General features: G+C 37.5%; 3 protein-coding genes across 4 annotated transcripts; 1 reads left to right on the top strand and 2 right to left on the bottom strand.

Moving 5' to 3' along the window:
• Positions 1-4273: 4273 nt before the first annotated feature.
• LOC117344753 (cGMP-gated cation channel alpha-1-like) lies at positions 4274-5886 on the bottom strand (the record flags this gene model as incomplete). Its single annotated transcript, XM_033907581.1, has 2 exons — positions 4274-4357; positions 5839-5886. Coding segments are annotated over 2 exons (132 nt in total), but the record flags the coding sequence as incomplete, so codon positions are not given.
• Positions 5887-13667: 7781 nt separating this feature from the next.
• LOC117345064 lies at positions 13668-20115 on the top strand. Of its 2 annotated transcripts, none has more exons than XM_033908006.1 (6): positions 13668-13821; positions 14389-15235; positions 15695-15749; positions 16243-16575; positions 17725-18009; positions 18707-20115. In XM_033908006.1, exons 2-6 carry the CDS (start codon positions 14882-14884, stop codon positions 18730-18732), a joined length of 1053 nt encoding a protein of 350 aa, XP_033763897.1. In that variant the 5' UTR covers positions 13668-13821; positions 14389-14881; the 3' UTR covers positions 18733-20115. The 2 variants fall into 2 exon arrangements, with proteins under 2 accessions (XP_033763897.1, XP_033763898.1); XM_033908007.1 differs by having other exon boundaries at positions 16246-16575.
• Positions 20116-52970: 32855 nt separating this feature from the next.
• Positions 52971-55124, bottom strand: LOC117344754 (uncharacterized PE-PGRS family protein PE_PGRS54-like). The gene has a single exon (XM_033907582.1). It carries the CDS (start codon positions 55122-55124, stop codon positions 52971-52973), a length of 2154 nt encoding a protein of 717 aa, XP_033763473.1.
• Positions 55125-72089: the final 16965 nt, after the last annotated feature.

The raw sequence follows: 72089 nt of genomic DNA on the forward strand, positions 1-72089 counted from the left end.
CTGTCTTTAAATTTTCTGTTACTTCCTTACTGCCTTCATGTTGTTACCCTCCGTTTGTCCTTTTCCACTTTTGTTTAAACCGTCTATTTTACTAATTTACTTCTGTCGTCTTTTTTAAAGTCTATTTTACTGTCTGGAAATGTCGGTTTTCCCGTCTACTTACTGTTTTGTCTACTGTTGTTTACTTTTGTTTTCTGTTTTGTTTTTCTTTTCGTCTGTCACTGTTTTGGTTAAATAACTTCTTTTTTACTGGGGTTTACCCCTTTTTCTTCCCTTTTGTTACCCGCTGTATACTTTGGGTTAAGGCCCTTTTTACGGTCTGTTTTTTTGTCTGTCTACGTCTGTTTAAGGTCTTGGGTTTTACTTCTTTAAATGGGCTTTTTTTAACCCCTTCTTTTCCCCGGTTTCGTCGTTTTTTCACTCTGTTTTACTGGTTTTGGGCGAAATGTTGTTTCTGTCTGTTTACGTCTGTCGGCTGTCGTTGAAATTTTTGTTCGGCTGTTTTTTCCCACATTTTCTGATTTTAAAGGTTCTAAAAGGGTTAAATGGGCTACTGCTGTTTACTGTTTTCTATTTTTCTATCTACGTTTGGCGTTTCAATGGTTTTTTGGGCTTCATTTGGGATGTTGTTTACGGGCGTCACTGTCGTTAAGTTTTGTCAAGTCTGTCACGTCGCTAATGTTTGTTCCCACTTTTAGTGTCAAATTAAAACTGTCCCGGTTTTACCGTCTTACGTCATCTACTTTTTGTATTCTTTTTAAACTTTACTGTTTCTATGGGCGTTTTAAATTTTTGTTTACCCTTTTACGTTTTTACTGGTTTTTTACTGTTTTGTTTTTGTCTTGCTGTTTAAGTTTTCACTGTCTTTTCTCCCGTTTTCGGTTTTCTACGTTTTTTTTTACCCCGTTTACTGTCTTTTTCTACTGTCTGTTTAAGGGCTTAACTTGTTTTTTGTTTCCCCGGTTTTTTAGGTTCTGTACTGTCGGTTTTTGGTTGTCACTGTCTGTTAAATTTGTTTTTGTCTGTCAATGTCTGGTACGTCTGTTTTCTGTCTTCACTGTTGTCACTTGTCTTTGTCTAAATGTGTTTCGTTTTGGGCCCAAAAAGGGGCTGTTTTCGTTTTCCGGGGTTTTCTTTTTTACTGGGCTAATGTCTGTTAAATGTTCTCCACCCGTTTTTTGTCCCGTTTTGGGGTTTTCCCGTTGTTCGACCCGTTTTTTGTCACTTCTTGTTTTACTGTCTGGGTTCGGGAAAGTCTGTCTAGTCGTTTTGGGCTATTGTCTTATTTTTTGTCTATCTTTTTCTGTTACTGTCTGTTTTTGTCTTTTACGTCTGTTATGTCTGTCTTTAAAAACTGTTTCTGTCTTTTTACGCTGTTATTTCTTTGTTTTCTTTCTTTTACCCGCCCAGGTAATGTGTTTACCTATTTTAAATTTTTCTGTGGGTAACTGGTTTTTGTCGACTGGTTTTCATGTTGTCTTTCTGTCGGTTAAACTATTTAAATGTCTTTTACGTCTGTGGACTGTTTGTCTAACTGTCTTTTGTCTGTCAATGTTTTTACTGTCTGTGATCTTTTCCCCTGTCTAATGGTTTAATGTCTGTTTTTTGGCCGTTAAGGGAAGGTTTGTTACGTCTGTCGGGTGGGTTTCTGTCGTTTGGACGTCCGTCGAGTCTGTTACTGTCGTTTTCTGTCTGTTCGGGCGGTCTGTCGACCGTTGGCTATGTCGGGATAAAGTCTAGTGTAAAATGATAATGGCTAATTTTTGTTTACGTCTGTTAAAGTCTATCCCATGTCTGGGACCCGTTGTTATATCTGTCTACGGTTTTTGGGCTATGTCTGTCTAAAGTCGGGTTTTTGTTGTTTTACTGTTGGGTTTTTGGGCATCTACTGTTGCTAAGGGATAGGTTTTAAACTGTAAGTCGTTTTAATGGCGTTACGTCATCTACCTTTTGTCTAATTCTCTTAAATGGGGTTTTTAAATGCTGTTAGGTCGTTTACGTTCTTTTTTAAAGGCTGTTACTGTCGTCTACCGTAGTTATGATCTACTGTTGTCACTTTTCCCCACGTTATTACTGGGTTTTTCCCCCCGTTTTTCGGTTCGGGTTACGTTTTTTTGTCTACTTCTTCTGTTCCGTTATTATTCTGTTCTATTTGTTTTGTTACTGTTTGTTTTTGCTATTACTGTTACTGTTTTAGGGGCAAAGGTTTTCTGTTTTTATGTCTGTCGAGGGGGGTTACTGTCTGTTAAAGTTTTTTGTTCTGGTTTGGCTTCTTTCTGTCTGTTACGTCAAGGGCAAATATCTTTTTGGATGGTTTTTACCGTTATTTTTGGGGCGTTTAATGTCTTTACTGTCTGTTATGTTTGTTTTGCTCCTGTCGACTGTGTTTACCGTTTTTGCGACGGGTTTTTACTGTTTTGTTTTACTTTGTCGGGGGGTCTGTTTTGGTTTTTCCCGTCCCGTTTACCCGTCTTTTTAAGAAATGTTGTCGACTGTTTTTTTCACTGTCTGTCACTGGTTTTGTTGGAAAAAAAAGATTTTGTCTGTTAGGGCTGTTTTCTGGGCTGGGCACGTTTATTTTATGTCTGGGTACTTCTGTCTTCTTACTGTACTGTCTTGTTTTTTTCTACTGTCGTTTACTGTCGGGTTACGGTTTTTGTTTTCTTATATTAAAGTCTGTCTACTGGTTTGGGTCTAACTGATACTTTTCTGTCTACCTTTTCTGTTTAAAGTCTATTACCCCCTTTTACTTTCCCACTCTACTACTGTCTGGTTTTTAAACGGTTTATGTTTTTCTGGCGTTATTCTGTTCTACTTGGGGTTTTCTGCTTTTACTGTTTTTTCTTCTCTCTAAGTCATCTACTGTTTTGTTTTTCCTCCGTTTACGGGTTTTCTATGTTTTTACCGTTATAAATTTTCCGTCTACGTCGTTTAATGTTACTCTGTTGTCTAACGGTTTTGTTACTGTTGTTTTTGGTTTTCTTGTCTGGTTCTGTCTAGTGGGCTAACTGATACTTTTTTAAAGGGGTTTTCTGTTTTCTACCCCTTTTGTCATTCCCCCTTTTTGTTTTCTGTCGGGTTTCTACTGTTGTTTTCTGTTTTTTGGTTACGTCTTTATTCCTTTCTGTATCACCCCGTCTAATTTTTCCCTTTTTAAAAATTTTTTTTTTTCTGGTTTTTTTTTGTTTGTCTGGGTTTTTTTCTGTCGTATGTCTGTTCGCTGTTTACTTTTTTTTTAAGTCTTTTTGTCTTTGTCTTTCGTTTTTCTGTTTACTGTCTGTTATGGTTTTTTTTTTGTCGGACGTTGTTACGTTGTCACTGTCTTACTGTCGGGTTTTTTTTATTTTTAGTCTGTTTTTGGCACTGGTTTTTTTTACTGTTTTTTATGTCGTTTATGTTTTCCTTTTTATTCTGTTTTTGCTGTTTTACTGCTTTTCCCTCTTTTTACTTGGGGCCTTTTCACGGACTCTTTTTGTCTGTTTCTGTTGTTACTGTTGTTCTTTCTTTGTCTTTTCCCTTCTTTTTCTTTCTGTTTTCCCCTTTCTGTCTGTTTTTTTACTTCTTTTATTTTTACTTTTTTTTTCTACTGTCTTTCGTGTTACTTTTTTCCCTTCTGTCTACTGTTTCTCTTTTTTTTTCTTTTTCTTCCTTTTTCTGTTTACTGTCTGTTTTGTTACTGTTTTTTATTTGTTATTTCCCGTCTTCTACTGTCTTTTTTTTCCTTTTTTTTTTTCTTTTTTTCTTTTCCTGTCTTACTGTTTGTTTTTTTTCTTTTTTTTTGTTTACTGTTTTACTGTCTTTTACTTTTGTTTCTTTTTTTTGGTTTTTTTGTCTGTCACTGCTGGGTCTTTCCCGGGGGCCCGTTTTTTGTTTCTGTCTGTTACTTTGACTGTCTGTTACTTTTTCTACTGTCTGTTACTGTCTGGGCTTTTGTTCTTCGTCCGTCTCCCCTGCTGTTTTTTTTTGTTTTTTTTTTTTCTGTCTCTTTTTTTCTTTTTACTGTTGTTTTTTTTAGGGAAATTCTTCTACTCTTTATGTTAACCCCGTTACTGTCTGTTACTGTTTTTGGTCTTACTTCTGTTTCCCTTTTTTTCTCTTCCCGTCTTTCTTTTTTTCTTGTTGTCCCTTTTTTTTACTGTTTCTTTCTTTTTGTCCTTCTTTACTTTTCTCTTTTTTTCTTTCTTTTTTGTCTTTACCGGGTTTTTCTTTCTATCTTGCTCTTCCTTCTGTTTTGTCTGTTATGTTGTTTTTTCTTTGTCTACTTTGTTATTTTTTTTGTCTGTCTACTTTTTTTTTTTTCTCCGGTTTTTTGTTTTTTTACTGTTTTCTTTTGGGCTACTGGTTTTCCCGCTTTCGTCTTTTTTTATGTTTTATTCTCTCTGTCTTTCTGTTTTAATTCTTCCTGTTTCTTTTTCTTGTTTGTCTTTTTTTTCTCTGGTTTTTTGTCTTTCTGTTTTTCTTTCCGGGTTTTGTTTGTCTTTACTGTCTGTTTATGTTTACTGGTTTCCCTTTTTGTCTTTCTTTTTTACTGTCTTTTTTCTGTCTTGGCTGTTTTCTTTTCTTGTTGTTTTGGGTCACTGTCTTTTTTTTGTTTTTTTTTCCCCCTTTTTTTTGTTTTTTTCCTTTCTGTCTGTTACCTTTTATTTGTTATGTTGTTATGTCTTTATGTTGTTATGTCTTCTATTTTTTTTTTTTTACTTTTTTCCCTCTGTCTAATGTTTTGTGTCTATTTTTTGTTCTGTTTTCTTTCGCTGTTTTGTTTTATGCGTTACTTTTTAGTCTGTTTACTTTTTACCTGTTTTTCCCTTTTAATGCCCTAACCTTTTTTTCTTTCCGTCCCTTTTTTTTCGTGTGTTAATTTTTTTTTTTTTTTTTTGTCCTTCTTTTTCTGGTTTGTTTTTCGTCTGTTCTGTTTTTTGTCGTTTCTGTCTTACTTGTTTTTCTGTCCTTTTTTTTTTTAGTTTTTTACTGTCTGTTTACTGTTTCTTTTTTTTTTCTGCCGGTTCTTTAATGTCTAAATGTCTAGGTCTTTACTGTCTGGCCTTTCTTTTCTGTCTCTTTTTTTTTTACTGTGTTATGTCTGTCCTTCTGGTTTGTTTGTTAATGCGTCACTTTTTTTACTGTCTTTTGTTTTTTTCGTCTTTACTGTCTGTTTCCCTTTTTCCCCTTTTTCTAAAAAACCCTTTTTTTTTTTTACTTCTGTCTTTCTTCTACGTCTTTTTTTTCTTTCGTTACTGTTTTTATTTTACTGTTTTACTGTCTTTACTGTTTTACTGTCTTTACTTCTTCATTTTTCTACTTTTTCTTTTTCTGTTTTTTGTCTTCTACTTCTTTTTTTACCTTTTTTTGTCCCCGTTTACGTTTCTTCCCTTTTTTTTTTTACGTCTGTCTCGTCTTTCTTTTTTTTTTGTTTGTTTTTCGTCCGTCTTTACTGTTTTTACGTTTTTTCTTTTTCCCGTTTCGTTTCTTTTTTCTTCTGTCACTGTTGTCATGTTTCTGTCTTTCCCTTTTTTCTGTTTTGTTTCGTCTGTATTTTATGTCTGTTTTGTCTGTCACTGCTTTTTGTCTTTTTTTTTTTTTTTTTCGCTTCGGGGATTCCCTTTTTTTGTCTGTTTTTTTTTTTTTTTTTTTTTTTTTTTTTTTTTTTTTTTTTTTTTTTTTTTTTTTTTTTTTTTTTTTTCTTTTTTTTTTTTTTTTTTTTTTTTTTTTTTTTTTTTTTTTTTTTTTTTTTTTTTTTTTTTTTTTTTTTTTTTTTTTTTTTTTTTTTTTTTTTTTTTTTTTTTTTTTTTTTTTTTTTTTTTTTTTTTTTTTTTTTTTTTTTTTTTTTTTTTTTTTTTTTTTTTTTTTTTTTTTTTTTTTTTTTTTTTTTTTTTTTTTTTTTTTTTTTTTTTTTTTTTTTTTTTTTTTTTTTTTTTTTTTTTTTTTTTTTTTTTTTTTTTTTTTTTTTTTTTTTTTTTTTTTTTTTTTTTTTTTTTTTTTTTTTTTTTTTTTTTTTTTTTTTTTTTTTTTTTTTTTTTTTTTTTTTTTTTTTTTTTTTTTTTTTTTTTTTTTTTTTTTTTTTTTTTTTTTTTTTTTTTTTTTTTTTTTTTTTTTTTTTTTTTTTTTTTTTTTTTTTTTTTTTTTTTTTTTTTTTTTTTTTTTTTTTTTTTTTTTTTTTTTTTTTTTTTTTTTTTTTTTTTTTTTTTTTTTTTTTTTTTTTTTTTTTTTTTTTTTTTTTTTTTTTTTTTTTTTTTTTTTTTTTTTTTTTTTTTTTTTTTTTTTTTTTTTTTTTTTTTTTTTTTTTTTTTTTTTTTTTTTTTTTTTTTTTTTTTTTTTTTTTTTTTTTTTTTTTTTTTTTTTTTTTTTTTTTTTTTTTTTTTTTTTTTTTTTTTTTTTTTTTTTTTTTTTTTTTTTTTTTTTTTTTTTTTTTTTTTTTTTTTTTTTTTTTTTTTTTTTTTTTTTTTTTTTTTTTTTTTTTTTTTTTTTTTTTTTTTTTTTTTTTTTTTTTTTTTTTTTTTTTTTTTTTTTTTTTTTTTTTTTTTTTTTTTTTTTTTTTTTTTTTTTTTTTTTTTTTTTTTTTTTTTTTTTTTTTTTTTTTTTTTTTTTTTTTTTTTTTTTTTTTTTTTTTTTTTTTTTTTTTTTTTTTTTTTTTTTTTTTTTTTTTTTTTTTTTTTTTTTTTTTTTTTTTTTTTTTTTTTTTTTTTTTTTTTTTTTTTTTTTTCCCCCCCCCCCCCCCCCCCCCCCCCCCCCCCCCCCCCCCCCCCCCCCCCCCCCCCCCCCCCCCCCCCCCCCCCCCCCCCCCCCCCCCCCCCCCCCCCCCCCCCCCCCCCCCCCCCCCCCCCCCCCCCCCCCCCCCCCCCCCCCCCCCCCCCCCCCCCCCCCCCCCCCCCCCCCCCCCCCCCCCCCCCCCCCCCCCCCCCCCCCCCCCCCCCCCCCCCCCCCCCCCCCCCCCCCCCCCCCCCCCCCCCCCCCCCCCCCCCCCCCCCCCCCCCCCCCCCCCCCCCCCCCCCCCCCCCCCCCCCCCCCCCCCCCCCCCCCCCCCCCCCCCCCCCCCCCCCCCCCCCCCCCCCCCCCCCCCCCCCCCCCCCCCCCCCCCCCCCCCCCCCCCCCCCCCCCCCCCCCCCCCCCCCCCCCCCCCCCCCCCCCCCCCCCCCCCCCCCCCCCCCCCCCCCCCCCCCCCCCCCCCCCCCCCCCCCCCCCCCCCCCCCCCCCCCCCCCCCCCCCCCCCCCCCCCCCCCCCCCCCCCCCCCCCCCCCCCCCCTACTGTCTGTCTACTGTCTGTTTACTGTCTGTCTACTGTCTATCTACTGTCTGTGTACTGTCTGTCTACTATCTGTCTACTGTCTGTCTACTGTCTGTCTACTGTCTGTTTACTGTCTGTCTACTGTCTGTTTACTGTCTATCTACTGTCTGTCTACTGTCTAGTGTCTAACTGATACTGTCTGTCTACTGTCTGTTTACTGTCTATCTACTCTCTGTCTACTTCTCTCTACTGTCTATCTACTGTCTGTCTACTGTCTGTTTACTGTCTTTCTACTGTCTGTCTACTGTCTGTCTACTCTCTGTTTACTGTCTATCTACTGTCTGTCTACTTCTCTCTACTGTCTATCTACTGTCTGTTTACCCTCCGTTTACTGTCTGTCTACTGTCTGTTTACTGTCTATCTACTATCTGTCTACTGTCTGTCTACTGTCTATCTACTGTCTGTCTACTGTCTGTCTACTGTCTGTCTACTGTCTGTTTACTGTCTATCTACTGTCTGTCTACTGTCTAGTGTCTAACTGATACTGTCTGTCTACTGTCTGTCTACTGTCTGTCGACTGTCTGTTTACTGTCTGTCTACTGTCTGTTTACTGTCTGTTTACTGTCTATCTACTGTCTGTCTACTGTCTAATGTCTAACTGATACTGTCTGTCTACTGTCTGTTTACTGTCTATCTACTGTGTGTCTACTTCTCTCTACTGTCTATATACTGTATGTTTACTGTCTGTCTACTGTCTGCTTACTGTCTGTCGACTGTCTGTCAACTGTCTGTCTACTGTCTGTTTACTGTCTGTCTACTGTCTGTCTACTCTCTGTCTACTGTCTGTTTACTGTCTGTCTACTGTCTGTCTACTGTCTGTCTAGTGTCTATCTACTGTCTGTCTACTGTCTGTCTACTGTCTGTTTACTGTCTGTGTACTGTCTGTCTACTGTCTGTCTACTGTCTGTTTACTGTCTGTCTACTGTCTATTTCTGTCTGTTTACTGTTTGTCTACTGTCTGTCTACTGTCTGTTTCTGTCTGTCTACTGTCTGTCTACTGTCTGTTTACTGTCTGTCTACTGTCTGTTTACTGTCTGTTTACTGTCTGTCTACTGTCTGTCTATTGTCTGTCTACTGTCTGTTTACTGTCTGTTTACTGTCTGTCTACTGTCTATCTACTGTCTGTCTACTGTCTGTCTACTGTCTGTCTACTGTCTGTCTAATGTCTGTCGACTGTCTGTCTATCTACTGTCTGTTTACTGTCTGTCTACTGTCTATTTCTGTCTGTTTACTGTTTGTCTACTGTCTGTTTACTGTCTGTTTACTGTCTGTCTACTGTCTGTTTACTGTCTGTCTACTGTCTGTCTACTGTCTGTCTACTGTCTGTCTACTGTCTGTTTACTGTCTGTCTACTGTCTGTTACTGTCTGTCTACTGTCTATCTACTGTCTGTCTACTGTCTGTCTAACTGTTACTGTCTGTCTACTGTCTGTCTACTGTCTGTCTACTGTCTGTTTACTGTCTGTTTACTGTCTGTTTACTGTCTGTGTACTGTCTGTCTACTGTCTGTCTACTGTCTGTCTACTGTCTGTCTAATGTCTGTCTACTGTCTGTTTACTGTCTGTCTACTGTCTGTTTACTGTCTGTCTACTGTCTGTCTACTGTCTGTTCTACTGTCTGTCTACTGTCTGTCTACTGTCTGTCTACTGTCTGTTTACTGTCTGTCTACTGTCTGTCTACTGTCTGTCTACTGTCTGTCTACTGTCTGTGTACTGTCTGTCTACTGTCTGTCTACTGTCTCTCTACTCTCTAATTGTCTAATGTCTGTCTATTGTCTGTCTACTGTCTGTTTACTGTCTGTCTACTGTCTATCTACTGTCTGTCTACTGTCTGTCTACTGTCTGTCTACTGTCTGTCTACTGTCTAATTGTCTACTGTCTGTCTACTGTCTGTTTACTGTCTTTCTACTGTCTCTCTACCCTCTCTCTACTGTCTGTCTACTGTCTGTTTACTGTCTGTCTATTGTCTGTCTACTGTCTGTCTACTGTCTATCTACTGTCTGTCTACTGTCTGTCTATTTACTGTCCGTTAACTATCTGTCTATTGTCTGTCTACTGTCTGGTTACTGACTGTCTACTGTCTGTTTACTGTCTGTCTACTGTCTGTTTACTGTCTGTCTACTGTCTGTCTACTGTCGGTCTACTGTTTAACTGATTACTGTCTGTCTACTGTCTACTGGTTATTTTAACTGTCTACTGTTCATTTCTGTTATGCAATCTTCTTCTTACTCGAATGATGCCCCGCAGTAGGCAATAGATCTATATATAACATGCAAAATAAACTAATGGTATATGGCAGGTAATACAGGCCATAATATATAATTGGATACCGTACACAATATCCAGAGTATAGCTCTGTGTATAAATTCGCTATATATAACTGACAGTACACACTAGGTAGTGACTATATAGCTGGAAGTAGATTGTAGATATATCTTTGGGTCGTTCTAAAGAGAATGCAGAAAGCAGGACCCCGTCACTACCTTTGCTACTCATGTGTTCTGGACACTCTTACTCCATCTCCAATAGCTTGTGTTTTTGTTCTATTAAAAGTATTTTTTCACAATATCCTGTGGATAACATACTTTTGAATATTATTTACCCAGGTCTACCGGACACCGTGCTGGAAAAGCAGAAAACATCTGACAACGATGTCATCATGAAGTATCTGCGCACTTTTGCGTACATGGACGACGGCTTTGCGAGACGCTATGAAGAGGCTTTGAAAGGAAGAGCAGAAGAGTCCGCAAATATCCGTGTCATATTTCTTGGCCCGCAAGGTGTTGGGAAAACCACAATGACCTATCACCTCCTTGAATTACCGATATCAAAAGAAGGAGTGAGTCCCACTAATACAATGGACGTCAATTTGAATCGTCTTATGATAAACAAAAGGACAGGCAAACGGATTATCGTTCATGGAGATGATATTGAGAAATCTGCTAGTCTCCAACGTCTCCGTGATATGCTTGGGACGATGTCATTGTCAGATAAGAACTCCAAAGCAGGTACGAAAAATAAGAAGACAAACAAGATTTACTACTTTTCAATACAAATTCAGATTAAGATACAGTACAGCTATAATGAATTCTACTCTATCATAAACTGTTTCGTCCTTCAAGGACTCGTCAGTAATGTTAGGGACACACCATACAGCTGGTTCGTCCTTCTAGGACTCGTCAGTGATACTAGGAACATCACACAGCTGTTGCGTCCTTCTAGGACTCGTCCGTCATTCTAGGAACATCATACAGCTGTTTTGTCCCTCTAGGACTCGTCAGTTATGTTAGGAACATCATACACCCGTTTCGTCCTTCAAGGACTCCTTAGGCACGTTAGGAAAATCACAGATGTTTCGTCCTTCAAGGACTCCTTGGGCAAGCTAGGGACATAAACAGCTGTTTCGTCCTTCAAGGACTCATCAGTGATGTTTGGGACACCATACGGCTGTTTCGTCCTTCTAGGACTCGTTAATGATGATGCTGATACCAGCAAAAAAAAAGATGAAAGAATATCAAAATTTAGATAGGGAAGTGCAATGTCCGCACCAATAAATCCGATATTTTCCAGCATTAACCGAAACAAATATCAACTACTTTTCAGTCCCATATCATTTAATTTGTCTCAAATGTGTTCTTCAAACGGTCATCAAAATTATTGCAGTGATAGTTCACACCAAACCGGGTATTCTTTTTATGTATATCCACATTTTATTTATTTACTAGCAACATCCGAGAGTGGAAAGCGCAGCTACAGTGGCGACATGGCCTACGTGAACATCTTTGACTTCGGAGGTGAAATCATGTTTAGTAACTTTCAGCATATCTTCCTAAATGCCGACGCTGTAATTATGCTGACATTTCGTTTGGACGACTGTCTCAGGCAAGACTCAGAATGCCTCGGTAATATACTTTTATTAAAGTTTCTCGTTCGATTGCATGGATTTAAATAATTTACATTCGGTATATCTTAAAGCAATTTTGATCATTTGTGACCTCTTTACTTGTATGTGGATTTTAAATAAGAAAGATGTATTTGACAGCTTCCTTAGTCTCCTGCATAATTAATTATTAATTAATGTGGACGATTCCTTAGCAGATGTGATCGAAGTGGTTTCATTCATAATATATAAATCACCGAATAGGTAATACACTTTTGTATATATACACGTATATGTAACATTCGATGCAATATTTTGATATTGATAAATTGTTTTTGATTTTCAAAGTCAACAGTTGTTATGGAAGCACTATTTATAGTGTTTGGACAGCAAACTTGGGTTTGAGCGGCAAACCCGATATACCGCCAAACTCGTTATATCGCCAAAATCGCGGAGAACAGAAGGTGGCGATATAACGAGGTTTTATTGATATAGAGGATATTGAATGGTTTCCCGTTTAATAAAACATATATTTCACGAGTATGACAGAATAACGATATTCGCACGAGTGAAAAATATCGAAATATTCTGTCGTACGATTGAAATATGTTATATTTAACAGGGAAACCATTCAATTTTCTTTTTATTGCATTACATCATCTTAAAAACAAAATTGAAAATATCGAATAATTAATAGTGTCAAAAAGTGCGGGAATGATTTATAACATTATAACATATGTAACTTTATAACATCTGAGGGTTGGTTGGTATGTTGTGAGCCTCGTATTGAAGTAGGTATTCAAGGATGTTCTTTTTCAGTCCTACTTTTCTCTGACTATATAGGGCCGTGTACCCAAGGACTGGTCTCATTTGGTTTGTTTATATCGACGAGATAGCACGCTAAAGTAAACAAGACACGCGGCTTTTGCAAAATGGACAAAATCGGTTAGGGTTAGGATGAAAGAGTATGTCACTGCCATGGCTTCCATTACCGATTGTGGCTCTAAATTGATTGAGCATCCGCCTTATTCACCTGATCGCGCTCCATCGGACGTTCATCTATTTTCAAAACTGAAAACAGCTATTCCATGCACCTTAACCTTAACCCGAACATGCAGTGGATGACTTTCTGAAAATCCAAGAAAAGGACTTCTATGAAAGTGACATTGAGGCCCTTAAACACTGCTGGCAAAAGTGTATAGATACTGAAGGGGATTATGTTGAAAATAATACAATGGGTCCGGCAAAATTCAAATCCTTCAAAATGAGGCTGACAATTTATCAATTATCCATCGTATAAGAAGCAAGAGCAACTTATACACATAATTTACATAACAGCTTTTATTATTAATTCATATGAAACAGATATATAGAGAATATGTATTTCAGGGAAGTCTTTTTCTTAAAGACACGAAAAACATGCGTCATGCCATATATGTTTTACAAATATTCTGTAAGTGTACGTTTTTGGCGCGCTCAAAATTTAGCGTATTATCGATTTTAAACATATTGACATACAAATAAAGCATTTTCTTATAATACACGTTATCGACAAATTTAGGAAACTTTAATCAGACTATTTAGATATTGCACAAAGTGTTAAAATGTGATGCTGCTTAAATGTACTTTCCGTTTTATCTGATTGACAGAGACCGTGTACTTTTGGTTGAAGTTTATTTCGACTTACTCTATCGGGAAGTACAGACCACCTATCGTCCTTGTTGGGACTCACCTCGATAAAATACCTGCGGTAAGCGATATATACCAGAATGCTCCGTACTCTTTACCACATGTTGACACCAGCGGAACTCCTCCTCCTCCTCCTCATCCTCCTCCTCCTTCTCCTTCTCCTCCTCCTCCTCCTCTACCTGGTGGGTTAATGGTCGTAGTCTTTCTTCATTAAACAAAAAAATATCTTTTGGTTCTATGAAAATGCCAATGTTTGTCATGTAACTGAGCCCTCAAGACGACCTAACATGTCATATAGACTTGTTCTTAATGACTTAAGCAGTACTTTCATACACACCCGTGCCCCTGTAGCTATGGGGGAAAACTCTTTTAAAAAATGTTTGAAATGCAAGAAAAAGGTTTTTTATTTAAATATTTAAATATTACTTTCTCAATAGATTTAAACACTACTGGTCATAGCGTCATTGATGTAAAATAATATTTTGCTGAAAAAATGTCAGCTTCATTTATTATCTAATTACTAACGATATCGATACCATTTTTGGCTTCATATGCAATTATAATGCATATCATTTTAATATATGACTATGGAAGATTATGGATTCATGTGTTATTGCTGTTTCTACTTATTCCTTCTTACTTAGAACACAAGAGAAAAAACTCTTGAGACTATTAAGGCCACTATTAAATCAAGGGATTCCAATATTGCACGGATCTTTGAAGAACACGTGGTAGATGTGATCTACATTAGCAACCAAGATTTTGTGATCCAGTGTACGAGAGGCTATGGGAAACCATCCTAAAGTGTGCTCCTTATCAGGCACAATGGGGACAGCTTTTACCAGGAGATTGGATTGCATTGGAGCATGATTTAATGACCATGAAAAGTAGAGGCGTAAAGGTCATGACCATAGAGGATATCAAGAAACGCGCTGAGGCCATGGCCGTGACTGAAGTGGAAGCGTTTCTACGGTTCGTATGCGTTTGTATGGTATTGCGTTTGGATGAGCGTGTACATTTTTCGGCATAGCCGTATGATTTTCTTTTGGTCCCGGATATGACGCGATAGGTGGCGTTACTGGTCAAGATGAAGTATGTGATTGGTCAATGTAGTGGTAAATGCAAAATGCAGATATACAGTTAAAAATGAAACAAAATTAAGATTGAATGCAAGCTAAATAAGTGGATGTATCTATTCAATTGACATATTTATAAAATTATATTCCTGATTCAAATGCACTCTTGTTATCACCAAAAATGATTCAAACCGATATAATGTTGTTATCCGTGCTGAAACGCATTTATTGATTAGTTCGTTAATTTATTTCACCAGCAGTTTTATACTATAACCACCAGCATTAAAACTATGCCGTTTATCTTTTTTAAAGATATTTCTTGTTTCTTTTATTTCGGAAAATCGCGATATACTGCTGTCTGACTTCGACAATTTGGTTCCTGAAAATATCTTTTATAATCCGAGTGTTTGGGAAAAGAACAAATATAGTTGCTTAAAACATATTTTTTTTTTCTATCCAATAGTTATCTTCATTCTGCGAGAAATATCCTGACATTCCCAACAGATTCTCACCAGGATATGCCTGCCGACTTGAAGGTGATCTTGGATCCAGAATGGATGATAAAGGCATTCCGACTCATCGTCACCGAAATCAAATACCATATAAAACATTTGGGAGAAGCAGACCCGTTTTTGAAGGAGTACCAACGAACTCGTCGATTAAAGAGGGCCTTCATCGACCATGTTTGGAAAAAAGAAGAAGCAGACAAATTTTCGGAAAACAGTAGTACACTTCTCTACTACATTGAGAGATCAGAATTGATCGTAAAGCCGCTCCCAAGAGACGATGAGACAAACGATAATGTCGATACCTACATCGTACCATCATTGCTTCAAGACAAAGGCGATACTAGTTTCGTGAGATCGTACCTGCAAAAAAGAAGAAATCAGATGACATCAACACTCTGCATCTAGTTTGAGAGCCAATTCATACCAGACGCAGTCTTTGACAAGTTTATGGCTTCTCTACTTTACCGGTTTGAAGTGGTTTCCCACAGCAATGACGACCTTCTTCTACAGCGTGGGCTGGTTTGTCTTGTTTTGACAGCTGATATAAACATGGTGGTCCATTGCAAAGATAACATGATCAAAGCGACATTGTTCTCGGAGAAGCAGCTAAAGTCAGCACAAAGACAAGCAATCCAGATAAGGACTGTTTTTAAACATTTGCTGGAGTCGACTCTTCAACGAAATGACCAAGGCCATCTGAAATACAGCGAACACCTAGAAAGGGATTTCGAAATTTCAACAGAAGAAGCCGCATCTATTACAACAAGAGCGGAAAAGGAGTTCTGGTTTGGCGATCTCAAGGTATGAAATACTTACGTTTCTTCTTCATAATTTTTTCCCTGGAAACATTAAATAATGATAATATCTTGGTTCGTGTATCTGAAAAGTTAAATTATAAAATTCCTATAAGGAAGAAACAGCTGTTTCGTTCAGTTTTATATTCGTTTGTTCGTTATATGCTGTCTGAGATTTAGATTCAATGGTGCTATTGATTTTACAGCCCGACTGTACAATTATATTGATTACCAATAGGTTCCCACGTAAATGAAAACTTTTTTTATTATTCAGCATTTCCAAAGTACAAAAATCAGGTTATCAGTATTTTTTAGATGTTAACAAACATCTTCTTTCAAGAGTAGTGAAGTTACTTATTTGCTTCTAAATTTCCATCATACCTTTAACCTCTGGATGAATAATTTATTGTGAAGAATCTATGTCGTAATGTGAATGACACATTTTTTATTTTATTGTTTAACTTAGGTATCACGGAGAAAACGAGACGATTCACATGAGGTGACACGGAGAAAGCAAGCTGGTACGTATGTCAATGGATTATTATAATGAAAAATAAGCAGAAGATATCTTCATTACCCTCTGTACACTGAATTATTATTAAATACCCGACTGAAATATATATTCAAAAATGATGAATACTGTTAGATAGTTTGTTTATTACTTGCTAATAATGGGCAATTTTTATTTTGAGATGGTATTGGTGTTTATGTACTGTGTAAATCACCTTTTTTCTGACTTGCTATTTCTCTTGATTTCGACTAAGGTGTTTGTACCACGTATTTATTTGTATTTCATTTCTTAATTGACTAAAGACGAAAACTAATTTAACAAAGTCTTACCACCGCCTTATCCACTTTTCCAGAACGTGTATAGTTAGTATATTTCAAAATTTAAATTAATAGGAGTTTTTCACTTAAGTGTATGTTTTGCTAGCTTTGTCTATGTGAAAGTAAAAGAGGTGTTATTGCGGATAATAGTACTGACGAAATGAGACCATAAACTATCTTTTTTAGAAGAAGTGTCTAGCTCTCACGCTCAGGAGGGACTAACATTGAAGCAGTTCAGTCGAATTGCAAGACATATCAGTGCCAGTTCGTACCAAATATTCTTCATTGAGCTTGGCATGGAGGCAAAGACTATCGACCAAGTTCGTCACGAGAACCGTGGATTGGATGTTCGTTCATGGATGACACGGATGCTGATACGATGGCGCAACGATCCCGACACCGCTGAAGAAGCTACATTGGGATGCATTGTTGACGCCATGAACGCCATTTCACTAGAGACAGCTGATATGATTTCTGATCTTGCTCCAAAACCAATTTATGAAGAAGAAACGAAAGTTGGTGAGTGTAGCTTATTTTGTCTGCTGGCTGTCAAATATAACGCATGAAATACAAGCAGTGATAATATCAATGAAGTCACCTTACCGAAGATTTTCACGGATGAAAATGACATTATTCGTTTAATATATCAAATTTTCTGATAACTTTTCCTAGATACCTTTGTTGAAAAAACATGAAACAACCTTTCAGTTACACCTATTCTCCTTGGGTCTGTAAAGGTTTGAATATACATCGCTAATTGTATGAGAGTCAAGTGTACTACCGATCAACAAAAATTAGCCGTACTTTATATATAGTGTAAGGACAACAATGGATCAATTGAATCCATCTAAAAATGTAGGTTGTGTTTCTGGTCCTTCCGGATCCAAACGGCACTTGAGAAACGTAGTTAACTGGAAGAGCGGACGGAACCAGGAGAAAGCCACTTACGCACGGGATGTGATGAACATTTGAAACAGCTGAAAGATTGGAAAGTGAATAGTGTAACAAGTGTCGCCTGTGTCGGGAAGGATCGGAAACACAATCTCAGTTCATTAATTTTACTTGTTGCAAGCTATACAAAACTATTGTCACCCCCCCCCCCCCCCCCCCCCCCCCCCCTCTCTCTCTCTCTCTCTCCTCCTGCCTGTCTCTCATTCTCTCTCTCTTTTTCCATCCCTAATAAAATATAACCTTTTTTTTTTTTATAAGAAAGACAATTCATAAATCATCTTTTGTTTATCATATTGTTGAATATTTGTACATATCATCATGTGACCACTGTATATTATCATATGTCATTTATGCGGGAAAGGTCATCAATAAGTTGGCAAAACTTACCGACCAATCCCTTTGTCATTTTATGTCAATAAAATATGTTTAAACTAAAAATTAGCTGTAAACTCTCGCAATGTTTGAAATTTATGCGATTTTCACGGAAGAAGGAAGTAATCAGTAAATATCTCTTCAATAAAGGATGTTTGAATTTCCGTTTTTGTCAGAAACTGCTTCACTCCAACCCATCATATTCCGGAAGTCTGACACTCAGACATGGTGTGATGGAAACAGATATCTCGGTTTTTTTGTTTTTTTTTTTTTGGTTTTTTTTTTTTTTTCTTCAAAATTTCAAAAATGATCCATAAATAATACATTATTGTTGTTGATTTACAGCTGAATTGGTGCAGCGTTCAAAAGTGCCACTTCGTTGTCTAGTGGAGGCAGAGATCCCGGAAGTAGCACGACTTATTGGGAAGATGTATGTGGTTTTCTTCATAGAACTAGATCTGTCCAACGAGTCTATCGAGGAGGCGGAAGTGAATTACACCGGAAATGTGTTAAAAATGAAGGAACAGCTTCTGTCGGAATGGTTAAGTCAAGAAACTGATGGTGCATATGTGGTTCGACTAGTCATGGCATTTAAGGAATTACGCCAACTCGACTCCAGAGCCTTAATTGGTAAAGTTTGTTAAATCAGTGCCCTATCACCTGTAGATCTCTGAATTCATCATCCATTATTCAAATGAGACAAAATTCTACCCATGCATGTTTCAAGCACCAGTTATGCATCCAAAGACACCACTGTCCTTTATTTTATTAATAGCTTTCATGGTTGATTGCACATTCTCAGCAGGTATTGAAACTGTCCAATATTAACCCAAAGAGTGGAGTGTTTGAAGTACGATATAAGCATCAAACTACTAATTATGTAAAATATTGAAATTTCCAGCTTGTATACACCGATTTTGTAATATTCACCGAAAGATAGTATTTTTGAAATTAGGTTTAAGGGGCATTGCCATGTGCAATAGCCGATACCATCACGTGAAGGTAAGGAAACAATTTATCTTTCATGAAATGAGAATACTGCAGCCCCGTGAACACCGACAAATTATGTAGTAACTTATAATGAAAACGACAAATTTCACTTTTGCCATATTTCCCCATTATTTTATCCGCTATTAACGTCGGCGAATGACCAGTTTTATGTGAAAACGTTTCTATGCACGTTTGTTTTCGGAATAACATATTTTCACCTAATGGTGTCGGTCTTTGCATTCGGCAATACCCCTTAAATCAATAAAATTAGAATTATTGAAGGTTGCTTTTGTAAATATATGGGCCCTGACATTCCGTTATGTTTTTTTATTTTCAGATGTGCTGAAGAAAACACCCGCCTAGGTAATGTCTGCACCCCGATCTGATTAAAATACAGATCATCTGTATTCTAATCAGATTGATCTTCATTCGTGTAAGATGTGGTGTTGTAACTGTAAAATGAATGGGAACGGTTCGTCATCCATGGATTTCTGTCATTCATGTTAATATCTTAAGCAGTACTCGGAGAGTTACAGCACTTGTTTCCCGGGTTTGTAGCCTGGTGAACAGATAATGTCATTTTGAGGCGGCCTCTTCTTGGAATAACGACATGGTTACCTCATCGAACAACACAGATGTGACCATTTGAATAATATCCCAACCATTTTGGTTAAAACACTTTGACCACGGACACATCCTCATAGAGTTTTCTGGTGTCTTAGCGAACTTGTTTGATGAAAAAGTGAACTTAAATAAGTTCAAAGCGATTTTAGACTTCAAACCATTATATTATAACCAACTTTTTTTTGTTGAAATATTTTATTTTCTAAAGTTAATTGCATATGAACAGCTATATGAATATACATTAAGTGTTGCTTATGAAAGCTAAAGGGTAAAATTCCATGATGTACGCGATACATGAAATGGAATGATATTGTACACTTGCGTGTATCTAAGTGAATGATGTAATGTACAAGTGTGTGTAAAAGGAAATGATATTGTGCACTTGCGTTGATTTAAGTGAATTATGTAATCAGGGTAACATGTACATGTGTGTAAGAGAATTATTTTATGCACACGCATATGTTGATCTATCTAAAAATGACCGATGAAATATACATTTGACATTTGCATAGCTGTTATTATGATTACGCGTGTATTTAGTGATTGATAGTCTCTGCAAGGATGAGCGAACGTCAATGATATGGGTGGGTGCGCGAAGGTGGAAGTGATATCAATGTATATTATCATGCTATAGTTACAGGATAGCAATATCTCCAAATCATGTATTTTGTTTGTATGTTTTGTATCCATGTTCACCTGTGGGCCGTAAGACCCTTGGAATAAAACTGAATTGAATTGAATTGAATGAACGCGATACCGGGACGCGAACACAAGCTCTAGAGCGGTAGAACTTGATATCAGAACGCGAACACAAGCTCGAGAGCGGTAGAACTTGATATCAGGACGCGAACACAAGCTCGAGAGCGGTAGAACTTGATATCAGGACGCGAACACAAGCTCTAGAGCGGTAGAACTTGATATCAGGACGCGAACACAAGCTCTAGAGCGGTAGAACTTGATATCAGGACGCGAACACAAGCTCGAGAGCGGTAGAACTTGATATCTTGACTATTGGCGTCCGGATTATCAACGGCTCGGTTGTTCTGTGAAATGTAATCAATAAGTGTACCATATGTTTTTTGAGTCTATGTTGATATATATTAAAAAAACAATATAACTTTACTTGTATTTGTCTCTATAAATATATTTTTTTGGTAACAAGATATTCCAGCAGACACAATAGGTCACCAATGGAGACAAATTGAAGTCCATTCTTAGTCGGGATATTTGAATGCGAGGATGAATCAAAGACATTCCGGGTTTTTTGTTTTTGTTTGTTTGTTTGTTTGTTTGTTTTTGTTGTTTGTGTAGTGAACTAGGAAATAGACAAGTTTTATATGTTACAACTTATGTGTCAAAGTTACCTAGAGTAGTTAAAGCTATAGTCAGCCAAATCTATTCGAGTTGCTTCCCTTAGATCAGTAGTTAATTAACCCGTTTTAGGTTTACACCCTTCATTCTATATCAAGGTAAAATATAACCAAACGGTAGCACCTGAAAGTCAGTCGTTATTAGGTATCACACGGTCCGTGGGACTAGTGGTCAGTGCCTAGGGCTGTAATTAGAAATGACGTTATGGGGTGTAGATACGCCCATATTTCGGGGTAAAGGTCAATTGACCACATCGTCAATTTATACATATTAATTAACTCTCAGGGGATATAAAAAGACTTGCGCGTTTTGCATAAGGAGTTCTCGGGTAGTTTTTAGTCTAAACGGACTTAGTGCCGTTTGGATGTACATAATTAGGGTATAAATATGTAGACTTAGATTTGTTTAAATTTGTGTGATCTGTTAAGTGTGAATGCGCCGGCGATAGTGTGGAAGATGGATGAAACTTCATTGGATTGTATTGTACCTTCGGGATTTTCCTGTGGATTAATAAATATAAGTAAACTTTATATTCTGTGTTGAATTATGTTTATCGCACCACAGCCATCCCAAAAAGAACTTTCACGTCCCGTGTTTATGGAGAGCGGACGTTACATTTGTTTGTTTGTTTGTTTGCTTTTTTGACAAACCTATTATTTCATTGCTATGTTGCATATTTGAAAAATCAACATAACCTGACATGCTTACTAAATGTTTTTGTTATCAATCACAGTTACTTCCCTTTGCACGTAAAACCACTGAAGACTTGGGCCGTTTGGTCCAAACGGTTAGACCACTTGGACTGGCGTTGTTCGTTTATGAAATAAAAACGGACCTGGTGATTTTATATTGTTTTCAGACGAGTCTTGACAAAGGCTCCCAAGGCCTGTGTTAACATTTGCACGTCCGTCAAGGTATATGTTTGAAATATTACATTTAAAAACTGACGAACCGGTTTGTCCGCATAAACGAAAAGGCCCCTGGTAAAATAATGCTGGGAAAAACAAAAAACAAACAAAAGACAAATATATCAAATGTATAGATTTACGCTTGTTTGTTTGGCTGTTTGTTTTTATCGTCTCGTGAACAACCAGGGTCATTTTAAAGTTGGGTCTCCTTGTAGTAGTTGGTGACTACCTCACTGAACAACACATGGTAGGCCCGTTGTATGTCATCAAGTGCAAATAAGGGAAAATATCCAGCCCAAGGACACAACCACGACAGTACAAACCGGTTTTTTCTCAGACTTCCGAGTAACGCCAACCGGCACGGGTTGGGAGCGTCAAAGTGTGCGATTGTGTTTATTAGACGTGAATTATTGTTATTCTTTGTACATGTATTATTGATGCGCCTATGAGACGTAAGGCTCTCGGCAAAATAAAGAATCTGATAAAGAATCTGAGCGTCAGAGCTGTCGCGCCAACATACATTTATGAAGAGACACTTGAAAATATAACAGGGGAATATGGAGACACCACTTCGTCTCACACTGGAAAATATAACAGGGGAAATGGAGACACCACTTCGTCTCACACTGGAAAATATAACAGGGGAATGTGGAGACACCACTTCGTCTCACACTGGAAAATATAACAGGGGAAATGGAGACACCACTTCGTCTCACACTGGAAAATATAACAGGGGAAATGGAGACACCACTTCGTCTCACACTGGAAAATATAACAGGGGAATGTGGAGACACCACTTCGTCTCACACTGGAAAATATAACAGGGGAAATGGAGACACCACTTCGTCTCACACTGGAAAATATAACAGGGGAAATGGAGACACCACTTCGTCTCACACTGGAAAATATAACAGGGGAATGTGGAGACACCACTTCGTCTCACACTGGAAAATATAACAGGGGAAATGGAGACACCACTTCGTCTCACACTGGAAAATATAACAGGGGAATATGGAGACACCACTTCGTCTCACACTGGAAAATATAACAGGGGAATATGGAGACACCGCTTCGTCTCACACTGGAAAATATAACAGGGGAATATGGAGACACGACTTCGTCTCACACTGGAAAATATAACAGGGGGATGTGGAGACACCACTTCGTCTCACACTGGAAAATTTAATATATTTTCAGTAAGATCGACTTGTGGGCCACATACCTTTCCCCATTATATTTCGCCTGATAACGACAGGGACATTTCTGTGAAGGCTTGTCGCCTTTATCAACACTATGTTTTCATGATTAGAATGTATTATATTGTTAAAATTATATTTGTTGTTGCAGTAAATGACACTTTAATAATACAGTATTAATTGTTCGATTTTTTGTTCTTTATGGTTTTTTTTTTATGTATTCACGTTGACATTTCTGTCAATTCTTTAGAGAGAGAAGATATAATTAGGATGTAGAATTATTTAGAATAATTATAGCCTTGAAGAGTCAGTAAAACTAAGAAACAAACAGCTGAGAAATGTCGGGGCGAAAAGACGAGAATTAAAGTTTGTTAATTCTCGTCTTTTCGGGGCGAAAAGACGAAACAACGAAATGGCACAAATCAGCCACCGTAGAATATAAAGACCAACCAACCTTCCGGGAAATATAGACATTTCTTCAGTGCAGCCCACGTGATCGCGTATGTACGTGCATAACGTTATCCATACGTCAACGACGCGACGACCTTTAATGCCAGGATATTAAATTCAAATAACATTGGGATCCAGAAGATAATTAGGGCAACACTTGTTTGATGGATGGGGTTAACTGCCATCGTGTAGATTTAACGATGATTAAATAAAATCTCTGTCGGCACAGATCTGGAAATCCTACGCAGGAGTATTTGTTTTTAGAATGAGGGCACACGCATCACCTTCGATTTAACGTAGGACATTTCAACGCTCGAATATTGTTATTTGATAAATATATATATATATGTAACAGTTTTCGTTTAGTAGATGTTTCTCAGGTCCTACGACTGGGTTCCGTGTGTGCTATACAACTATATACACCCCGGTATGTATCTCCAGCGTGACATTGCAAAAGACAATCAACGAGCAGATATATTCACTTATATATTTATTTACACGAAAGGAATACAACAATACAAAATAACAAAAACCCACACAACGGATTACCAGAAGAAGGTTCACGGCACCAGTGGAAAAGTTCAAGGAGTAGTAGTGTGCAGCCAGCCGGGATCGAACCTGCGACCCTCGGCTTACTGGTCCGCCGCTCTACCGACTGAGCTAAAGGAAAATTCCTCCTAGCCGGAAGCTAGAAGGCGACCATACAACTATATACAGTATTTACAATTAAAACCCGGCCTGCTACACTACTCCCTCCTTCAAACGTGTTCGCCCCCGAACACACCAACCCAGGTTCTCTCTCCAAGGAAGCCTCTTGCTTTCACTTGGAGTGGTCTGCGCCACCGATGTTCAAGTTCAAGGAGTAGTAGTGTGCAGCCAGCCGGGATCGAACCCGCGACCCTCGGCTTACTGGTCCGCCGCTCTACCGACTGAGCTAAAGGAAAATTCCCCTAGCCGGAAGCTAGAAGGCGACCAAACAACTATGTACAGTATTTACAATTACCCAACACAATCCCTCCTTCGGTATCTCATGGTAACAGGGTTGCCACTTCAGGTACGTCAGGACCGCGGGGTAGCCACTTCCGGTACTTCTGGGCCACAGGATGGCTACTTTCGGTACCTCATGACTGGAGATTTATCCTCCTTTGTTACCTCAGGACCGCAGGGTTATCCCCCTTGGTATATCTCCGGACCGTGGGATTTCCCCATTCAAGTACTTCGAGACCGTGGGCTTACCCCCTTCTGTGCCCCGCCGCGGGGTTACCCCATCGGTACCTCAGGACCGTGGGGTCGCGTGTTCTGAATCAAGACAGAAATCTACATAAAGCTCGGGAAATCGACAACTGTAATCACGTTCGGAAACGTGAGGTGACAGGCACCGTTTGTTTATACGATCTCTGACGAGATAATTTGAAATGGACCTCGGTATTCAGATGGGAGCAAGCGCTGTCTGATGTGACAATATGCCTTGCCTCCATACGGAATTGAACCGGCAGTCACAATTTGCTTACTGAATGAATTCCATTCGGAACGAAATAACTGATAAATATACATGTACGTCTACGTAATTCCAGAAAACAATAGCATCAGAAAACATTTGCAATTCCTTGAAAATGAATATTGAAATTGGCGATTCTTAAAAATCGTGTCATACATTTCCAACACAAAAATGCTGATAAAGCTTTGATACATTCAGAGCGGTTCCGGGAGAGTGTTTCTTGGCTTTCATGGCTTCTTTACAATAGGATCCCTATGGAACTACATTTCATTGAAGGAAACGATTCTTGACAACGAAAAATACGAATAGGGATGCTACATGATTATTTCCTTGACCTTGTCAAAGGAAACGAAGCGCGGCAATTAACGGTACGGTTAAAGGGAAGCTACATCGTTATTACCTTGATCTTGCCAAATTAAACGAACATGACAACTAATGGTATGGTTATAAGGAAAATACATCAATTTAACCTTGACCTTGTCAAAAGCATCGGGATGTGTATGTCGTATCAAAGGAGCTAAAATGGTTTCTGAAAATCTGCACAAGTTTGACTTGAGAATGTTTGAAAAATGGTTTTCTGCTACCCGAACAAAAACTTTGCTGTTTGCCTTTCAACAATTAAACAACTACAGTTTAATTACCTATATACCAATTATATAACTATTCCTCACAGTCCCAAGCCGAAAAATAGTTTTAACTAGAAGGAATGATACCAAAGTGTTCAAGTGTCCAGTCAGTAACTGTTTTGATCAGAGAGCTAGGTAAATAGGCATGTTCTGTTGTGATGGCGCCAGGAAATAGTTCTGAAAACTATAGCCCGGTGTTATTATTTTCTTCTGTTTTTTCGGGAACATCGGGTTTTATTCTCCTTCGTTCTCCATACAAATAATTTTCATATATGTTCATAATTAGTTGTCGTTTTTCTCAGTTTTAAGTTAGAATTATGATTAGTTTTTACATCATATTATCTCCCTTTGCGGCAAAAATATATCTCCCTCGGTCTAGGACAAAAATATCTACTGTCTTAAAACCGGGGGAAAATATAAATGTGTCAATGCATAACATTATAGATCGGAAATTTATGCCCCAGAGTTCCTCACGGAAAAAGGCACGCGCAGCAATGCACGAGACTGCTGGGATTGTGGTAAAATAGGAAGACATTCACACATATTTATTACACTCTCAATCTGTAAACAAGAGCTTTGACACCTACTCATTACAAAAATGATCATTAACACTTAGATATAGAATGACTTTATATAATTAGAAATAATTAATCGTTTGTGTAATCCGCGTGACAATGAGTAGGATGGCACCATTGTCTCGAGAGAGTCATACAATACTTTTTGAAGCAAAATTCACACAAACTGCCTTTGAAATCGTGAATATGCTCATGTTTAGGCAGCTAACTTTAACATGTGATCGAGTTCGCCTCCTCCGTGGCAGTTTTATGTTGTCAAAAATCTCTTAAGAATTTCAGACAATTCATTGACGTGTGCAAATGTAGAAATGGATTTATTTTGTAATCTTAAAAAGTAAATCGAGGAGAAAAATATCTGATGCATAATTATTATATCGTAAGCTATAGAATTAAACAAAAGGAAGAACTGCGATCGCAAAAATTAACAAGCATAATTTATTAGCTACGCTCTATCAACATTTTGATGAAAAAGATCGAAGCGACAATTTTGGGGATTAGTACCAATCATTTAGATCACAATGCCGTGAATAGAATCAGTTTACCGTTTGTAGAATCGTATATAGTCTATTAATTGCCTTAATTAATTTGAATATTTAATTGATATCTGATTCTGAATTTAAAAAAAAAAAAAAAAAAAAAATGATATTTGTCTTCACTTCTCACTTTCGTATTCATGAGTCATATGTGTGACATCGGCGAGAACATTCAATTTTCAATTTCTTTATTGACCTCGAGCTTTACAGCTCATCAGTACAAACATGTATAGCAATTCATACACTGTTCAGTTGGCGGGCACTGAATGATAGCAGTGTAGTACAAACAAAATAAATTGGGTAGAGAATGGACAATTCAAAATTAGGCAATATACATTAAATCATACTTTTTCGTATTTGTTTAGCATAATATATATGTTTACGCAGCATTGATAAATCTTTGAAATTAGTTGTACATATTAATTGGTTGAACTTGAATACAAATGGGTTTTTTTCCAGTATTACTTTTTAATACATCTTGATCTTAGGGTTTGAAAGACAATTTAAAATTAACAGAAAGTGATACTCGTCTTCTAAGTCGCCAGAGCTACAAACTCTACACTGACGTTCATTTCTTGCAATATTTCGATAACGTCCTGTTTCACTATGGAGGGTATGTGCCGATAGACGAATTCTAGTCAAAGCAGTTTATTACGTTTTGGGATGTTTTTACATAAATAATATTGTAGTGAGATATCACCTACTAAATGTCTATACAAATTACTTTTTGAGGAACTATCTAATATTTTATACTTGCCTTGTCTTGCAATAACAAAAAGACTTTGTTTGATACATGACAAATCGATAGAAGCATTAATATTGTTTTGAATTATATTAACCACATTTCACCTAAGCCAAGTGAAAAAGTTTATCTTTGACAAAAGTCCCCCGGTTAAAAACATTATTCCTTTTTGGCATATACATTAGTTCCATCTACGCAGCTTTGAGAATACAGTTATTAGTGTTTAATAGCTTAAACCAATACTTAATCAAATTGTAATGCTGGGTATATACAATTGGAAATATACCACAGTTCGAAAAAAACATAACAGTGCATGTTGATTTTTTAACATGTAATATCCTTTTACAAAATTCAAGTTGTATCTTTTCAATGTCAATAGCCTTGCAGGCACCTCATACTTCAGATGCATAGCATAGTATACATTTCACATATGTATCAAACAGGTTTACAAGTGTAACACAGTTCAATTGCATAGAATTCCATTTGAAAACAGTGCACATACAGCTTTTCGCCCTTGATCAGATAGCTGTTTTTGTAGTTGGTTAAACTTATTGTTGAATCTAAAAACAACCCCCAAATATGTGAACTGGTTAACGACTTGGAGCTGCTCACCATTATAAAACCACTTATCATCTTTTCGTAAATTGCGACTTTTTCTAAAAATAACTATTTTCGTTTTTTCCACATTTACAGTTAGACTCCAAGTTTGAGAATACATGTAGTTTCGAAGTTTATCCAACATATTTTGTAAGTCACTCACAGTTTCAGCTAGCAAGACCAAATCATCAGCATACATCATTAGAAAAAGGCTTAACTCTCCAAACTGGTAATCTTGGCTTCAGATTCGATAAAATAATTTTCAAAATAATTTATGTATAGGGAAAACATAATTGGCGACATAATTTTGCCTTGGGCTCGGCCCATATTATTAACAAAAAAAATCTGAACATCTCCAATTAAGGGTAACACATGATTTCACCTGACTATACATTGATTTAATTGTTTTAAGTAATGTTGTGTGGTAGACCACGACTGGAGTCACGTGTTCGTTTGTGTGGTTGAATACGAACGGGAGTCACGTGTGCATGTGTGTGGTAGACCACGACTGGAGTCACGTGTTCGTTTGTGTGGTTGAATACGAACAGGAGTCACGTATGCATGTGTGTGGTAGACCAGGAACTGGAGTCACGTGTTCGTTTGTGTGGTAGACTACAGAACATGTGACAATATAGATTTATGCTTTATACTTTGTGAAGAGGAACTGACTTTATACGAATTTCTGCTTATTACGAAGTAAGATAAAGTCCCCAAATTAAGCTCAACCTTATTTGCTTTTAAATAAAAAAAACCCCACAGTTTTCGGCAATAAAATAAAAACTATTTCCTCTATTTCCCAGGTTTCGTTATAAACAAATTTCTTTAATGAATCATTACATTACATTGTAAGAGATCTCAGCGCATGTGGAGACGAAACTTCCGGACGTTTCGTTTCAATTGATCGATTATAATGTCTAAATAGTGTAAACGGAACAGTAAAGTACGCATGTTTTTTTCTCCACCGGAAATGACCACTAGCGTGCGAGACACTTCAATCAAGGATTCAGACAGCTCATTAGCTGGAGTGTGCGTGGAGCATGGAAAGGTCACAAGTTGACGACCTTGGAATAAAAGTGTCGTGGAGGAAAGAGATATTGATCAAACAGTTTTATGTACAGCCAAGCTGCGTCACCATGGTTACCAGACGCCGAGAACGTGGGTCGCGGACTGTAAAGATGTAGACGAAAGTATCGATCTAATGTCCAGGACTGTATTACATATTGCTTACTCAGCTTCATAAGTCTGACACCTCAAATCATTTAAAAGCAATATCTACTCTACATATCTTAAAATTACAACAAATAACTGTTAATATCTTAGAGTTGTTTGTTTGAATTTAGGTAACTGAAAAGTGCCACTTTTTCATTTCGTTTCTTTCTCTATGCATTTTCCTTGAATGAAAAAATAAAATAAATGCCATTCTCGACAAAGACTAATGATAAATATTTAGGGTTAAAGATTAGTCATCATCTTTAGATAAAGTTTTCTGCAGAATACATTAGTCTTTTCCTTATGACGATAATATATCTGAAATCTTTTCAAGTTCACCATGCTTCAAGCACCGTGTTGAACCCGAATGTGTAGACAGATACATCTATATTTGGTTGAATTTGGTCTGGCCCTGGCGAAACATCGGTAACATGGGGAATATGAATCGTAATCTAAATTCCTAGACAAATGACAGCAAAATCGAGGTGGAACATTGGACCGAAACCCACACATGGGCCAACCCAACATGTTCCACACATTTTGTTCTTCAGAAATTATGTGGCGTGGGTTTCGGATGGATGCAACCATCTCAGCAAGATAACTTTATCTCATTGATTATATTGCAAACCCCCAATTTACTGTCTGATACGACAAAATATTTTTGACAAATAATTAATGGTTTATATATTTTGCCAAAATTGTCCTTCCTTCACTTATTTGGATGTTCAAAGTGTATATATTTCGCTCAGAATTAGTAGGCTTGATGATCAAATAGCATCGTTCATGAATTCGTCAACTACTGAAATAGGTTACAAAATTTAAACACATTTTTTCTGTACTTTCGTCCGCTTAAAAGATATCTAGCATATTTTGAGTACTTTTATTTTCATAAACGTTTTGACCTAAAATGTAGAATACGTGTATTTGCATTTATATTGCAGATTGAATTGATCAAATTGTCCGATTGTCTTTTTGCAGCTGCGGCTGACGTCACAAAGCTGTGACATGTGTCCGGGTTTATGATGAAAGCTTAGACGTGACATTTTTGCCTGTTCTTATGCTTATCAAAAGGACAGACTACTCACTACATTTCAACCCGTAATTCAGAAAAACTTTTTAGCAATGAACAAAATTAACTGAAAACAAAAGTGCTAGATTTATCATTGATATTAATACCAGCACTTTGAATTTACTTTGATTTTCTAGAATGTATTTGTTTGTTTGTTGGCGTAATCGCTTTGTGAACAGCCAAATTCGTCTGTCATTTTGAGAACAAAAATATTTCTATAGTAGCTTGTGGCTACCTCAATGGATATCATACGGTATGCGTGTCGTAGCATGTCATGAAGAGCAATTTGAATAATCAAAGACACAACCACGACAGTACAGGAATAGTCCATGATCTCACCTGACTGTGAAACGCAAATATCCTCCAGTACGGTCGAATCACGCGCAAGGGATTTCCTCACAAGGTTGCTTACTCTGGTGTTTCACCGACGAAGTCTCCGTGTTTTTTTTGTTGTTTTTTTTTAACATGATATGACTATACCTTTGAATGGGAAGATAGATTGATTGCATTTTTAATTCGAATCCTGTCTTTATTAAAAAATTGTTATTGAAGCAGGTAATCACTTCATAAACAAAGTATTGAAAATTAGATAAACACAGAGATGATGAAGAAGCATAGCACAATATCTGACATCATTTATAACCGGAAGTTGATTAAAAACTATAATTGAAGCCCAACGATTAATCAAAACATGCCCTCGGGTCGAAAGTAACGCTCTTTTAACCTTTTGTTTTAGAAAGTGTGCCATATTTTATATCCCCCTTGTTTCTGCGATAAAAAAATCTATCATCGAGTCTTGTTCAACGGGACGCTCTGAAGGGTCGTATGAAAACCCGTTATCAAACACATTTGATGTTTATGCGCTGATACAGTTTAACTTCCCCCAGTTCTGCCATAAAACGTCATAAAAACTTGTGTGTTTCAATCAATATTTTTCTTTGAATGCCCTCTATTTAAAATATTCTCTTTTTTTGTGGTTGTCATGGATACCGATATTGGAGCGATCATGATTCTAACTTCCGGTACATAAGCACGAGCACACGGTTGGTTTAGAATAAGAGGAGGTTGCAGAAATGTCAGAGACTAGTACCTTAAGTTACCAAATAGAATAGAAAATAACTCGACATATTTTATTAGTGTTCGATTATAAGATATTAGATATGAATAATGAACTAAAATCTCAAATATACTGCAGAGATGTTTGATTATGCGGGGCTGATCATTTGTGTCTATCCAGCTAAGATCTTACTAGGTCGTTGATATTTAATTTCGCGAATCAGCAGGTTAAGGAATATAGACATATATACTAAATTGAACTCAACCCCACCCCACTCCACCTCAACCCTAACATACTGCCACTAAAACCCACCGCACCTAACCCACCTCCATCACCACATCCACTCCACTCCAACCCACCCAATTCCACCCACTCCACCTCACTCCACCCAACTCCACCCCACACCATTCCATCCCCACCCCACTCCACCCCACACCATTCCACCCCCACTCCACTCCACTCCATTCCACCCTCACTCCACCCCACCCCATTCCACCTCCACTCCACCCCACCCCATTCCACCCCAACTCCACTCCACCAAAATCCCACTCCACTCCACTCCACTCCACCCACTCCACCCACTCCACTCCACCCCACTCCACCCCACTCCACCACCACTCCACTCCACCCCACTCCACCCACCCACTCACCCACCACCTCCACTCCACCCACTCCACCCCCCCCCCACTCCACCTCCACTCCACTCCACCCCACTCCACCCACCCACCCCCACCCACCCACCCCACCCCAGCCCCCACCCATCCCACCCACCCCACCCACTCCACCCCACCCCCCCATCCCACCCCACCCATCCACCCACCCCACTCCACACCCCCCACCACCATCACACCTCCACCCCCCCAGCCCGCACCCCCCACCCCTCCACCCCCATTCCACCCCACCCCCACCCACTCCACCACCCACTCCACCCCACCACGCCACCCCACAGCCACCCCACGCCACCCCATCCCCCCACCCCCACCCACCCCACAACCCACCACCCCACCCACTCCACCCCCCCCACCCATTCCCCCCATTCCACCCCACCCTACCCTTCCACCCACCCCCCCCACCACCCACCCGCCACCCCACCCACTCCACCCCACTCCACCCCACCCACCATCCCAACCCACCCCCACGCCCCACCCACGCCACCACCCACCCACTCCACCCCACCTGCCACCCCCACCCACCCACTCCACTCCACCCCACTCCACTCCACCCCACTCCACCCCACTCCACCCCACTCCACCCCACCCCACTCCACCCCACTCCACCCCACACCCCACCCCACCACCCCACCCACTCCAACCCACATCCCACACCCACTCCACCCGCCAACCATTCCACCACCTCCACCCACTCCACCCCACACTCCACTCCCACCCACTCCACCACCACACCATCCACCCCACCCACCCCCCACCCCACCATCCTCCACCCCACTCCTCCACCCACTCCCACCCCACTCCACTCCACCCCACCCCACTCCACCCCCACCCATTCCCCACCACTCCACCCCACCCCATTCCACCTCCACTCCACTCCACCCCATTCCCACCCCACTCCATTCCACCCACCCATTCCACCTCCACCTCCACCCCACCCCCACCCATTCCACCTCCACCTCCACCCCACCCATCTCCACTCCATCTCCACCCCTCACTCCCACCCCACCCCATTCCACCTCCACTTCACCCCACCCCACTCCACCCCACCCCATTCCACCCCATTCCACCCCCACTCCACTCCACCCCACCCCACTCCACCCCACCCCACTCCACCCCATCCCCACTCCACTCCACTCCACCCCATTCTTATATACAACCTAAAGTAAGACTCAATCGCTTCAACAGTATCGATGACGTCATGTTCCCTTATTGTCTTTTTCGACAATTGCTGCACGTGATCTATAATTGTGCGTTGATTACTACTTGTGTTCGTAGCCATGTCACTTTAAATACATACCCTGGAATCCAAAGTGTTTTATTCTCTTGTCACGAAAATCCGGCGTGCATTGATGAAATGATGTTCGAGGGATAATGTTCACCTTTCAAACGGGAAAAATGATATTTGTCTAAACTTAAAACAGCTTTATCATCAAACAATTTTCTAGTTTATGACATCGATCATAGAAAAAAATCTGATCTTTTATAATAAATGAGAATGTAGTCCGAATAATAATTGCTGCTATTTATATGATAAATGTATTTTTATTTCCGGACAGGAAATAATTTCTTCCAACTATCTCTTATTTCGCTTCAAGGATAAAGTTTCTGAACCAAGCGACGAAAAATAAATTTGAAGATTTTTCTAATAAAAACAAAGGTATAATATTCGTATTCATTGTGCTGTTAAACCGGCTACAAGAAAAACAATACCGCTATTTGTTAAACAGGTCGGAAACCGAAGCTGATCAGTGACATTTCCCATGGGAAAAATCCAAAGTATCGCTGTTTACAGTGTATATGGACGCCAAGCTATATCTAAAATGATATTCCGGGGTACACATTTGTCAAAATATCATTTTATTCATATTTCCTCTCTTCCCTATAGAAATCAGAAATGACGTCATCACGTTATTGACACGTGAGAAAAGCGTTCGAAAACGAAATCATAGATACTTACAAATCGGAGATTTGGTTATTAAGATGAACAGATATTCCGAGAAGAATTTTTGAAGAGCGAACAGATACTTTGAACAAATAATTTCATTTCATTTCTTTTACTGAATTTGGATACAATTACTGTACTTGTTCTATAAATAGTCTTTGTTTAAGGTATTGAATTTTATATATTGTGACATTAAGTCACCAAAGTATTATGTGACAAATATTCTAAAATGTCGAGAAACGAATGTCTAGTTTGGATTAAATGTAAACTGGGAGGTTGAGTTTCCTTGACCGGAACTAACTTTATTTTACGTTTTATTTTCCGATTGGTGGCCCGATTGGTTGTCACAAGAATTATCTTAAACATCGACCTCAAGATACATTTCTGATGACATATTTAACCCTGAAAACTGTGATATTATAATATTCTATAATTTGAGTATACCTCGGTATATGTGAACAGTGTACACAGGGTAAGGGGTAAAACATATTTTTACTTAACACTGAAAAAACTGTGACATTGTTCTATATAACTACAGCAAGCTAAGTGTCGTACTCTAGCGAACCTCGGTACATAAGTGAAGAATGTACTAAGGTTATCTGTAAGGGGTAAGAATTATTTATCCGTAAGCTTTTTTGGGAGAGGAAATGGTTTGTTTACAAAGAATATATCGCCATAACAATGAAACATGTAATATGTCGACATCAACAGAGAGACATGTAATGTCGTCATCAACAGAGAGACACGTGATATGTCGACATCAACAGAGAGACATGTGGTATGTCGACATGAACAGAGAGACATGTGACGTGTCGACATCAACAGAGACATGTTATATGTCGACATCAACAGAGAGACATGTGATATGTCGACATCAACAGAGAGACATGTGATATGTCGACATCAACAGTGAGAGAAGTGATATGTCGACATCAACAGAGAGACATGTGATATGTCGACATCAACAGAGACATGTGATATGTCGACATCAACACAGAGACATGTGATATGTCGACATCAACAGAGACATGTAATATGTCGACATCAACAGAGACATGTGATGTGTCGACATTAAGAGAATGACATGTGATATGTCGTCATTAACAGAGACATGTGATAATTCGACATTAAGAGAGAGACGTGATATGTCGACATCAACAGAGAGACATGATATATGTCGACATCAACAGAGAGACACGTGATATGTCGACATTAACAGAGAAACATGTGATATGTCGACATTAAGAGAGAGACATGTGATGTGTCGACATCAACAGAGAGACGTGTGATATGTCGACATCAACAATGAGAGATGTAATATGTCGACATCAACAGAGAGACGTGTGATATGTCGACATCAACAGAGACATGAGAAATGTCGACATCAACAGAGAGGCATGTGATATGTCGTGATCATCAGAGAGAGATGTGATATGTCGACTTCAACAGAGACATGTGATATGTCGACATCAACAGAGAGACATGTGATATGTCGACATCAACAGAGAGATATGTGATATGTCGACATCAACAGAGAGACATGTGATATGTCGACATTAACAGAGAGACATGTGATATGTCGACATCAACAGAGAGACATGTGATATGTCGACATCAACAGAGAAACATGTGATTTGTCGACATCAACAGAGAGACATGTGATATGTCGACATCAACAGAGACATGTGATATGTCGTCATCAACAGAGACATGTGATATGTCGACATCAACAGAGACATGTGATATGTCGACATCAACAGAGAGACATGTGATATGTCGTCATCAACAGAGAAACATGTGATATGTCGACATCAACAGAGAGACATGTGATATGTCGACATCTACAGAGAGACATGTGATATGTCGACATCAACAGAGACATGTGATGTGTCGACATCAACAGAGACATGTTATATGTCGACATCAACAGAGCGACATGTGATATGTCGACATCAACATAGAGACATGTGATATGTCGACATCAACAGAGACATGTGATATGTCGACATCAACAGAGATACATGTGATATGTCGACATCAACAGAGAGACACGTGATATGTCGACATCAACAGAGACATGTGATATGTCGACATCAACAGAGACATGTGATATGTCGACATCAACAGAGAGACATGTGATATGTCGACATCAACAGAGAGACATGTCATATGTCGACATCAACAGAGACATGTCATATGTCGACATCAACAGAGAGAGACATGTCATATGTCGACATTAAGAGAGAGAAATGCAATTGATCAACATCAGCAGTAGAGATCTATCAATGAGACCATATTGATATCGATTTTCTATCATTCAGTGTTGAACTTTCTAGGGAACTCTCGATCCTTGTAGTGGCGACAAACAGCCTCCGGGCAGCCTCGCTCTGACCTCGACTGCTGGCCAGACGTCTGTTTAGAGTCCAATTTGCCGGCGTCTGCTGTCAGTCAATGGATGACTAGGGTCCATCGCTATAATGGGCCATTATATTCCACGATGATATATATCTAGATTTATGTGCTATGATTATGTTGATGGTCTGAAGTCTCTCCAAATTAAGTCTTTTTTGTTGATTAAAAAAAATATAACGGATTTTCAAAATGTATGATTTGATTACATATCTAAATTAAGTTTCCGCACTTTGATCATTTTTTGTGATTTTAAAATTTAGATGAAGATGTGATTTTTATTTCATCTTTAAAAGCGCTCTATACACGGATCAAAGGGAAAATAAGGGTGTAAATCATTCATTTGTATTTCCTCCTCCTCCTCCTCCTCCTCCTCCTCCTCCTCCTCGCTTCATCACATTTATTCATGTCAATATCCATGCCTTCCTTTTCGACCCTAATTTTTTTCCATTCATCCTGTCTTCCGTTCTCTCACTCAATTCTTTCCTTGACCCAGTTGAATAAATTAATATTTTATACTCTCGTGTCTTTTGTATAATCTTGAGATGGCCTGACGGTGAACACTGGCCAATGTAATCAACCCTATTGTCGCCATCTGCATGCTGTGTTTAACATCTTACAAACAGTGTATATGGCTTTAGACTGATAGTATTTCAAAATCGTTCAATATAAAAAAAATTTAATTAATTTTTTTTTAATTTGTTGTATTATAGGTTTATCACTTTTCCTATTTCGACTTGTTGATTTTCACCGTTTATGCCAATTTATCGCTGAATTGTCTTACAGGTAGTAATGGACATTTTAAATTAAATATAATACTGTCTCTATAACCGACCTATGTGTATTTATTGCAGACAACTAATTACAAAATACACGAGTATTTGATTATTTTGTTTATTCACGATTTAAATGTCAATCATGATTAGATAATAAACAATTTAAATCTCCTTATACATATTTGTACATTATTCTCACGTTCACCAACACGCGACAGATGGAAGGTTCTTGTCACGTGACATATACCCACACATGGCACTCCACGCAAATGATCGTTATTTCATTTTTGTAGAAAAACATGTTTGCGCCGTTCCCAACCAGAGTTCACGGAGCGGGCACTGGGACCTAAGCCCATGGACCAATATGGAAGAAAAAAATAGTTAAATTGATTTTCTACGTGTGGCTTGGGGTTGGTATGTCGCTTCGCGCATGAATACGTAACCCTCCAGTCTGCGTCACTTGGTGATGGGAGTGAACATAGAGCCGCTATATATAGCGTGTTTTAATAAAGGTCATGCCTACATGGTGTAGGCGCAATGTTTAAGACATTAACAAATATCCAAAGATTTCAATTGTGTGAGGTGATATCAAACACTCCTCAACTATCGTGAGACTGTCTATCTATTTTTGTATCAACAATCTTCATATTTAATGGTCTTAATTAGGTATTCAAAGATATTTGATATCAGCGATTGAGCGCTTACCACTGAGAAAACTAAAATTAGCGAAAAAATGCCAAAATCTAGAAAGTGAGATGCTACAATTTCATAATCTTCATTATTATTCATTATAACAACAAGTACCGTCTAAAAGTATCGTGTCAAAGTACCTAGGCACATTATGTGTCAAAGTACCGTGTCAAAGTATCGTGTCAAAGTACTGTGTCAAAGTACCGTGTCAAAGTACCATGTCAAAGTACCGTGTCAAAGTACCGTGTCAAAGTACCGTGTCAAAGTACCGTGTCAAAGTACCGTGTCAAAGTACCGTGTGAAAGTACCGTGTCAAAATACCTTGTCAAAGTATCGTGTCAAAGTACTGTGTCAAAGTAAAGTGTCAAAGTAAAGTGTCAAAGTAAAGTGTCAAAGTAAAGTGTCAAAATACCTTGTCAAAGTATCGTGTCAAAGTACTGTGTCAAAGTAAAGTGTCAAAGTAAAGTGTCAAAGTAAAGTGTCAAAATACCTTGTCAAAGTATCGTGTCAAAGTACCATGTCAAAGTACCATGTCAAAGTATCGTGTCAAAGTATCGTGTCAAAGTATCGTGTCAAAGTACTGCGTCAAAGTACCGTGTCAAACTACCGTGTCAAAGTATCGTGTCAAAGTACAGTATCAAAGTACCTTTTCAAAGTACAGTGTCAAAGTACCGTATCAAAGTACCGTGTCAAAGTACTTTGTCAAAGTACCATGTCAAAGTACCGTGTCAAAGTATCGTGTCAAAGTACTGTGTCAAAGTACCGTGTCAAAGTACCATGTCAAAGTACCGTGTCAAAGTACCGTGTCAAAGTACCGTGTCAAAGTACCATGTCAAAGTAAAGTGTCAAAGTAAAGTGTCAAAGTACCATGTCAAAATACCTTGTCAAAGTACCGTGTCAAAGTACTGTGATAAAGTACAGTGTCAATGTACCGTGTCAAAGTACCACGTCAAAGTACCGTGTCAATGTACCGTGTCAATGTACCGTTTCAAAGTACAGTGTCAAAGTAAAGTGTCCAAGTACTGTGTCAAAGTCTCGAGTCACTATTGATATGCCTCAAAGGCTTGCAAAAAAGTACACGATATCAGCATCTTTCACCTTCAAAATTAAAGGATATCTTTTAATAAACTGTTTGAACTATAACCGTCTATTTTAAGCACAAATGGATACTCCAGTTGAATTGCTTGTTGAAATGTATCGAAATGACGCTTTGAAAGCAGGCATACAACCCACTCCAATTCACATCCACACACTCCGACACCCTCCAACTCAAACCATACCACACACCCTCACACTCTCACACACATCCACACACTCCGACACCCTCCAACTCAAACCCTACCACACACCCTCACACTCTCACACACATCCACACACTCCGACACCCTCCAACTCAAACCCTACCACACACCCTCACACCCTCACACCCTCACACACTCCGACACCCTCCAACTCAAACCCTACCACACACCCTCACACACTCTCACACACATCCACACACTCCGACACCCTCCAACTCAAACCCTACCACACACCCTCACACTCTCACACACATCCACACACTCCGACACCCTCCAACTCAAACCCTACAGCACCCTCACACCCTCACACACATCCACACACTCCGACACCCTCCAACTCAAACCCTACCACACACCCTCACACTCTCACACACATCCACACACTCCGACACCCTCCAACTCAAACCCTACCACACACCCTCACACCCTCACACACATCCACACACTCCGATACCCTCCAACTCAAACCCTACCACACACCCTCACACTCTCACACACATCCACACACTCCGACACCCTCCAACTCAAACCCTACCACACACCCTCACACTCTCACACACATCCACACACTCCGACACCCTCCAACTCAAACCCTACCACACACCCTCACACCCTCACACACACACACACACACACACACTTTCCTATTTTTCCAGTTCGATTTCACCAATTTTCTGTAATCTCATTTCAGCTTTTACCTCTGGGAAGTTTAAGTTATACATATATGTATAAATGTAGTTTTTGTAACAAAGATCTCCGTCATAAGGAGTTGTGTAACAAGCACAACAATAAAAACAAAGCGTATTTATCTAATTAAAGCGACGTTCTAATCTCAGAGTCTGATTTTTCATAATTATTTCGCGATTTTTTTTACTTCATATCTTTGCAAAATTCTTTGCGAATCATTATGGCGAGATAATGATGAAAGAAAAAAGCATTACGTTTGATGAGTAATAAAAATATGTCTGAATGGTTAATTTGATGATTCTAGGTAGCTAACCCGAATAAGTTGAATCGTATAAAATACATGTATTGGTCATTTCTGTAAATTCTTCTTCGAATATATGAACACGGATTTACTCTAAACGGAGAAGATTTTCGTAACAAGATATAAATCTACACCGCGAAGGCAGAAATGTTTTACTTTTCCTAGGATAATGTAATTTTCTCGCGATCGGAGATTTCCAATTACCATTAACAAATCGAGGTTAAGATTCGTGATTTACTAATCTTTGTATGGAGTGTATCTCATACCAGTTAAAACACTCGTGTTGAAATTAAGATTTCATTACGAACATATACGTCATAGTTACAGTGAATTTAAACTTGCTGCAAATGCTGCCATGGTCCCTGGTCTTGATGTTTAATTAGATTATAAATTATCAACATGAAGGCGTGAATTATTTACACTTGTTTGTTTGTTTGTTTGTTTGTTTGTTTGTTTGTTGTTGTTTTTTTTTTTGTATGTTTGCTTGCTTGCTTTACAGCCAGGGTCATTTTGAGGCAGTCTCCTTGTAGTAGTTGGTGACTACCTCACTGAACAACATACGGGAAGCTCGTGACACGCCTTCCAGAGCAATAAGGGTAAAATTATCTACTCCAACGACACAAACACAACAAAACAGACCGGCCTGTTTCTCAGCTTCCCGAGAAAAACAAACCGACAGGGGTAGTCAGGGTCGAGCCATGCGCCTCTGATCTTCACCTGAGGTTACGTTGCGGGCGCTCAAACCCGACTGAGCTCTCGCGGCCCTTTTCACACTGGACATTGGCTAGAATAACTTATCAATTTATCTACTTTAGAACTAAATAAAAGCAAAGAACCAGTTTGGTATATTTCTCAAACAAATAAGAAAAGGTGATGTGAATATTTCAATGCTATAAAGTGTAATTTGTTGTCTCGTGTAAACAGTGTAAATTCGCTTCTTTGTTGTCTACGTGCCTAAGTGTAATTATATTATTACTAAGGAGGTGATATGTGTACCATAGTTTATGAAGGACCAAGAGATTTTTATTAAGATGTCGCTAGATCCCTCTTGAGTTGGCTCTTGTTGATTCCATGTAAGTGTCTACCCTTTATTGTGGAATTCGCAAGCTGATTCCCTAGTGGATTCCAGTGTCTTGGGAGGCCTAGCACGTGGGTTGCTAAGTGAAATTAACAGCAAGCATTCTGTACATTTAGGACTATTTTAATAGTATTGACAAAGTAGAGCATATCTGATGTTTGGAGACTCGATTCTTTGCTAGGATTCCTTGGCGGTGTCGCAGATAGGTGTGTATTTGTAAGTGTAAATTCGGAAGTGTGTCCAACTCAACTCTACAACAGTTGCACCGGAGTTGTACAAAGAAAATCTACGTAAAAAGATACGTATATTTGCAGAGACGGAATAATTGTAATCACCATCTCAATTTAAACCCCACACCTATAACCCCAACCCATCGGCCAATTAATTAAATTAATACATTTACGGAAAAAGACGAAAGTGATATAATTTAGTAGAGAAATGATTTAAGAACTGTGTCCTTCTAGAAAAGACAATGGTTAAATAGGTCATCACACAGAATCTATCCTCTTAATAAGACTGCAATCCATTTATGCAATGCCACCCATCTCCCTCTCGAACGTGACAGAAATAGTTCCAAGTAAAACTGAGATATGACACAATCGATACCTGATTTATTTTTTTTCTATTTCCATGGAAACTGTCTTCTTGCAGTAATATATAGAATATAGCTGTCGAATGTGGGCGTGCGCAAGCGGTAGCCACGAGAATGGCAGTTGCTGTGTTAAAGCCTTCTGCTTCTGAAATTGACAGATATTTCATTAAAACTGGCTTTATTTATGCTGTCTTTAATAAAACCTTGAATGTCAACTACGATATGGTATATGAGAAGTTCAATGCAAGATGCCATTTTTCTTGCATAAACTTAATCTAAACCGGAAATAAGCTTGAGTAACGAAGTGTGCAATATGATACAGACACCGGAAATCGGATGGCTAACAGGATCCACTCAACAAAAAACAACCTTAATTAACGTTTTGTGAATTTCAACAAAGACTTGTCCGGATCTCTAAGTGGACATCTTAAAAACCTAAGAAAATAACGCAATCAAAATCGTCACATGTTTGTATCGCGACATAAAATAATTCAACCGTTAACGGTTGGAAATGCTAAAAAAACACATGTTTTCAATATTTCATTCCCCGTCGGAAATCTCCACATCAAGCGAGTATAGATTCTCACGGGCGCTCATGACCTTTCATTCGTTCCCGGAGGAGACTTGAGGCAAAACTCTGCCCCAATGTCTTTTTAGCTTAAAACACTAGTTTACTTAGACACTACACAATATTTGAACCGATCGGTGTTTGTTTGTTTTTGTTTTGTTTGTTATATGTTTTTGTTTTTGTTTTTGTTTTCTTGCTTTTTTGTTTGTTTGTAAAAAAAAAAAAAACATTTAAAGAGAATATTGTAAACAAGAAACCGTAGAAGTCGTATAACCTCTATGGTTGCTTTGTAATCACTGAAATAAACAACATAACATGAGTTTTGTGGTTTTCTCACTGACAAAATTTAAATTAATAAAAGCTATTACTTCAGATTCAAATCAATATAAATTTGATCAAGTGACATTTTCCAGGTTTAAAAATTCAATTTTGTATTTAGTGAGGGAGTGTATATAAGAATGTCCTTTGGTAGTTACTGTAACGTCATACAAACCTCTAGTTGACCCAACATGCTTTACATGTCCATATAAGAAAAAAACAAATTTGATTTGTATCCACTTTATTGACTGGGATTGGCCTGAGCGTCTATAGACGTATTACTGCCTGGTAGTAAATAGGCTGATCATTCCGCGCTGTGACCCTCTTCACTATATATTGCCAGTATGTCTGCGAAAAATATCTATGCAGATATACAACCCATCACTTGAGTAAGATATAATGATAGTTTCAGAGTATAAACCATGACATTATCAAACATACATAAATACAAAACGAAAACAACTTCTGATCGATTTCTGGAATCATTGATAGTATCTCTCGCTTTTATTGAAATCTTTCTGCCACTATACTAACCATGCATCTAAACTTTAGATCATTACCGCCAGACAGTTGTGGACAGACGCTAGAAAGTCAATAATGGCGCCAACACTCCCGACAGTCGAGATAATGCCTGGACATGCCAAAAATCGATACTGGCGGACATTCCGTCTGCTCTGCTGACTGGCCGGAAGTGCTGGGGAGCGCCTAATCAACGATCGATACCGTCTGTGTCCGGATCCGACCTGAAAATATATCGGAAAGTCTGCCCGTGGCCAAAGTGTCGGGAGAATGAAGCGATAGATCTGATATTATCGATCTATCTTCCATACATCTGTAGCAGTCTAAGCGAGGTCGGAAAGTATTTTCCTTTTTGGAATGTTCAAAGCACCAGGAAGATTGGCGGAAGGATGATGTTTAAGACGCCGTTACGCTAAACTTTCTACTGATTCGGATCTGAATGCGCTGATATCACAAAAAATTATCTAAATCACTACATTTTCAAAACTTCAAACAAAATTATTAATTTGGTTTCATAAAATAAATTGTGATCCTGAAGATTTAAAATTAATTGCAAACATGCATTTGTTAGATGGCATCAATAGAAAAAAATCATGATGGCGTCACAAGTATTTTTTTCATAATCTTGACGTCAATTATAATGTGTGAATGAGGACCAAGGAATATTATTTTTTATATATAATAGATATATGTTTATTAATGATTCTAAATATTTAGGTCAATGCCATATTAGCCCTTAAGAACAGTCCTTTTTATTTATGCACCCTTCTTAAATTATTTAAAAGTTTTGAATTGATAGGACGGCAACAGGTACTAACATCCTGACTTATCGCTCGGGATCATTGACTGTTATGGTTCGGTATAGTTAAAAGATTTTGTTTTTGTTTTTTTTTTTGTTGTTTTTTTTTTTTTTTTTTTTTTTTGTTTTTTTTTTAAACATGTTAAATAAAATAGCATGCATGTGTAATTAAAACACAACTTTTTCTTACATAGTAATTTAAATATACAAGTCTTCAACCTACTTTTGCTTGACGGTTCCAAATTGACCACTACAGGAAAGCGAAGTGGTTGTTAATGTCGAGGTGAAAATAGCGAAAAAACATCAAATCAAATTCTAATTAGCAGAAATAATAGAATAAGACGTATATTTTGGTTCTGGAGAACGACTCAATTGCAATTTCTTGACGTATCTGATCCTTCGTTATTTGACTCAATACAAGAAAAGATAGCAGGAATACAAGCTGGTCTGACCTTTGTCTTGGAATATGCCTTGACAAGTTCAAAGTGGCGCTGTTCGAACCATTTTCAAAATCCTTTTCTCTCTAAAAAAAACTTTCTTCTTTACCATCTTGGAGTGTGTCATGACATATCGGTACTTGGGTTCCTAACTATTGTTTCGTTGCTCCCTGCTCCAGGGTTGATTTGATTTAAACATATTTTATTTGTATCAATATATACAAGAGGATTGGACACAAGTTTTCAAACTTATATGAAGCCCTTTCCCAATTATCATGATTTTTTACAATTTTTATACAAGATGACATGACATTTGAAATATTAACAATTATATTTGGAGAGAAAGAGAGAGAGGGAGAGGGAGAGACTGTGAGAGAGAGAAACAGAGAGACAGAGAGACAGAGAGAGACTGAGAGAGAGAGAAACAGAGAGACAGAGAGAGAGAGAGAGGTATTACGATTCGAATTTATTCAAATATTCAATTGATAAATTTAGTTTATTATTAACTAAGCAAACAAACAAATCCGATTTCGATAGCAGAAGATTAAACTGTTCGCTGCACAAAAACACACTGCTATTTCTAATGTTCGTTATATCCTGTTCCATGGTAAGCTTTCTCCGTTCGATCCATTGCCTTCTGGAAAAAAATATTCGTTTCTCTTGCGCTATCGGAATCGGAAGAGACTTTATAAATACATTTTTTTAACTGTCAATATATATATGTATGTATAATATTTCACAATACTGATTAAGAAAAGAGAAAACGGGGAATTAAAATCTTCTTGAGTCAAGAATGTATTTCTGAGTGGTTTGGCTTATCATAAAATTATCTTCAATGGATAAATCATTGTTTTCATATACTAATAGTTGCAGGTCTAGTTGCATGAAATTGTTTAGATTTCGGAACAATTCGATTCTCTGTTCAAAGTAATTTTGACAAATAAAGAAGTAGTGGTATGCATCCTCAATAGGATGTCCACACTGACAATGGCGATAATCAATAAGATGTGATTGGAAAAGGTCATTTTTTAGAATACTACATTTGTTTCCTTAATCTCGCATGCAATATATTAGATTTTCTATTTCCAACTGAGTAATGGGTAGGTACTTGTGTTCTATTTGAGATAGATTTTTTTTAATACTGAATATGAGATACTATGTCTAATCTCTAGATCAAGTTGATTCCAAAGTCGAATAGTAGATGGGAAAAACGATTTGTTTGTTAGTTGATGTCTGAAATTCGGTAGAGAGTAATTATTTGCATCACGTAGGTTATAATGTGAGTTTTCAGATACCAAGGGAGGTAAACAAGTGGATAAGTAACTAGGAGTGAGTTGGTTAGTAATTTTATAGAATAGTTGTAGTTTTCTTCTAGAACGACGATTTAAAAGAGGTTCTAATCCACTTTCAGAGTATAATGAGAGCAAGCAAAGGAAGGTAATCCGGTAATTATTCTTGCAATTTCTAAATTTAATTTTTCCAAATTATCTGCATCACTGAGAGAACATCCATCCCAAACCTCGCAACAATATTAAAATAAAGGCAGAATATATGACTTGTAAATTTTATACAGAGTTTGTCTATTTAAAATATATTTGAGCTTTCTGAGAATACTTACTTGTTTAGATACATTTTTGCATATCTTTCAATGTGTCGAGACCATTTACAGTTTACATCTAATGTTACGCCTAGGTGTTTGTGGTGATCAACAAATTCTACATCTATATTATTAAATCTAATGTCTATAACATGTTCATGTTCATTTTTTGAAATTAGTAAGGCTTCCGTTTTCAGAGGGTTAAATTTCACCAACCAGGTTTCTGCCCAATTTTGAATTTTTGCTAAGTCATTATTTATTTTAATTTCAATTTCAAATGGTGATCGACCAGAACATAATAATAGAATGACCAGATTGGAAACCAGATTGGTATTTATAAATAAGTGAGTTTTCAAGCAAATAGTTATTCATATATTTAACTACTAAACGTTCAAAAACTTTACCGATAGTGCTTAGTAATGAAATAGGCCTATAATTAGAAGAAACGTGTTTATCCCCTTTTTTGAATAATGGCATAACTATTGCTAATTTCCAGGGTTCACAAAAATCTCTTCGCCCAAAAATTCTCCATAACAAAAAAACTGTATTGGATGTATTTGATATTATTTATAATATGTATTCAAATATTTGTTATTCCCAATAGGGGAATAACGCTAATTTTCGGGGGTGAAAAGACGAAGATTATCGTTCTGTCGGGGCGCCAGAATGGAACAACGAAATGGCAGAAATCAGCCACACCATAGAATGTTATTATCGATGTGTCACCCGACAAACCTGTTTCTGCACATTGGAATCCCTCTGTACTACATGGGTATTAAGGCTCTGCAGTAGTGGGTTACATCCTGATTTATTGACCGCTGTAGTGGGTTACAGCCTGATTTATTGACCGCTGTAGAGGGTTACAGCCCGATTTATTGACCGCTGTAGAGGGTTACAGTCTGATTTATTGACCGCTGTAGAGGGTTACAGTCTGATTTATTGACCGCTGTAGAGGGTTACAGCCTGAGTGATTTATTGACCGCTGTAGAGGGTTACAGTCTGATTTATTGACCGCTGTAGAGGGTTACAGACCGATTTATTGACCGCTGTAGAGGATTATAACCTGATTTATTGACCGCTGTAGTGGGTTACAGCCCGATTTATTGACCGCTGTAGAGGGTAACAGTCTGATTTATTGACCGCTGTAGAGGGTTACAGCCCGATTTATTGACCGTTGTCGAGGATTATAACCTGATTTATTGACCGCTGTAGTGTGTTACAGCCTGATTTATTGACCGCTGTTGTGGGTTACAGTCTGACTTATTGACCGCTGTAGAGGGTTACAGCCCGATTTATTAACCGCTGTAGTGGGTTACAGTCTGATTTATTGACCGCTGTAGAGGGTTACAGCCTGATTTATTGACCACTGTAGAGGGTTACAGCCGGATTTATTGACCACTGTAGTGGGTTACAGTCTGATTTATTGACCGCTGTAGAGGGTTACAGTCTGATTTATTGACCGCTGTAGAGGGTTACAGACCGATTTATTGACCGCTGTCGAGGATTATAACCTGATTTATTGACCGCTGTAGAGGGTTACAGCCCGATTTATTGACCGCTGTAGTGGGTTACAGCCCGATTTATTGACCGCTGTAGAGGGTAACAGTCTGATTTATTGACCGCTGTAGAGGGTTACAGCCCGATTTATTGACCGCTGTAGAGGGTTACAGCCTGATTTATTGACCGCTGTAGATGGTTACAGCCGGATTTATTGACCACTGTAGTGGGTTACAGTCTGATTTATTGACCGCTGTAGAGGGTTACAGTCTGATTTATTGACCGCTGTAGAGGGTTACAGACCGATTTATTGACCGCTGTCGAGGATTATAACCTGATTTATTGGCCGCTGTAGAGGGTTACAGCCCGATTTATTGACCGCTGTAGTGGGTTACAGCCCGATTTATTGACCGCTGTAGAGGGTAACAGTCTGATTTATTGACCGCTGTAGAGGGTTACAGCCCGATTTAATGACCGCTGTAGAGGATTATAACCTGATTTATTGACCGCTGTAGAGGGTTACAGTCTGATTTATTGACCACTGTAGAGGGTTACAGACCGATTTATTGACCGCTGTCGAGGATTATAACCTGATTTATTGACCGCTGTAGTGGGTTACAGCCCGATTTATTGACCGCTGTAGAGGGTAACAGTCTGATTTATTGACCGCTGTAGAAGGTTACAGCCCGATTTATTGACCGTTGTCGAGGATTATAACCTGATTTATTGACCGCTGTAGTGGGTTACAATCTGATTTATTGACCGCTGTAGAGGGTTACAGCCCGATTAATTGACTGCTGTAGTGTGTTACAGCCTGATTTATTGACCGCTGTAGTGGGTTACAGCCTGATTTATTGACTGCTGTAGAGGGTTACAGCCTGATTTATTGACCGCTGTAGAGGGTTACAGTCTGACTTATTGACCGCTGTAGAGGGTTACAGTCTGATTTATTGACCACTGTAGAGGGTTACAGCCCGATTTATTAACCGCTGTAGTGTGTTACAGCCTGATTTATTGACCGCTGTAGAGGGTTACAGCCCGATTAATTAACCGCTGTAGTGTGTTACAGCCTTATTTATTGACCACTGTAGAGGGTTACAGCCCGATTTATTAACCCCTGTAGTGTGTTACAGTCTGATTTATTAACCGCTGTAGAGGGTTACAGCCCGATTTAATGACCGCTGTAGTGGGTTACAGCCTGAGTGATTTATTGACCGCTGTAGAGGGTTACATCCCAATTTATTGACCGCTGTAGAGGGTTACAGCCCGATTTAATGACCGCTGTAGAGGATTATAACCTGATTTATTGACCGCTGTAGAGGGTTACAGTCTGATTTATTGACCGCTGTTGTGGGTTACAGCCTGATTTATTATCCGCTGTAGAGGGTTACAGCCTGATTTATTGACCGCTGTAGTGGGTTACAGTCTGATTTATTGACCGCTGTAGTGGGTTACAGCCCGATTTATTGACCGCTGTAGTGGGTTACAGTCTGATTTATTGACCGCTGTAGAGGGTTACAGCCTGATTTATTGACCGCTGTAGAGGGTTACAACCCGATTTATTGACCGCTGTAGTGGGTTACAGTCTGATTTATTGACCGCTGTAGAGGGTTACAGCCTGATTTATTGACCGCTGTTGTGGGTTACAGTCTGATTTATTGACCGCTGTAGAGGGTTACAGCCTGATTTATTGACCGCTGTAGAGGGTTACAATCTGATTTATTGACCGCTGTAGATGGTTACAGCCTGATTTATTGACCGCTGTAGTGTATTACAGCCTGATTTATTGACTGCTGTTGTGGGTTACAGTCTGATTTATTGACCGCTGTAGAGGGTTACAGCCTGATTTATTGACCGTTGTCGAGGATTATAACCTGATTTATTGACCGCTGTAGTGTGTTACAGCCTGATTTATTGACCGCTGTAGAGGGTTATAACCTGATTTATTGACTGCTGTAGTGTGTTACAGCCTGATTTATTAACCGCTGTAGAGGGTTACAGCCTGATTTATTGACCGCTGTAGAGGGTTACAGCCCGATTTATTGACCACTGTAGAGGGTTACAGCCTGATTTATTGACCGCTGTAGAGGGTTATAACCTGATTTATTGACTGCTGTAGTGTGTTACAGCCTGATTTATTGACCGCTGTAGAGGGTTACAGCCTGATTTATTGACCGCTGTAGAGGGTTACAGCCCGATTTATTGACCGCTGTAGAGGGTTACAGCCTGATTTATTGACCGCTGTAGAGGGTTACAGCCTGATTTATTGACCGCTGTTGTGGGTTACAGCCTGATTTATTGACCGCTGTAGAGGGTTACAGCCTGATTTATTGACCGCTGTAGAGGGTTACAGTCTGATTTATTGACCGCTGTAGTGGGTTACAGCCTGATTTATTGACCGCTGTAGAAGGTTACAGCCTGATTTATTGACCGCTGTAGAGGGTTACAGCCCTATTTATTAACTGCTGTAGTGTGTAACAGCCCGATTTATTGACCGCTGTCGAGGGTTACAGCCCTATTTATTAACTGCTGTAGAGGGTTACAACCTGATTTATTGACCGCTGTAGAGGATTATAACCTGATTTATTAACTGCTGTAGTGTGTTACAGCCCGATTTATTGACCGCTGTAGAGGGTTACAGCCTGATTTATTGACCGCTGTAGTGTGTTACAGCCCGATTTATTGACCGCTGTAGAGGGTTACAACCTGATTTATTGACCGCTGTAGATGATTATAACCTGATTTATTAACTGCTGTAGTGTGTTACAGCCCGATTTATTGACCGCTGTAGAGGGTTACAGCCCTATTTATTAACTGCTGTAGTGTGTTACAGCCCGATTTATTGACCGCTGTCGAGGGTTACAGCCCTATTTATTAACTGCTGTAGAGGGTTACAACCTGATTTATTGACCGCTGTAGAGGATTATAACCTGATTTATTAACTGCTGTAGTGTGTTACAGCCCGATTTATTGACCGCTGTAGAGGGTTACAGCCTGATTTATTGACCGCTGTAGAGGGTTATAACCTGATTTATTGACCGCTGTAGTGGGTTACAGCCTGAGTGATTTATTGACCGCTGTAGAGGGTTACAGCCCGATTTATTGACTGCTGTAGAGGGTTACATCCCAATTTATTGACCGCTGTAGAGGGTTATAACCTGATTTATTAACCGCTGTAGTGGGTTACAGCCTGATTTATTGACTGCTGTAGAGGGTTACAGCCAGTTTTATTGACCACTGTAGAGGGTTACAGTCTGATTTATTATCCGCTGTAGAGGGTTACAGCCCGATTTATTGACCACTGTAGAGGGTTACAGCCTGATTTATTGACCGCTGTAGAGGGTTACAGCCCGATTTATTAACCGCTGTCGAGGATTATAACCTGATTTATTAACCGCTGTAGTGGGTTACAATCTGATTTATTGAAAGCTATAGAGGGTTACAGCCTGATTTATTGAAAGCTGTAGAGGGTTACAGCCGGATTTATTAATCGCGAAATTATTTATATGATTGTCAAATCCATATTTATGAAGTGGAACCGTTTTGACAGTATCAGAATAAACCCGTTCTCACCCGCCAACGAATCGCTATACCCACTGCCTCTTATTTACATATTTCTCTCATAATTTTGAAAAAGTAAATTTAAACAAAATTTGATTAATGCATTTGTAAATTAAAGAATCCTGTGTAAACGTATATTTGTTCTTTGCGTGAGTTCATGATGAGTTTACGGAGAAGCTGTCATAAGTTGTAATCAATCCCCATTGAGGTTTTTTTTTCAGAAAACATTCAAACGCTGAAGCGACTATATGGTTATTATCGTGAGTTCGACCCTTCTCTTTCTAAAATGAGATGTCATTTGGTAAAATAGAAAGCAAACCCAGAAGAAATGAGTTAAGAGTCTCCTGGAAGTCTACCTTCATTTTAACTTGACCTTTGATTGGCAGGTAAATAGACAACACGCCACAAGGAAAATAATGACGTTTTGTTTTACAGACGTAAATAAGAACCATAGACGGCCTCTTCTTCCTCCTGCTAAATCTGGTTAAAACATCAATATGTAAAGCATAACTTCAATCTCAATTTATTATTTTTTTTTTAATTTGAGAGAAAATATTAAGTTAAGATTCAGCTGAAAAAACTCTGTAGCAGTCGCGATTTTCTTGTAATTTTTGTATCAAGTTTACAAAGTAAAGCTTACAAAATTTGGCGTATATGCAGACGACATCCCGATCCAACATGTTTCTGATCCGGTACTGTAAGGGTCACGATTGCCTCCATGGTTTTTTATTTCCTGGAAGCCGAGTAATACCATGCTGTATAATTGTTTTTGTCGGGTGAATGTCCGGCGTGTCTCCAGACCGTCTCCTGATAATCTGTGTTAATATTCTATATAGGTTGTCTGGCGACTTCACTTCCTTGTCTATGATAATATAACGAGGTGTAATCAATAAAAGACGAAAGCCAAAAGATCTGATGAATCTATTTTGATTTATATTTATTATACAGTAATTTACATGTTTTTCGATACATGATACATATACCGTTTCCAGTGTCGTCATTATCATGAGATATTGTTTTTTTCTTTTTTTTTCTATTTTTGTTCGAAGATCACAAATGGAGATTCATTTTGATGTTCGAACGTTGACCAACTAACAGCGGAAGTTACCTCAAAACAGCCAAAAGTCCCTTGATTTTGGTTGTTGTTGTTGTTATTGTTGTTGTTTATGTTGTTGTTTATGTTTATGTTGTTGTTTATGTTGTTGTTGTTGTTGTTGTTGTTGTTGTTGTTGTTGTTAATGTTGTTGTTGTTGTTGTTGTTGTTGTTGTTGTTAGTGGTGGTGCTGTTGTTGTTGGTGGTGGTTGGTGGTCGTCGTCTAATCAGATAGAAGTGCGTGTGAAAGGATCATAAATGATAGCTTGCTCGTTATGACGTCATCAATTCGGTCTGACCGGTCAGACAGTCGTGATCGCCTTCAAAATGTCTGTTCCATCTATAAGACATCAGACTGTCGATAACGATAACAATACAGCCCGTTGTTTGATGAAAGCAATCAATTGATTACATTGCTTTAAACAACGCGTTGTCTAAAAGCCAATTTGATGCACTGCTGAGTCCCTTCACTGCAGACAGGATCTTTCTTGTTTACACTTGTTTACGGCCGTGAAACGATTTAGGATGTTCATTTGTAATAATATCCAGTTCATTCTTTCAGATAGGAATTGTTGTCGTGTTCATAATGGTATCACAATATATTCAAACAAGTTAGGAAGCCAATCTTTTGGGCACGACGTTAGTTTGGCCAATCAACGGATTTTCTAGGTTAAATGTTGATTTGATTAAAATTTCAAATATCATTTTTCTTTTACCGAATGTAAGTTTAAGGTAATTTTAGAAACGGTTTAAAATGTTACAATATGAACAGTTTTAATGTCACTAAAATAAACTCGCTAACGTTTTGCCTCTACAGCATAAAATCATTAACCGGAACATACTCATTTGGGGGTCTTTTTTATAGAAGGCATTATTTAGTTTTTTATCAACAATTTATATTTTAAAGTGAACAATAGATTTGCATTCTTCCTCTTTTAATTGATTAAAACCAGACACTAAAAACCGCCAAAATAAAAGAAATCAAACCAGACAACCGCTGAAATCAAATTTGTCGTGAAAACGCTAAAGTGTACACCAACTAAAATGCCTGGTAACCCGTCATATGGTATTAAAACTATTCGGATAAATCACCTTCCATCATATATATTACTATATTATGAATCAAACTCTCCATAGCCGTAGAAAATGAAGGAAACTCCAACAGCTATATAAGTAAGATGAACTACAATTGAAATCCAGACTTCTTAAATCGTCTACTGCCACCTATTTTTGGCGAAAACAATCGTTTTGCGAAACCACAATACCTACAAAATGATTCCTCAATTTAGACTTTGTCTTACTAGCTTCTTTTAAACCTTCAGCTCTTTACAGTTGGAATGTCTTAATGATGCAGTGTGTTCATCACTTTCATTAGATTTACCCATACCCCTGTTAAAGTCAGATTTACCCATACCCCTGTTTAAGTCAGATTTACCCATACCCCTGTTAAAGTCAGATTTACCCATACCCCTGTTAAAGTCAGATTTACCCATACCCCTGTTACAGTCAGATTTACCCATACCCCTGTTAAAGTCAGATTTACCCATACCCCTGTTACAGTCAGATTTACCCATACCCCTGTTTAAGTCAGATTTACCCATACCCCTGTTAAAGTCAGATTTACCCATACCCCTGTTAAAGTCAGATTTACCCATACCCCTGTTAAAGTCAGATTTACCCATACCCCTGTTAAAGTCAGATTTACCCATACCCCCATTAAAGTCAGATTTACCCATACCCCTGTTAAAGTCAGATTTACCCATACCCCTGTTAAAGTCAGATTTACCCATACCCCTGTTAAAGTCAAATTTACTCATACCCCTGTTAAAGTCAGATTTACCCATACCCCTGTTAAAGTCAGATTTACCCATACCCCCGTTAAAGTCAGATTTACCCATACCCCTGTTAAAGTCAGATTTACTCATACCCCTGTTACCGTCAGATTTACCCATACCCCTGTTACAGTCAGATTTACCCATACCCCTGTTACCGTCAGATTTACCCATACCCCCATTAAGGTCAGATTTACCCATACCCCTGTTAAAGTCAGATTTACCCATACCCCTGTTAAAGTCAGATTTACCCATACCTCTGTTAAAGTCAGATTTACCCATACTCCCATTAAAGTCAGATTTACCCATACCCCTGTTAAAGTCGGATTTACCCATACCCCCATTAAAGTCAGATTTACCCATACCCCTGTTAAAGTCAGATTTACCCATACCCCTGTTAAAGTCAGATTTACCCATACCCCTGTTAAAGTCAGATTTACCCATACCCCTGTTGAAGTCAGATTTACCTATACCCCTGTTAAAGTCAGATTTACCCATACCCCCATTAAAGTCAGATTTACCCATACCCCTGTTAAAGTCAGATTTACCTATACCCCTGTTAAAGTCAGATTTACCCATACCCCCATTAAAGTCAGATTTACCTATACCCCTGTTAAAGTCAGATTTACCCATACCCCTGTTAAAGTCAGATTTACCCATACCCCCATTAAAGTCAGATTTACCCATACCCCTGTTACAGTCAGATTTACCCATACCCCTGTTAAAGTCAGATTTACCCATACCCCTGTTACAGTCAGATTTACCCATACCCCTGTTACAGTCAGATTTACCCATACCCCTGTTACAGTCAGATTTACCCATACCCCTGTTAAAGTCAGATTTACCCATACCCCTGTTACAGTCAGATTTACCCATACCCCCATTAAAGTCAGATTTACCCATACCCCTGTTACAGTCAGATTTACCCATACCCCTGTTACAGTCAGATTTACCCATACCCCTGTTACAGTCAGATTTACCCATACCCCTGTTACAGTCAGATTTACCCATACCCCTGTTAAAGTCAGATTTACCCATACCCCTGTTACAGTCAGATTTACCCATACCCCTGTTAAAGTCAGATTTACCCATACCCCTGTTACAGTCAGATTTACCCATACCCCTGTTACAGTCAGATTTACCCATACCCCTGTTAAAGTCAGATTTACCCATACCCCTGTTACAGTCAGATTTACCCATACCCCTGTTAAAGTCAGATTTACCCATACCCCTGTTAAAGTCAGATTTACCCATACCCCTGTTAAAGTCAGATTTACCCATACCCCTGTTACAGTCAGATTTACCCATACCCCTGTTAAAGTCAGATTTACCCATACCCCTGTTAAAGTCAGATTTACTCATACCCCTGTTACAGTCAGATTTACCCATACCCCCATTAAAGTCAGATTTACCCATACCCCTGTTAAAGTCAGATTTACTCATACCCCTGTTACAGTCAGATTTACCCATACCCCTGTTAAAGTCAGATTTACCCATACCCCCATTAAAGTCAGATTTACCCATACCCCTGTTAAAGCCAGATTTACCCATACCCCTGTTACAGTCAGATTTACCCATACCCCTGTTAAAGTCAGATTTACCCATACCCCTGTTAAAGTCAGATTTACCCATACCTCCATTAAAGTCATACTTACAATCCCCCCGTCTATTTATTTTGGGGTCGGTGGTCACGAGAGGAATATTTTGCACACAGGGCTTAGACACCAATGTAGTTCCCTTAATTATGATCTATTAAGGGCAAACCTTGTAAATCATGCATGATGTACTTGTGGCTACCATTAAAAGAATATCTTCCACCACTTTATAGAATGTCCTCTTTTAAATAAATAAAAGGTTACTCTTATCAATAATTTTAACTCTTTAAATATTGAATTCAATTTGAAAACCATTTTGAAACCCGCATCTTACTTAATTCAGATATATACAAACTTTTAAATCCAGCAACATATTTTCATAGTAACACATATTGTATTGTTGTGGATAAGTATGTTTTCATTGTAATACTAGTCTTCAATATGTATATACATGCATAATGGGAGACTGCGTAGATAAGTTGTTATACATTGTGCCAAATCATTTGTTTTAAGTTTAGCAGTAAACATGTTTAAATCAAACCTGCCTCAAGACATCTATAGAATGGTAAAGTTCGGCTGTACTCTGACATTAGGAGACATTTCTACATGTTGACGTCTAATGCCTTTGATTCAATACTTTAAATCAACTCCCAGACGAAAAAGCTCGTCAATTGCCATTAGAATGACAAGCTATTGGATGAACAATTGTCTTGCGTTTTTTTTTATTCTGGAAATTTCCAGACATGGATGCCGTAGACAGATAGATGTTCTGGATCGAGGTCGTCTCTGGACAAACACCCACAGATTATCGAGGTTACCAGACGTCTGGGTCATCCAGTTGTACTCCGTGACCTCCTCGTGTACGAAAGAGAGGCTATATTATGTCATCGCCTCAGATGGAGGCTGTGTTGTATCCAAAACGAGGCTGAGACTCTGTTGTGAATACGTAATCCCTGTATAGCTTCCGGAATGGACAAAAGGCGACTCGTTTTGAAGATGTTAAGACATTTCAGCAATACTGTCATACCTGTTTTACATTTTATGCTATATACCATAAATATAAATGGTAAGGCGAGTATGCGATTTAACTAAGGAGTCAAAATTTATACTGATGTGTAAAAATTCATCTTTATTTGTTCTTTACTTTCTTTCTATTATTTATCCCTTTCTTCCTTCTTGTACGTTGAGGTCAGACGGAGTAATGTGTGGCACAGGTAAAAAAATGTTGGGTGTTGTACCTGTTTGACTTACGGGTAGGACTGACAATATGAATATGAAGAAATTGGATAAATAATAATTCCAGGATTATAGGGTATTCGATGAATAATGGTTTCATATTATCCGAGTACAAACAATATATAAGGACACGGTCGGGACCGATCGAAGAGTTCGACAAATAGGGAGTATTCGAGTAATGCAAGTTCGAGTGGGGTTTTTAATTTTTAATGTACATTTTTTTCATTTGAAAAATAAAAATCACGATTTAAAGTCTGCAAAGTGCTCCACATATTTTGATGCATAACCGCATTTGATAATTCCTAATTTAAATACTTGCATTTTCTTTTCACAATGGATCAATTCACAGGGACTTACCCCCCAAAACGTCTCAAAATGTGTTATACACACTAGGGAAGGTCCGAATACATGTAGACTGTAACTAATTCGCAAGTCCCTGTGATACACACTAGGGAAGGTCCAAATACATTTTCATTTCAAAATATTTTATTCAAATCAAGCATTTGAATTAATTTAAAAACAATCTTTCATAATAGAGATAGATATACACATTGGATTGGACAACAGGCTTAGCCTATATAGGTCCTTTCCATACTTCCGTTAACATAAATATTATTAATAATTTTAGTGGTATAGTTGTAAATATAATTATGTAGAGAAAAAGTAAAATGGAATGCTTATTATCAATTTATGGAAAAGAAAGATCATAACTGAGAGGAGAGTTTTGCTTTATAATAGAGAGAATAATTTATTGAAGAGAATGTATAACAGAGAAGAGAAAAGGTTAGCAAAAAAAATAAATATATAAATAAGTAGAAAAATGAAAAATAGATATAACAGTAGTTAATGGAGATGATGAGTAAACAAAAAGGAAAAAAAGGGAAAAAAAGAAGAGAAAACCATCACCTATCTTCATACATACATACATACATACATACATACATACATACATACATACATACATACATACATACATACACACATACATACATGTATGCATGCATACCAATGTCATCGATATCCCTATACTCGTTCACACACACATACATTTAAATTTATACATACAATTAAACATATATACACATACATACTGCCACATATAACTATATTGTGTTATATAACATGGTGTGTTTATATGGTATAAATTACTTATAAGTTGTAAATCTTTTTTTTTTTTTTTTTAAATATGAACTTGTATGAAATAAAATAATTTCATTAATTTCATTTGACTTCTCAAGAGAGCCACTTAATAAAATATTCACATTTACCAAACCAATAATATTAAATACTGTGTATATATGTAATCTAAATTCATTATATAGAGGACATTCTAGAAAAAAATGTTCAACATTTTCTAATAGTGCACCACATTCACAGGAACAATCATCAGTCAAGTGATCAATAAATTTATCGTGTTGTAAGTCACTTGCATTATTTCGTAATTGACATAGTAATATATTAAGATTCCTAGGGTTACAGTTAATAAAAGTTTCAGAAATTGTTGTTGGAAATAATGTTTTTATCTTTGATTTAAAACTTGAAATAGAGACAGAGTTTCTCAATGAGTCGTCAATATTGTTCCATTGTTTAATCGTAGAAGGGAAAAAACAGTTAGTATAGTTGTTAGTCCTAGTTTGTGGTATATTAAATATTCTTTCATTTCTAAATGTATAGTCCAAATACATGTAGACTGTAACTAATTCGCAAGTCCCTGTGGATCAGTTAGCTTTAGATATACATATATTTTATCTATTTATTTCTCTCGGTACAACTACGACAGGAAATTCAAATGACATACTAGTTACTGGAACCTGTAGAGCTGTCTGAAGAATAGCATTGCCCCACAGTTCTGCAGACAAACGAGACAACTCTCTATTAGCCGTTCAGCTTTCGAGATGTCGATAAGGACTGGTTCGCCTGTTGTAATATGACTGGAAGGAGTGACAGGCTAGCGTGTCCAGGTGCGACATTTCAGTGTGATGACACTATAAATAGCGAGTCCAGGTGTGACATTTCAGTGTGACGACACTGTAGATGTGTCCGTCAGTGGCCCCATTGTGGACATAGTGTATCAATCTGTCTTGTCGAGCGTCACGGTCACGTTATATGCTGTGTTTTAGATAATAACAAATATATATAATATGTGACATATACGTCAGTATTTTCCAGGCCCGGGGGTTTGGGGTATAAAACCAACGGAGGATATCGATATCAAAATGAAACCATATTTTTACCCAAATATATACTGTATACCAGGTTATTTTCGCCCTTGAGCAACATAAAAGATATTCGCGGCCCGTTTTAATTTCGCCCTTAACGACTTTTAAGAAATGTCCTTTCCTCGTTTACAATCGAAAATTTCGTTCGGAATTCTCGATACAATTGCACTCGGAACACTCGGGATTTATCAAGTTCCCCTATTTTCTTTTCTTTGCATATCCCGCTGAGGTGTGAAATGTAATCAGGTGTGAAATGTACAACGTTTACCTTTGTTCAGATTTACTTTTCGCCTATATTAATTCAAATAGTATCAGGTATGCATGGTCGATTTTAAGCAAACACGATGAGTGGCGAGTTCACCGTGCCGTGACTAATTACCGGTAGAAGTCTACTGACCAGTGTTTTCTTTTGTTCATTTGTCATCGACGGAAGCCACAAGGGGCGGTGAACTCATAAAATCAGTCTTCACAATGGCAAGAATTTGATACTATGTTGTGTGCATCATTTTAAAAAATGACTGGATTTTAAAAGGTACTTAGTATTTATAGCTTTTTTAAAATCAAATATACTAAACCTAGTACGCTGTCTTAGCCCATATTCTCGATTAAATTCACCGTGATGTTGCAAATGCTAGGCCTAGATTTAGATCTAGTTTTTATTTCACATACATAGATTGGAATAAAACAATAAATCATTTTATAAATTTAGTGTAAATATCTAACACGTGTTGCTTGTAATTATATAGAATAAACACACTTGAACCCGACTAAAATTAGCCTATGTACGATAACTTGTAAATCCTGCAATTGAGCTTGAAATTTTCGCCGTCATCTTAAATTCGCCCTATCATCAAAGGGCGAAAATGGCGAAAATAAAACTGGGTGAAAATTACGAGGTATACAGTACTACATCAAGGAAGCAATCTAAAATATACAAAGAGATGAAAATAAGACCATGCGTTCCCGAATAGTAAGTTCTGCATCACCGACCGAACACCCGCTATGCAAAATGTCAAATGAGAACAAGGGCAATGACAACGAAATCGTTAGGCAAGAGATAGGAATACTTACCAATAAGACCGTGATGTCGACCATACAATTTCCCGTGGTCTTTATCGACGCGCATCTCTCGAAATCTTCCGTTGTTTCACTCATAAGTCGACACAGAAATCGTGATAATATGAACCTTAGGGACGGGGAACCATCATAGGTTGGGAAAACAGGATGTTACTATCTAGATATGGAATATTTACATTTTGGAAAGTGAAATCATCACAATTATCATACAGCTTAGTTGTGGCTGTCCCTGTTGGTTATGTTGTAAATAAGTGATCGAGATAAGCAGCTGATGTTGGAAAGTCTGTTGTGTCCTTGGTTTCAAGTCCCACACGACATATAATCCAATCGACGTCGTCATTAACTTTTTAAGTTATTCCATAGGTGAAATGATGGAGGTTGAAATGTCTCTGTCGCCTGTTCTGTTAACTCTTCAATACAATATGTCTCGTATGAACAAAAACAGGTCGGCCAAGAGAGGGGCACATGAGTATGCCAATAGTCTATTGGAAGATCTAGTCACCAATTCCATCAAAGATTTCATCTTCTGTGTATTTTCTCTAGTCGCCTGTTTAACGAACGTATAGTTCAAAACAATCTTCTTACAGCGCCGTTCGCCTTTTTCAGAAAACTCAGATCTAGTCACTTGAGAGCGAAGGCGTTCCATAGGTTTGGAATGTGGAACGGCCGTGTAAAGAATTGCAAATCAAAGATTTTGATGGAAGATGCATTTTTAAGGAACAGATGTTCGAAATTGAGCAAAACATTCTTATATTTCTTTAAAATCTATATTCAATTTATTCCACTTCTAATGTAAACAGTATCCCGATAGGACTACAGCCCTGACTTAATTGTACGTTGAATGGTACTTAGAAGTTTTTGGATTAAGGCTTAGTTCAGCAATGTCTTTGGTGATTCTTCTTAAATTTAGGAATCCAATACAAACGAAACAGGTCAGAATCTTTTTATAGATAATTGAGGGGAAAGACTAAATTTTTTTAAACTATCTGCCGAGCGATCCAAATAAATTTATATAAGTCGTGGTAACCTATTGCATGCATCATTGGTCATGCGCACGGACACGTTTACGGTCAGAGAGAGTCAACTAAAAAATGAAGGACTTCCGGTCAAAGTAAAGTCAACTAGCCATACAAAGCGATCGAAAAAAATGAAAGAATTTTACTTCTACTTTATAATATAAAAAAGCCAACAACACAAAAACAAAAAGTTTGTCTTCGTGATACACTCGGTATTTATTTATGCGATTGAGCAGAGACCAGATAACTGGTATTCATTATGCACTTAAAAATTTCAAAAGCATTATTAAATTAAAGTGAATTCTATAAGTTAAGGAACTTTAAAACTCTGTAATGCTAAAAGCTGGTTAATTCTAGGTTAAGGAACGCTGATTTAAACGGGACCAGACGAAGCATGATTTTACCTAAAAGGATATCTGCGGGATTACTCCATTCATTTTTTGTAACTTGGCAGATGATGGTGGCTTGAAATATAGACGAGTAATTGATTTCTGGTTCTTTTACGCGTGGGAAATAACTATTGAATCCTATTAATCCGATCATAATTGCTGTACAACGTTTATCTGACCCTGCATTGGCAGAGAAGCAAGCTACGCCCCCATAATCAAACATGATTAGATTTTAAAGAAGATAAAAAGATAAATATAATCTTTCGCTTTTTTTGATGAAATGGTTAAATAAATCCTATTCAGAAGTGTCTTTGTTTTGCCCTTAAGGTATAGAATGGTTTATTTTCCCTACCATAATCCCTCAATTGTGAACCCTCGATCTTCGTATGTTGGTAGTGTAATGGATGGAACTTCAATGTCATATGATACGGCAGTCCATTTAACACATTGAAATTGCACAGAATTTGTCTTCACGAGAAAGAATATGGGTCACATAAAGCTATTGATTATATTTGATCCCTTCAATCAATTTCGTTATATTGAATTCACTTGTGCAATTACAATCTTGCAATTTACCCTTCTTCATTATTCTTGCCATGAACACCTCGTCAATGATATCTCCGCCCTCGATTTTTCGGTCTATATTACTCCAATTATCAGTATGTGTGTTGTAATAATGTTTATCCCAGGAGTGCCATGAGATCAAATTCACGTCATCAAAGTCCCCATGATGGACATTTCTCGTGAGAGATGGGAATCTCAGTGTCCGTGAAAAATGGAAAAGCTATTAGTCTTCAATGTCATGTAATGACAGGGTGAACCCAATTTCAAGATTGCATTCGCAGTAGTTCATGATATTTAGTAGGAATATAGACTTTTATCTTCAGTGTAAAAAGTTCAGGGAAATATTTAAGACGTGACATGACTGGAAATAATGGCGGACGGAAGTTGGCATGTCACTCAGGGTATGAGAAGGTAGAATGTTATTGAGGGGGTTTTAGCCATTTTATTTCACAATTCCATGTCTACTTTTGTAGGTGTAGTATAAAAAATGATAGATTTATTTACAAAGATGTATAAATTTGTAAATGTATCTATTCGGATGAATGCGTGACCTCACACGAATACTTATGAAAGACGACTATTAAACGCTAGGTTTAACACATTCTGAACTCCTCTTTATTCTTTATCGTGGATAGTGAAACATGCGTTCAATTTCCTGACAAAAAATAAACATAAAACTCACTAAAACCAGTGTGTCTTTTCAGTTTTAATCAACAAATCCGTAGAATGGGCATAAATGGCAAATTGCACTTACTAGTTCTATATATAATTATCAAAGAGTATTTTTCTGTAGCCGTAGTTTCGTAATAGCGTGACTGTCGCTGCCGTTCCTGGAGTAACATGGCGGCTCCATCCTTTAAAAGGAATCCCCGCTCCGTAATGCTAATGGTTTAGATAACAGTCACGGATTCTGATCTATGCGGACTCGTCCCTTCTATTGTGTTACTGGACGATCTACAAAGGTTATAGGTTTCTATGCTATTGGGAAGACTATTTCACGCGATACTGATATTACAGAGAGATTCAATTTATTTAGTCATGTATATGTCTCTCTAAATGTCGGAAAGACAAGCAAAACACAGACAAATATTGGAATAGATAAGGAAAACGGCTTTGGTCATCACGCGAGGTTTCCTTGTGATGGTGGAAGCAATGACACGCGACATTTTGCCACATCCTAAGCAAAGGCCACGCGCTGCTGTTTAATGATTTAAACTGCGTGACATATCATGTCATACCAATTTCTAGACCCAAACTGATATAATTTTAAGTATAATGTTATTTTCTCCAGATATATGTTTGATAATGTTCGACCCACGCACTTTTATTTTTTGCCAAACCCACGTATTTTATACAATATTCAACATACGTCATCGCCAAGCAGAGGAAATACGTGGTTTTCAATTAGATAAAAATATATCATATCCGTGAAAGAATTTATCGTCACAGACGAGTCTTATAGAGGACGAAACAGCTACATGATATCTCTAAATCATTGACGAGTCTGAGAGGTGCAGAACAGCTGTATGATGTCCCAATCTAATTAAAATTAGACTTGTAATTTCCACTCCTCTACGATACTCTACGATACACTGCAATACTTGTATTGAAGTGTATCGTAGAGTATCGTAGAGGAGCGGAAATTACAAGTCTAATTTCAATTAGATTGTATGATGTCCCTAATATCACTGACGCTTACTAGATGGATGACAGTTCATAGCCTCACTGACGAGTCCTAGAGGGACGAAACAGCTGTACGATGTCCATAGCTTCATTGACGAGACCTAGAGGGACGAAACAACTGTATGATGTCCCTAACATCACTGACGAGTCCTAGAGGGACGAAACAGCTGTATGATGTACCTAGCTTCATTGACGATTCTTAGAAGGGCGGAACGGTCGTGTGGTACAGTTCGATTATTCATCAGGCAAACTAATCCATATTTAAAACATATATAACTGTAGATTTCCTACTCATTTAACTGTGATTACTTCTGATAAATACTGAAATGAGTTAAAGATATAGCGATTCATGAGCCTATACCATAAATAGAATATTCTTTGATTATATGTTTGTGAATTCACCTCGGCTGATGGTACACGGATAAATGCGAATGGAGTCACGTGGGGTGCATGTGACGGGACCGAACAGGATTCTGCTCATGCGCGGTAATATATGCTTGTAGGACTTACCGAAATGTAATGTCTTTGTTTTGTGCTGATTAAGGTATTTAAAAACACGGTCGCGGACACTTTAAACTTTCGTGAAAGTCTTAGTTACGATATATTTTTTTTAAACATTACGCCTAATGATATTTTTAGAACAGTGAATTTTAGTTATAGCCGAGGCGTAACACGTGTACCAAATAACATGAAAGTGTTAGATTTCGTGTGGCCACCAACTTTATATTTATTTTGGTAAAATATAAGCAGCAAAGCTAGGAATCTCTTACAATGGAATTCTTATTGTAATTTTTATATTTTTTTCTTAGTTTCTCAAACTTTCACTCCTTTCATTTCCTGACTCGCTCAATTCAAAAACCGAGTTCTGCGAGTGTGTAATTTACAAATGATAAAAGAATCCACGCCTAGTAAGCATTTGACTATTTTTTTTCAACTAGAATCGTTCGAACTTTATAACGTTTGATCCCTCTAGTTATATTTCTATTTCAATATCTAAAAATGATGTGTTCTATCATAATGTGAGGTTTATAGAGATCGCTTAGAGGTAAAATCAATTCATCTTTCAACTTGTTCTGTCAACATAGGTGTCCGTACCGAAAACATGCCATTCATTGTATTCGTACCGTGCTCATTTCTGATGTATCTCGGGTGGCGGCCGGGACCGCACGTGAAAAGGTCAGGGGTCACCTGCCCGACCACACAGGTTTTTCCCGGGTACTCCGATTTCCACCCACAGTAAGACCCCTCGTGAGCCAACAAGCGATGATTATTATAAATTGATATAACTTGTTTCGCAATTGCTGTAAGATAAACAAAGTTAGGATGTATCTTCTCGTCCGTCATGTAAGTGTCTTCTCAGACATAGCTTTATTGATCTAACTCGTCCGTGAACATTTCTGGTACAATCTTCCCATCCATCACATTCGTGTCCCTCGACGTGTCTCGTCAGCCTTAGACCTCAACGGTAGACAAACACTGGTATTTCTAGTTCTCTGTATTGACTTTCTGACATAAATAAATGGATGTTGTATTGGAAAGTTTATCGACGAAGGAATCCTTGGTGCCTGTTAACTTCGGAGACTGTGTACACGTGGGCGAGGTCTACTGGAATGACTCATCTCCACCAAAACACGAATTATCATTAAAAATGGCACCGTGGCAACGCGAGTCTCAAAGACAAATACTAATTACTCTGCTCAGGAGCGACGAGCGAATCCACACACTCAATCTTTGGTTCTCAATCTCCACTGGTTTTATTTTTCTCATCCAAGGTGATTAGGGTTTTTTTTGTTTCCTTTTTTTTTCGCAATATAAATGTTTATTTTAAAATATGTTATATAGAAATTAGTACGTGTGTGGTGTTTTGGTATTATACAACAGTTTTGTCCCAGACAAATAGACATATCAAATGGAAGTGCTTGGGTTGGACAGTCTAAGGAGGGTATGTCAACCGGAAGTGCTTGGGGTTGGGCAGTCTAAGGAGGGCATGTTAACCGGAAGTGCTCGGGTTGGACAGTCTGAGGAGGGCATGTAAACCGGAAGTGTTTGGATTGAGCAGTCTAAGGAGGTCAGGATAACCAGAAGTGCTTGGGTTAGTCAGACTAAGGAGGGCATGCTAACCAGAAGTGTTTGGTTGGGCGTTGTACGGGGCGAAAAAATGAAAATCCCACAGTAACTCCATAAGTAATAATATGATAAAAGGATTTGGAGTTTTACACACCGCTGTTTCACAGCAGCAAAGCCGTCTCAAAGCGGTTCACAATTATCATCCTTAGTTATTAGGCCTTTAGCAACAAGCCAATGTCTTTCTCAACTCCCTGAGAAGCATACAGCCGGAGCTGCCATTTGGGCGCTAACAGTTTACACACGACATTTCTTGCACTGCCCTACCGCGTACTCATTTACACCTGAGTCGACTGGAACACAACGGAGTAAAGTATTATGTTCAAGGATACAACACAGCGCCCGTGTCGGGACTCGAACTAGCGGTCACGGAGCCCTGCGTCCTGCCACAAGACCACTGTGCCTTCACAATGGATATTTTAAGTCAGGGGACAGTCTTTATATACGTATGACTTGGGTGGTCACTCCACTTACTTTTCATTATCAAGGACATAATATCGTGAAAGTTTGTCTGTGACCATAACACTCCGTATTCCGTTCCATAACCCATTCCCCTTCCCTTTTTCATCTCATCTTCATTCCGCATTCCGCTTTTTCCAGTTTTCTTCAGTGTTATCCATGGTATTGTATTTCCATCTTCGTTCCGTATCTCTCGCTGAGTTTTCCGTTTCCGTTATGCATTGCCGTTCCATATTCTGTTCCATTTTCCGTTCCGTCCTCCGTTCCATTTTTTTTATTGACGCTTATTGTCTTTCAGCAAGACTCGGTTTACGTGTTTGTCTTCTACTGCCTACGTGATGCATGGCTGTATGTCAAATTGAAGATATTGATTTTTGTTATCTAGACTAGCGGGATCAAACTAATCTATCAACTAAAACTTTTAACATATCTCGTCTAACTTCTCAGATGCAAAATGAAAATGTATTTCCCTGACAAACTTTTATGGTTTTGAACGATAAACATCGAATGTTTTTCAGGCGTTCGGTTTTTCGAATATTCGTCTGGTGTTTATTTGATAAAGACTTGGTGGATTGCGACGAGTTTCTATCATACGTTGAAGGATGGATGCTGTGGCTGTATTTGAGAGACGAGTAGGGTTTCGGTAATACTGATGGTGATGGAATTCCAAGATTTGTTATCGACAACCGCTGATAAAACTTCATACCAAGGGCTTCTAAATTCACTTAAATAACGGTGACAAAGTATACTTGGCAAGCAGGAGCCTTTTATAGTGATCTTTACAAACAAACAAAAAACAAAAACAAAACAAAAAACACTTGCACGGTTGTTTATTTCCAGTCCAAGTCCCTTTCCGGTTGATCTAAATCGGTATGATCAGTGTTAGGAAAGCGCTTCTCGACTAGCATTGCATAACGTGAAGCCACCACAAGAAACAAACATTAAGATAACGTAAGGCTGTCTAACGACGCTACCGAAATATCTCCTTTTATTTATTTATTTACTTATTTTTCTAAATGATTGACCTTGACCTTTATTCAAGGTCACAATGGCCAAATAGGTAGAAAACTTTTAAATAGCATCTCCTCGAGAACCAAGAGACCTAGACGCCTGTTATTGGGTCTGTAGTATGCTTGGATATAGGGCTACAAAGTAAGTTGTTATGGATGACCTTCATTCGAGGTCATCAAGGTCATTTCAGTTTGTCAAAGGTGTGAAAAGTCTGTCAAATTGTTAGCCAACAATTTCTAGTTGTTGTCTTTTTTTTTCAATTTTGTTTTGTTTTGTTTTAGGGGTCCTTGCTACAGCATTGGGACAAGTAGTCACCTGCTACTACAAGCAATGAGAAAAAACAATAGACATATTCTTTCTTCTTTCCTCTAGCTCTGCCTTCCTTTTGGTCATTGAGCTTAGTTTGTCTTTAGGCCGACGATATTCCCTGTTTGACACTCAGAAACAAGATTGGTCAAAATGAAGCATAACTGGTCAAATCTGATGTCAATGTAATTGACAATGAGTGATACCAGATACCAGGTACCAATACGCCCACGACAAGTGACATGTCAGTTAAATTGTCTCGAGGTTTACTCCATTTAAGAATCCAACAATCATTTAAAAAGACAATGTGATATCCTAAATATGCTTCAAAATAAGTACTAATATTTAACAATTTATCGTACAGCTAGAATTTCAAATAGATAATAGATTGAATGTTTCTTTACTAAATCATCTTCAAAATGTTCATGTAAATATGCATTTTAATCCCCTGCATATTTACAGGATAACCTTTAATCGGTGTATGTACCTGTAGGCGAGGCAAAACATGTCATATTTTGCATAAACAGAAAGTAACACCCGTGGCTGCAATAAAAGTCTGGATATTGAATTAAAGAAAGGCAATTGATGTCCTGTTTTTTGCCTGAAAAACACATTGGATTCAGGAAAAGACCTACCAATCCTTTGTTTCTGCTGTCGAAAAAATGCCTAGTTTATACGAGTTATGGTAACCAGGACAATTTATTTTCTGCAAGCTAAATACGGATGACCTGGAACACTTTGGTTTCATTAATCAGGAGAGTTTGCGTTTCCAGTGGGAAATCCGGAACAAAGTTGTCTGGATTTCTATAGCTTCCGTGTAAAACGGCTTTTATCTTATTATCTTTTATCATCATTTAAAGGCCGAGATATTGATTTTTTAAATTTCAGTAATGCTCTATATACTCCCACACATATAGAAAGAACTGTAAACAGGAAAGGCAAAGCAAATATAAATAAATGGTTTTCATTTTGTGTATAGACCTTTATCGTAAATAAACAGGCAAATTCAATCAGTTGTCACACCATCTTGTAGATGAGATGAATGTTTTGTTATTTACCGAAAAGTCGTAATTATAGACGTAAAGATGTGAAATAAATAAAGAAAATAGACAGAAATGTTCAGATTTAGAAAAACCAAACTGTGAAACAACAAGAAATATCTTTTAAAAAGATAAACGGCATAGTTTTATTGCTGATGGTTATAATATAAAACTGCTGGTAAAATAAATAAACGAACTAATGTGTTTCAGCACAGATAACAATATTACATCGGTTTGAATCATTTTTGGTGATAATAGGACAGCATTTGAATCAGGAATATAATTTTATCAATGTGTCATTTGAAAAGATACATCCACTTGCATTCAATCTTAACTTTGTTTCGTTTTTAACTGCATATCGGCATTTTGCATTGACCCCTACATTGACCAATCACATACTTTATCTTGACCAGTAACGCCACCTGTCGCGTCATATCCGGGCCAAAAGAATATTATACGGCTATGCCGAAAAAGAGATTTTATTTGTGTTCGCTTCGTATCATATAGTGACAAATAATAAGCGGAAGGTTTTGTTAAGTATCACTATAGAATAAGCGGAAGGTTTTGTTAAGTATCACTGTAAAATAAGCGGAAGGTTTTGTTAAGTATCACTGTAGAATAAGCGGAAGGTTTTGTTAAGTATCACTGTAAAATAAGCGGAAGGTTTTATTAAGTATCACTGTAGAATAAGCGGAAGTTTTGTTAAGTATCAAGGTAAAATAAGCGGAAGGTTTTGTTAAGTATTACTGTAAAATAAGCGGAAGGTTTTGCTAAGTATCACTGTAGAATAAGCGGAAGGTTTTGTTAAGTATCACTGTAGAATAAGCGGAAGGTTTTGTTAAGTATCAAGATAAAATAAGCGGAAGGTTTTATTGGGTATTACTGTAAAATAAGCGGAAGGTTTTGTTAAGTATCACTGTAGAATAAGCGGAAGGTTTTATTAAGTATCACTATAGAATAAGCGGAAGGTTTTGTTAAGTATCACTGTAAAATAAGCGGAAGGTTTTGTTAAGTATCACTGTAGAATAAGCGGAAGGTTTTGTTAAGTATCACTGTAAAATAAGCGGAAGGTTTTATTAAGTATCACTGTAGAATAAGCGGAAGTTTTGTTAAGTATCAAGGTAAAATAAGCGGAAGGTTTTGTTAAGTATTACTGTAAAATAAGCGGAATGTTTTGCTAAGTATCACTGTAGAATAAGCGGAAGGTTTTGTTAAGTATCAAGATAAAATAAGCGGAAGGTTTTATTAGGTATTACTGTAAAATAAGCAGAAGATTTTGTTAAGTATCACTGTGAAGTAAGTGGAAGGTTTTGTTAAGTATCACTGTGAAATAAGTGGAAGGTTTTGTTAAGTATCACTGTAAAATAAGTGGAAGGTTTTGTTAAGTATCACTGTGAAATAAGTGTAAGGTTTTGTTAAGTATCACTGTAAAATAAGCGGAAGGTTTTGTTAAGTATCACTGTAAAATAAGCGGAAGGTTTTATTAGGTATTACTGTAAAATAAGCGGAAGATTTTGTTAAGTATAACTGTAAAATATTGTGGAAGGTTTTATTAGTTATCACTGTAAAATAAGCGGAAGGTTTTGTTATGTATCACTGTAAAATAAGCGGAAGGTTTTATTAGGTATTACTGTAAAATAAGCGGAAGATTTTGTTCAGTATAACTGTAAAATAAGTGGAAGGTTTTATTAGTTATCACTGTAAAATAAGCGGAAGGTTTTGTTATGTATAACTGTAAAATAAGCGGAAGTTTTTTTAAAGTATAACTGTAAAATAAGCGGAAGGTTTTGTTAAGTATCAAGGTAAAATAAGCGGAAGGTTTTGTTATGTATAACTGTAAAATAAGCGGAAGGTTTTGTAAAGTATAACTGTAAAATAAGCGGAAGGTTTTATTAGTTATCACTGTAAAATAAGCGGAAGGTTTTGTTTGTTATTACTGTAAAACAAGGTTTTTGTACAAGCCATTTTATTGTGATAGAAGATTCCATTCGGTTAGAAGATTCTCGTGTTTGATACGAAAATGGTAATTATAAACCTCTAAAATTCCTTTAAGCTATTTACATTTTAAAACATTAAAGTGCTTTTTCCAATTAAATATTGTATATCACATGATTCAATAATCGTTTCTGAGTGATAAGAAACGACTTTTGTTCATTTAAACTAAGTCCTTTAAAGCGATGATAGAAAGCTGAAACGAAAATTTTAAGAACCTTCAGAAATAATACTGACAAATTGAATTGGCGAGCCTCGCTGGCTCCTATCTTCAGATATGTCAGTAAAGCTCGACGAAAATGTCAATTCATCCTCATATAATCCCCGTACAAGTAAATTCTGTTGTTTTTAAAAGGTTTTACCGAAATGAACATGAAAATTAAAATATGAAAAAAATATAAATTATATAATCCGATATCGATACCGGCTTCCTCAGAAATTTAAAAAGATTTTTTTTTTTTTTTTAATCCGAATTTATATAAAGCACACCCGTGAAAACAGATCCTGTTGATACAAATATCAAAATATACGTAATAATCCCCGTTGTATAATTTACCAAGCGCTATATCACAGGGTCCAACGTTGTTTGTTGTTTGTTTTTTGTTGTTTTGTGGGGTTTTTTGTAGGGAAAATCCCATATTCTCTTATCTCGTTCAGTTTTACAAACAAAAAATAATAAGAAGAAAAAAAAGTTTCCTTTCCCTTCGCTTTGTATTGTTTCTGGTGTAGAGCATTACCAAATTCTTTTAGACTTTATCTGCATTTGAGCTAGATTTGTGTCGTCGATACAACAGAACTTGGACCACCTTTTTCAATTCTCCTTGTACTTTTTCGGGAGTCTAAATAAAAGATTGTATCATTTTGTCGTCGTTTTATCAACTTTGATTTTGAATCTTGTTTTGTCATGTCGGAACAATTTTCTGGGGTTTTTTTTTCGTCTATAAACAGAAGACGCCTGACCCTTTGGTGCGCCTGGTCTTATCCTCTTTCTGTGGGTACCATGGCTTCCAGTTTGAATCCGAGTTAGAATTTCTCTCTTTTTTTTTTGTGCGTGTCAGTGCTATCTTACTTTTTCTAGCTAGTGATCAAAACGGAATTATCAAGTCCGGATATGTAGCTACAATGTACTATATATACATAAATGTAGTACGCATAAAGTGTTTTACTGTCTAATACGTCAACATCTTATTTCTAATTAAACTATGATTCCACTTTTCAGTGAATCAGTTAGAATTAGTAAATTATCTATGACATCAAATATATAACGATATCACACATTTATCGAAGTTACTCTAGAATCAATTATATATTAAATATATTAGTTATTACAATTTAATGATACCGTTAATTAGTTATAATTAGCTTTATAACCATACAGAATTATTAATTAATATTTATTTGTAATTATTCTACTAATTGATGTGATTATCTCATTTTCCCATCTTTTCAGTACATTGTCTATTGATACTCCATTCCTGTGACCCTGGCTAAAACGACCTTATTAGTCACTTTCAATGATCATGTAGCGGTTTGAAACACGTCGTCTCCAGCCTGCGATCCTACAATTGATGGAAAATAGAAAGATGTCTGCGAAAAGGGCGTCTTCTTGTTCGGTCTCTTTCACAATAAAATATCAAATAAATTATTAGCTACTGAACCATCGTATAGCTTATAATATTCAGTTTGCAAATATACAATGTAGTCCTCTTTTTTTCATGCATTGGTGTTCAGGAGTTCTCATTTACTGTTTATCAAAATCTCGCTGTGTAACTATCATTATACACGCTACAAATTACTCTGATCAGTGACAGTAGCGGAATCACGAGATTGTAGTGATCCCACCATATGCCTTCCATTCCGGATATAGAAGACCTGCTGACGGTTTA

The sequence above is a fragment of the Pecten maximus genome, chromosome 16, assembly GCF_902652985.1.
Source record: "Pecten maximus chromosome 16, xPecMax1.1, whole genome shotgun sequence".
Classification (NCBI taxonomy): Eukaryota; Metazoa; Mollusca; class Bivalvia; order Pectinida; family Pectinidae; genus Pecten; species Pecten maximus.

Coding starts and splice junctions, on each gene's coding strand:
- LOC117345064 (XM_033908006.1), top strand. CDS start 14,882: ATGGCTTCTCTACTTTACCGGTTTGAAGTGGTTTCCCACAGCAATGAC. Junction 16,576..17,724: donor TGAAGAAGAAACGAAAGTTG/GTGAGTGTAGCT, acceptor GTTGATTTACAG/CTGAATTGGTGCAGCGTTCA. Junction 18,010..18,706: donor CGACTCCAGAGCCTTAATTG/GTAAAGTTTGTT, acceptor TTTTATTTTCAG/ATGTGCTGAAGAAAACACCC.
- LOC117344754 (XM_033907582.1), bottom strand. CDS start 55,124: ATGGGTAAATCTGACTTTAACAGGGGTATGGGTAAATCTGACTTTAAC.